Raw genomic sequence first — 72,089 nt, 5'->3', positions numbered from 1 at the left:
ACACCGTGTGAGGCGGTTGGAGCGCAAGATAACTCCAGAACGGATCTGCCGATTCGGTCCAAAATTTGGCGTTTGTAACATTTTGTGCAAAGATAGTTTACGTTTGAAGATAAGCCTAATCGGTCCACTCCTTCAGGTACCTCCCCAACAAAAGTTCAAAAATGTTTGGAAAATTTGTTCATAGGTAAATCTTGAAGGGAGTGGCCGAATTGGTCCATACTTTACGCATCCTAATATATCTACTAGATATAGATCAGGTTCAAATATAGACTATATTTGTTCACTCCATCTGGTACCTCCCAAACAAAATTTCGGATAGGTTCACTTTAAGACCTGCTCTCGAATCACTTTGATTTTTGTTGAAGCAACTTGCATTCGCTGCCTCAATTACGATCGCAAACGTTTTTTTCAGGGGCAAGTCCATACTTCTTGAGCAAACATCCCGAAGGGTGTAAAAGCCCTCTATGGCACCATATGTAGTGGCTGGAAATCCACTTCCATAATGGTCAATGTAGATCCATTCCTTTTAGTATCTCCCCCGCAAAACTTTTGATCTCTAATCCTAATGAACATTTTTGTCGATTCAAATTCCCAATATTTTTAAAACCCCTAAATACATACGTTTTTTGGGAAAAATTATTTCAATATATACAGGCTGAGGGTATATCTCTGTCGACAAAGCCGACTGACACTTTTTTACTTGTTTTTGTTTTAAATTGATAATCTGAGGATTTACTCGTACATATGTTTCGGCAAAATCTATTGAAACTTTCTAAATTCTTTCTGCTGTTGTTGTTCTTTTTGATATAAGATACAGCAGATTCAAAAGAACAGATAAGCATATAGGGTCCTAGATAGGAAAAGTTGAAAAAATTAGCAAATTTTATTAATTTTTAGTGGTATAGGAAATTACCCTCGGAGTCGACTCCGGAGTCGGAGTCGTGAAAAAAAACTAGCCTGGAGTCGGAGTCGGAGTCGAAGGAAAAATGGCTCGACTCCGAAACCCTGGTCTATAGAAACACCGATTCTTTCAGAAAGGGTCTATAGAAGCACCCTTTCATTCAGAAAGACTCTATAAAAGCACCCTTTCTTTCAGAGAGATCTAAAGAAGCACCCTTTTCTATCAGAAAGGGTCTATAGAAGCACCATTTCCTTTCAGAAAGGATCTCTCACCCTTTTTTCAGAATTAACTGAGGAATTAGATAACTGAAAAAGATATACGAACAAACATTTCTTTCGCTTATTACCAGCAAGTCAAATTGAGTATAAACTTTTTTATCATTTGTTTAAATTTTCCCGCCTATTTGTTTATTTACCATGTAAACACCCATACATATAGCAACAAAAAATAGCAATAATAATGTGGTACATTATTGCAAATTTTATGGCTGATCATAAAGAGCACAAAACCGTTGAGCAAACAGTGAAATAAAATAAACTTAATATGTAAAATATTTCCACAGACTTAGTTAGGGTGCATGTGAAGATGAGGAGAAGGAGATAGTCCATCCAAAAGCTACATAGCTGGCACAAAAATTCTGCTAGTCATATTTTACAGACATTTCCAATGCCGTTCGTTCATTTTTACAACCAAAAACACATCAACGCCAACGTTTTGTTTGCCTACGGTGTCTGGCGGTCTGTTTGACTGTCTATTAGTCCGTCTCTCCGTCTGTCCCTCCGAAAATCATCACACAAGCAGCAAGTTGCAATTTAATAAAATGCCAGCGATAAATTAAAACACATTGTACATCCAACGGTCGCGAACTGTATGTGAGTATTCATTTAGGAATTCTGTCTGTAGCCCCCCCATAGATGGCACTTTATTGCACAAAAATAAAAAGTAATAATAATATAATAATAAAAACAGAATAGCCGTTGTAACTAAAAATAAAATTGTGACATACAAATGAGTTTTTTCATACCTTTATAGACAATTGTATAATATGTTTGAGGAAATGGTTACAAATTCTTTATTTAATTCATGCTTATAGGCTAAAGTATTTAGGATATACTACCACTATCTTAATTTCGGAACATCAATAACATTTCTATTTCATTTTAAAATATTTTGTTTCCTTACGTATTGAAATTAAGTGACCTTTTTACTGCACACTGATCTGAAAATAACCTTTTAAAATTTCCGGTCTTTCTTAGTTACGAAGAGAGTGCACAAAGACTAGAAAATATGCAAGTTTTAATAATAGAAACTATTTCTAAGAATATTATGCTGACCATCAATGGACTGTCCACATCCCGCTATGCATAAATAGGCTTAAACCTTATTAACATTGCCCTGAAAATAGAATACACCTCTCAATGTATGGAGAGTTCATTACATTCCATTGACATTTAAATATAAATGCAAATCAATAAATACCAAATAAGGATACTGATAAACAAGGATCTAACACAAAGGAATTCAATAAATAAATTGTTTGTATTAACTGTCTGCATATCCACCCAGTCATCTACCTTCTTATTTAGCATGGTGAAACACGTGCAGAAAAGCACGTCAGCTATTTTTCGTTTTCAACGAAAAGCATTTTTTGTGGTTTCAAACAAAGAACGAGCAGGACGAATGTAATGGAAAATTCCCAAAAATAAGCCGCACAATACAAACGCACTCCTTGCAGCAACACACACAGTCACACATACACAAAATGCGTAGCTATGTGTATGTATACCTCAAAGGACATGCGGCAGAAATTTAAATAAAAATATGTACAAATATTTTAATCTCTTTATTTGGTTTCCCATTCAAATCTCTCTCCATAGCTGTCTTAATCTCAATAAGCAAACATGACCTACCATCACAAAACACTCAAACTCATGCAATTTGAAGGGGAAAGCAAACAACAAAACTCAAGGATAGCAACAACAAAATCTAGGATGAGTGTTAAATACTTTTGAAATTTGCTTAAAACTCACAAATCCTTGCAGTTGAGGGAGAGTTGTCAAGAAGAGAGGGTATCAGTCAAGAAGAGAGGGTATCTCTCTCTCTCTCTATTTCTTTGTCAAAGTTAGAGAACCGGATTTTTTCCGTTGTATATCCTACGTCATCAGTTATTTTTCGCCTATAGATTTGATTTTTGTTTCGTCGTCTGGTGTACACACCCCAAAAATACGATGTGTATGTATTTGTTGTCGTTGTTCGGTTTACTTTGCTCTAGTATCTGCCAGCCAAGTGTGTATTCGATGCAATTCGCATTTAATGCGACATAAAGAAGAAATGAGGTTTCTGTTTTCATGTCCTTGCATACGATTCAAGGTTACTAAACTGTATTTTGTGGGGCTCTACCACAATATGTGGGTTAGACCAATAAAAAGAAAAGGGGGTTACATGTGGTTCCATCCCGATAAGGTAAAACCATTATCCATGATGACAGGATAAGGTGAAATTCTTATCCACGTTATTTGAGCAGAGTGAAATACCTCTCAACGTTATTTGAACAAGGTGAAACTGTTATCCATGAAAATCCTTATCCATGATGACCGGATAAGGTGTAATTCTCATCCACGTTATTTGAACAGAGTGAAATACTTCTCAACGTTATCTGGTTAAGGCGAAACCCTTATCCATGATGATTGGATAAGGTGAAACCCTCATCCATGACGATAGGGTAAGAAAAATACCTTATCCTTATACCTTATACGAACAGAGTAATGCACTTCGTAACGCTATTTGTTTAAGATGAAACCCTATCCATGATAGGTTAAACCATTATCCATGATGATTGGATAAGGAAAATACCTTATCCACGTTATATGAACAGAGTAATGCCTTCGTAACGTTATTTGGATAAGATGAAACCCTATCCATGACTATTGGATAAGGTTAAACCATTATCCATGATGACTGGATAAGGAAAATACCTTATCCGTGTTTTTATAAACAGAGTACAACACTTCTCAACGTTATTTGGATAAGGTGAAACTCTCATCCATAATGATTGGCCAATTAATATACATTATCCACATTATGTGAACAGAGTCAAACACCTCTCAACGTTATTTGGATAAGGTGAAATCTTTATCCATGATGATTGGATAAGGTGAAACTCTTATCCATGATAATTGGATAAGGTGAAACCTTTATCCATGATATTTGGATAAGGTTAAACTCTTATCCATGATGATTAGATAAGGAAAATACCTTATCCACGTTATTTGAAGGAATAAAACCCTTCTCAACGTTGTTTGGATAAGGTGAAACCCTTATCCATGACGATGGATTAAGGTTAAACCCTTATGCATGATGACTGGTTAAGGAAAATATCTTATCCACGTTATGTGAACAGAGTAAAACAACTCTCAACGTTATATGGATAAGATGAAACCTTTATCCACAATGATTGGATAATTAAAATACATTATCCACGTTATGTGAAAAGAGTAAAAACACCTCTCAACTTTATTTGGATAAGGTGAAATCTTTATCCATGATGATTGGATAAGGTGAAACTCTTATCCATGATAATTGGATAAGGTGAAACCTTTATCCATGATGATTGGATAAGGTTAAACTCTTATCCATAATGATTAGATAAGGAAAATACCTTATCCACGATATTTGAAGGAGTAAAACACTTCTCAACGTAGTTTGGATAAGGTGAAACCCTTATCCATGACGGTTGGATAAGGTTAAACCCTTATGTATGATGACTGGATAAGGAAAATATCTTATCCACGTTATGTGAACAGAGTAAAATACCTCTCAACGTTATATGGATAAGGGAAAACCCTTATTCATGATGACTGAATACGAAAAATACCTTATCCACGTTATTTAAACAGAGTAAAACACCTCTCAACGTTATATGGATAAGACAAAACCCTTATCCATGATGACTGGATGCGAAAAATACCTTATCCACGTTATTTGAAGGAATAAAACACTTCTCAACGTTGTTTGGATAAGGTGAAACCCTTATCCATGACGATTGGTTAAGGTTAAACCCTTATGCATGATGACTGGATAAGAAAAATATCTTATCTACGTTATGTGAACAGAGTGAAACACCTCTCAACGTTATATGGATAAGATGAAACCTTTATCCATGATGATTGCATAAGGTTAAACCCTTATGCATGATGACTGGATAAGGAAAATACCTATCCACGTTATTTGAACACAGTACAACACTTCTCAACGTTATTTGGATAAGGTGAAACTCTTATCCATAATGATTGGATAATTAAAATACATTATCCACGTTCCGTGAACAGAGTAAAACACCTCTCAATGTTATTTGGATAAGGTAAAACTCTTATCCATAATGATTGGATAATTAAAATACGTTATCCACGTTATGTGAACAGAGTAAAACACCTCTCAACGTTATTTGGATAAAGTGAAACCTTTATCAATGATGATTGGATAAGGTTAAACTCTTATCCATGATGATTAGATAAGGAAAATACCTTATCCTCGTTATTTGAAGGAGTAAAACACTTCTCAACGTTATTTATATAAGATGAAACCCTTATCTATGATGATTGCATAAGGTTAAACCCTTATCCATGGTGACTGGATAAGAAAAATATCTTATCCACGTTACGTGAACAGAGTAAAACCCTTATTCATGATGACTGGATGAGAAAAATATCTTATCCACGTTATTTAAACAGAGTAAAACACTTCTTAACGTTATTTGGATAAGATGAAACCTTTATCCATGATGATTGCATAAGGTTAAACCCTTATCCATGATGACTGGATAAGGGAAATATCTTATCCACGTTATTTAAACAGAGTACAACACTTCTCAACGTTATTTGGATAAGGTGAAACTCTCATCCATAATGATTGGCCAATTAATATACATTATCCACATTATGTGAACAGAGTCAAACACCTCTCAACGTTATTTGGATAAGGTGAAATCTTTATCCATGATGATTGGATAAGGTGAAACTCTTATCCATGATAATTGGATAAGGTGAAACCTTTATCCATGATAATTGGATAAGGTTAAACTCTTATCCATGATGATTAGATAAGGAAAATACCTTATCCACGTTATTTGAAGGAATAAAACCCTTCTCAACGTTGTTTGGATAAGGTGAAACCCTTATCCATGACGATGGATTAAGGTTAAACCCTTATGCATGATGACTGGTTAAGGAAAATATCTTATCCACGTTATGTGAACAGAGTAAAACAACTCTCAACGTTATATGGATAAGATGAAACCTTTATCCACAATGATTGGATAATTAAAATACATTATCCACGTTATGTGAAAAGAGTAAAAACACCTCTCAACTTTATTTGGATAAGGTGAAATCTTTATCCATGATGATTGGATAAGGTGAAACTCTTATCCATGATAATTGGATAAGGTGAAACCTTTATCCATGATGATTGGATAAGGTTAAACTCTTATCCATAATGATTAGATAAGGAAAATACCTTATCCACGATATTTGAAGGAGTAAAACACTTCTCAACGTAGTTTGGATAAGGTGAAACCCTTATCCATGACGGTTGGATAAGGTTAAACCCTTATGTATGATGACTGGATAAGGAAAATATCTTATCCACGTTATGTGAACAGAGTAAAATACCTCTCAACGTTATATGGATAAGGGAAAACCCTTATTCATGATGACTGAATACGAAAAATACCTTATCCACGTTATTTAAACAGAGTAAAACACCTCTCAACGTTATATGGATAAGACAAAACCCTTATCCATGATGACTGGATGCGAAAAATACCTTATCCACGTTATTTGAAGGAATAAAACACTTCTCAACGTTGTTTGGATAAGGTGAAACCCTTATCCATGACGATTGGTTAAGGTTAAACCCTTATGCATGATGACTGGATAAGAAAAATATCTTATCTACGTTATGTGAACAGAGTGAAACACCTCTCAACGTTATATGGATAAGATGAAACCTTTATCCATGATGATTGCATAAGGTTAAACCCTTATGCATGATGACTGGATAAGGAAAATACCTATCCACGTTATTTGAACACAGTACAACACTTCTCAACGTTATTTGGATAAGGTGAAACTCTTATCCATAATGATTGGATAATTAAAATACATTATCCACGTTCCGTGAACAGAGTAAAACACCTCTCAATGTTATTTGGATAAGGTAAAACTCTTATCCATAATGATTGGATAATTAAAATACGTTATCCACGTTATGTGAACAGAGTAAAACACCTCTCAACGTTATTTGGATAAAGTGAAACCTTTATCAATGATGATTGGATAAGGTTAAACTCTTATCCATGATGATTAGATAAGGAAAATACCTTATCCTCGTTATTTGAAGGAGTAAAACACTTCTCAACGTTATTTATATAAGATGAAACCCTTATCTATGATGATTGCATAAGGTTAAACCCTTATCCATGGTGACTGGATAAGAAAAATATCTTATCCACGTTACGTGAACAGAGTAAAACCCTTATTCATGATGACTGGATGAGAAAAATATCTTATCCACGTTATTTAAACAGAGTAAAACACTTCTTAACGTTATTTGGATAAGATGAAACCTTTATCCATGATGATTGCATAAGGTTAAACCCTTATCCATGATGACTGGATAAGGGAAATATCTTATCCACGTTATTTGAACAGAGCACAACACTTCTCAACCTTATTTGGATAAGGTGAAACTCTTATCTATAATGATTGGATAATTAAAATACATCATCTACGTTACGTGATCAGAGTAAAACAACTCTCAACGTTATTTGGATAAGGTGAAACCGTAATCCATGACGATTGGATAAATTAAACCCTTGTCCATGATGATTGGATAAGGAAAATACCTTATCCACGTTATTTGAACAGAGCACAACACTTCTCAACGTTATTTGGATAAGGTGAAACTCTTATCTATAATGATTGGATAAATAAAATACATTATCCACGTTACGTGAACAGAGTAAAACACCTCTCAATGTTATTTGGATAAGGTGAAACCCTTATCCATGTTGGCTGGATAAGGAAAATACCTTATCCACGTTATTTGAACAGGGTAAAAAGCTTCTCAACGTTATTTGAATAAGGTGAAACCTTTATCCGTGATGATTGGATAAGGTTAAACTTTTATCCATGATGATTGGATAAAGAAAATACCTTATCCGTGCTATTTGGATAAAGTGAAACCTTTATGCATGGTGATTTGATAAAGAAAATACTTTATCCATAGAGCAAAACACTTTTCAACGCAATTTGGATAAGCTGAAACCTTTATCCAAATTATTTGAACGGAGTAAAACACTTCTCAGCGTTATTTGGATAAGCTGAACCGCTTATTCATGTCGATTGAATAAGGAAAATACCGTATCCACGTTATTTCAACAGAATAAAACACTTCTAAAGGTTATTTGAAAAATATGAAACCCTTATCCATGATGATTGGATAAACCGAAACCCTTATCCTTAACGATTGGAAAATATGAAACTTCTATCCATGATAATTGGATAAGGAAAATACCTTATCCACGTTATTTATTATATATAAAACGATTCGTTATATACAAACATTTGTTATAGAGAAGTTCGACTGTACTCATTTTGATAAAAAAAACTGGTCCCCCTATTATGTGCATTCTTTGAAAAAAAGGCCAAAAACCGGTAATGCAATCTTCATTCATTCAATAAAAATTTTGTTTGTGAAAATTAATTAACATAAAATTTTATGACGATAAACATGGGTGTGTGTGGGTTTATTATGCCATATATCGATGTAAGCTGGCTAAAACAGTGGTAAGCCCGCGCAAATTGTTTGTTATGTTTATTATTTTTGGTATTTTAACCAGACAACAACAACAATATGGCAAATAGAATATGACCAACAATAAAGATAGATACATATGGCCAACAAAAACAACAATGTTATGCACTAAAAGAAATAAAGAAAGTTACATTGCTGGTTAACTGGTTTCTGTGAGCGGTTTACAGCAACACCCTACAGTGGGAAGTTACTTTATTTTAAACAAATTCCACTTTTTACAAAAACACAATATCATAACATTTTCAAATTTGGCCGTTTGTTTTAAGTCCCATACTGTTATAATTAATTTTCGGAATATTTAATAACAATCTTCCATGCCATAGAGTAATAATCTGGCGGCTTTATTATCATTTTCCAAAGTATGAAGCTATACTGAATGAAGCCAAGTTAGGCATCAACAAATCGTTTAAAACAAAAGAAGTCCACGTTAAAGCCAACATGTGGAGAAACAAGTTTATGGTTTCACTTGGAAGCCATGAACATGAAAATCCAAACGAACAGAAATTATCGCAGCTGCATTCAAGTTCGATCGCAGAGAGACAAACTCCAAGAGTGGACCCTTTTTGAAAATGAAGTAAAGATTTTTCAGCTTTGATGCTGCGTTAAACAATTCACCACAACAACATTTATGTATGTATGTGAGCATAACTGAAAGCGAAAGTAAGCAACAATAGCAGGTGCAGCAAACCTCAGCTCCGCATACCTACCAACCCATCAACTCTGCCTTCCTACCATTTAAACTGGAATAATTAACACAATTAAGTAACATGCAACAACAACAAAAACCATAATAATCACTGGCAAATGCCACAATTATTAGTTTTTTTATTTTCATTCATAAAAGAGAGTGCGAGACAGAGAGTAAATCAGTCCATATGAGGAGAGCATTCACTTAACCCGTTATAACTGAATTATGTAAACCAAACAAAAATGAGTAATTCACAACTATTTACTTCAGTGACTGACTTAATTGTTTGGAAAACAATGGAAATGTTTTTTTAACATTAGAATTTCTGTGTCTATTTAAAGAAAATTAAGTAACAACAAATAACAATAACAACAATTCCATTTTAAATCACCAGTGGAAAATCTGCAACACTTTAAGCCAGTTTTTATACAACAAGCCACTGTCATGGGGAGAATGCTTTCATGAGTGGCAGAGAGTATGGAATGTGGGAATAACAATGGACAGTGGGTAGAAAGTGCTCAATGAAGTAATGAAATAATCGAGACAAAGAAATTGAAAATTTGGATTTCTATTCTTAAACACTCCTCGATCATAAATATGCAACTCGTAAGAACCATGATAAGGGATAAGAATACTCGGTAAAGCTAACTATAGAATAGAAGGAGTGGATCCTTCTACCCTTAAGACCCTTAAGGTGGTATTTTACTCTATTAAAGACCCCATACGGAGGTCTTCAAATCAAAGGTCAAAGATCGTATATTTTGTAGAACGAGGTCCCTGTTTTATGGAAAACATCAATGAAGGTATAATGCCGTATGCCGTAGAAAACCCATATGGTCGTCTAATGGTTATTATATCTTATAGAAAGCCGTTCTGAAAGTCTTCTATATTACATAAAACCTCTATGAAGATTTCGTATTCTATAGAAGCCTCTGAAAGAAGAAATCTCTGGTTATTTAATTCTGTTTGTTCATATAAAAACCTACCGAAGGTCCTTTTTTATCAAAAGGTCATTGTATTCTTATTCTATATACTCCTATTCTAAGGAAGACCCCTCTAAATGTTTTTTTTTTATCATATAGAAGACCCCCTATGAAGATATATTTTATAAAGGAATATATTATAAAGAATATCCCCCATATAGAAGGTCTAGGAAGGTCTTCAATTCTATAAAATACCCCATATGGAGTTCTGCTTTTCTATAGAAGATCCTTGTGGAGGTCTTCTGTTCTATCGAAGACCCCTAGGGAGGTCTACTTTGCTATAGAAAACCCCCTATGGAGGTTTAAAAGACCCCTTAATCCATAGTAGAACCCCTGTTCTATAAAATACCCCTATGGAGGTCTTCTATCCTATAGAAGACACCATATGAATGTCTTCTATTCTATAGAAGACACCCTAGGAGATCTTTTATTCTATAGAAAAGGTCGTCTATTCTATAGAAGACCCCATATGGAGGCCTTCCGTTCCTTAGAAGTTCCCCTGTGTAGGTCTTCTATTCTATAGAAGTCACCATATGAATTTCTTCTATTCTACAGGAAACCCCCTAGGAGATCTTTTATTCTATAGAAGAGCTGTTTTATATGGTGGTCGTCTATTCTATAGACGACCACATATGGAGATCTTCCATTCCTTAGAAGGTCCCCTATGGAGGTCTTCTATTTTATAGGAGACCCCTTATGGAAGTCAACTAATCTGTCAAACGATCAGAGAGGTACAGCGCTGGCTGAGCAGATTGACAGCTCTACGTTTTGCACGGTCAATGAGGACGTCCCTACCAGAATTATAGAAGAGTGTCACAGCTCGCCAGACATAACCATCGTGTCACCTGGTCTGACAAATGACGTTACCTGGCAACCCGTCATTTCCATCTCCCCATAATTGTCTCCATTAGCAGACCACCCGATTTCATCAGCTCTGAACGCCACACATTCGTCAATCATAGGAAGGCTGATTGGCCGGGTTTCAGAGAGTAAACCAATCAACGCTTCAGAGAACTGCCCAATCCTTCTGATGTTCGGGTAGGGGAAAGGACGTTCCGAGACATCATTACTGCTGCAGCCGCTCGCCATATCCCTGCTGGTCGTATACCCGAAGTAAGACCAAACTTCCCAGCAGAGGTGACGGGATTAGCGTGATGAACTTCGCCGAACCAACCCCAATGAACCCAGAGTCAGGGAGCTAACACTGGAAGTTAACAGGCTGGTCGGCGAGCATAAGCGGAACAAGTGGTTAAATCAACTGAAGAGTTGCAACATTGGAGCCGGTATAGGTGAATTGTGGGCAACGGTTAAGTCACTCTCGAACCCTGGAAGAAGGGAAGTTAGGACCTCAGTCACGTTTGGTGACGTTACGTTGAGCCACTCTGTTTACCACTCTGTTTACGACAAGGACAGCGCAGTTTGGAAGAGAATTGAATGTCGTGGTCGACGGGAGCAGAATTCCGACCACAAACTGTCCCAAAATCTTAGGGGTCACATTCGGCACTACTTTCACGTCGTGCGCGCACGCCACCACTATCTGCGACAAACTGAAAAGTCGGAACAAGGTTCTCAAGTTCCTAGCCGGCAGCACTTGGGGTGCAGATAAAGAAACCTTGTTGACAACATATAATGCGATAGGTCGGTCTGTGGTAAGCTATGCGGGCCAGTCTGGTCCCCAAGATTATGTGATACGAATTGGAAAAAGATTCAAATTTGCCAGAAAGACGCCCTGAGAACAGCAACAGGGTGCCTCCTCAAATCTTCAGTGGACCATCTGCATGAGGTGGCAAAGATTCTTCCAGTAAAGCAACATAATGAGATGCTTTCGTTGCAGTACCTGCTTGGATGTTACCGTGTGAACCATCCCAATCACCATCTTGAGGGTAGGCCCGACACATTCAGGCCGATCAGGAAGAATATCCATGCTCCATTACCCCTGAGTAATGTTGGCGACATTTCCTGAGTATTTCAGCCATGTAAAACTTCTCTTCAAAAGTGGTGTCTTAGACACGCCGTTCGGACTCGGCGATAAACTGTAGGTCCCATACCAATGAGCTAATATAAATCGGGGTGCACTCATTGCTATGAGAGAAGTCTCCCTTGTCCCTTATGGGATGTTTGTGGAACAATTATTAATTAATTTAATTGTTAATTAAATTAATTAAATCTCACAAATAATGGCCTTCGCCCCTAAAAAGGCAAACACTTAAAAATAAGATTAGTTTTGGCTCAACTACGCTCGGGATATTGCAGTCGCCTAAATTCTTATTGGGCGGAAATCGATCGTGCCGTGCAAGATATCTACCCAGTATACGGCATGGGCCCGCACGACACGAAACACCTTTTCAACTGCCCAGCCAAACCTACTCATCTAACCCCAGTGGATCTGTGGTTACATCCCATCGAAGCAGTCACTTTCCTGGAACTGGAGATAGACCCAGAGCCAGATTGAACAGAAGAACGAACATACAAACATAATAACAAACACTGTTGCAACAACAACAACAACAACGGAGGTATTTTACTCCATAGATCCTATATAAGATCCCTATGAAGGTATTATATTCTATAGAAGAAACCTATGGAGGGTTTTTTTCTATCAAAGACTGCTATAGAGGCCTCTGAACTTTCCTCTTCTAGAGAAGACCATTCTGGAAGTCTTATATTCTATAGAATACCATTATGGAACTCGCATGACTCTTCCAAACCACTCCAGAATTTTGTTCTATGGAATGAGCCTATGGAGTTTTCTATCATGGCATAATGGACGTCTCTGAGTCTTCAATTTTATATGAGACTTTTTCTGAAAGGCTTATCTTCTATATAAGACTTTTCGGGAGGTAATCATTTCTATATAGGACCTTTCGGGAGGTCTTATTTTTTAGCAGACCCATAAGAAGGTTACTGTATTCTCATAAACTGCAGAGGACCATACAGGAAGTCTTCTATTAAAAGAAGACCCTTCTGAAAGGTTTCCATTCTATAGAAAACCTGTACGAAAGACTGCTATCGAAGTCTCTGAAGTGTTCTATAAGACCTTTCGGGAGGTCTTATTTTTTAGCAGACCCATAAGAAGGTTACTGTACTCTCATAAACTGCAGAGGACCATACAGGAAGTCTTCTATTAAAAGAAGACCCTTCTGAAAGGTTTCCATTCTATAGAAAACCTGTACGAAAGACTGCTATCGAAGTGTCTCTGAAGTGTTCTATTCTTCAAATACAATTCTGGAAGTCTTCTACTTTATGAAAGATCATTATGAAGGCATTATATATATACATTATATAGAAAACTCCTATGGAGGTTTTCTATGCCACAAAATAAAGTCTTCTATTTAATAGAAGGGTCTATTGAGATTTCTAGGCTATTCTGAGCTATAGAAGCCACTTGCGTAGATTCCCCCGTGGGACTTCATTTTTTTTTTTTTTTTGAAGACTCATACTGTCTACTTTCTTAATATAGAAGAATCGTATTAAGGTCCTTTATACTTGGTGGGGTGAACTTCCATTCCAATAAGGAACGTACGGAAATCTTTCCTATAGAGGCGCCAATAGAGGTCTTCTGTAGAATAGCCTAAGAAGATCACTAAGGAATGTTACCTCATAGAAGATTAAATTCTCTGATTTCCAATACATATTCCCCTCCTTTCCTAATGGTACACCATGACCCACTGTAAGCTGATCTATATTAAATAGAGCATAACATAGTCTCTTCCCTAATTGCAGGCAAGAGCAAAGTGGCAACAGCGGCTCAAATCCCGGTAAAATTGAAAGATAGAGAGACCAAGAGAGCATAAGATTATGTTGTAAAAATGCATTCACCGAAAAAGTAAGAAGAAAAACCACAAGGAAAGAAAGAAATAACAAAAAGACTAGCAACAACATACATATCTTTAGACGATTTGGCCTAGACAGGTATTAACCAAAATCTCAGTAAGTTAGTGTGGATCAGTGTACAAGAGCGGACGCTTGTCGACGGGTCGTCTTTTTCACATTACTTGAGTAGCGTCTTCCGAACCGACAGACAGACACACACAACACCACAACGCTCACTCACATTTTGGCCAATATCCACATACCTATCCCAAGTTTAGAAACAGACAAGCGGACAAAGAAACGCACAAGCTCGTCAATCGATCAACCGACCGACCGACCGACCGTTGTTGTCAGTCACACCAGTCACTCAGTTGGGCTTGTAAAGCAAAAGAGCAGAATTACGGCTTAAAAGTGGCATAACATTCGACGTGCAACCAAACAAGGGCTTCAGCAAAACGTTAACCAACGAAGAAAATCATCTATAGAAAGTTTTTTTGTTTTAAGTTGGCCTTTTTGTGTTAATTCAACAAGTTTCTCGCATGTGTACAGAGAGGTATGCGCATGCGCCTTCATCGTCGTAGTCTTGTAAACAAAATTATTATTACGCGAGTGTGCATTCCAACAGTTAGCTAGCCAACCAGCAGTCACTACGCCACCAACACGAAAGTCGAAAAGAAAAAGTTTCAAAGCTTTTGGATTTGTTTAAGCAACTATTTAGCGTTCGTTTCTACTTTTGTGAAGAAATAAGGCCAGCCAGCAATGACGGATGTGGAAAATCCACAACAAATCCAAGACGAGATTAAGAAAATCTGTTTTGAAGGAGCCTGGGCTTGGATTATTGAGATTGTCTTTTGGTTTGTTATTGCCTGCTTGATAATGTATCTGATCAGACGATTGGTGGAGGGTCCATTCTATCGCAAACCCAATCGCATTGATGGCAAAGTTGTCATTGTCACCGGTTGCAATACTGGCATTGGCAAAGAAACAGCCATGGAATTGGCCAGGAGAGGAGCTCGCCTCTATATGGCCTGTCGAGATGCTGCTCGTTGCGAAGCTGCTCGTTTGGAGATCATTGAGAAAACACAAAACACCAATGTTTTCAATCGCACTCTAGACCTGTCTTCACTCTCCTCGGTGAGGCAATTTGCGGAGCGTTTCAAGGCAGAGGAACAAAAACTGGATATCTTGGTGAACAATGCTGGTGTTATGGCCACTCCGCGCAAACTCACGGCTGATGGCTTTGAACAACAAATGGGTATCAATCATTTGGGTCATTTTCTGTTAACAAACCTGTTGCTGGATCGCCTCAAGGCTGCTGCGCCTAGTCGTGTTGTGGTTGTCAGTTCGGCTGCTTACGTTTTTGGTCGTATCAACAAACAGGATTTGATGGGTGAAAAATCATATTCGAAATTCTTTGGAGCCTACGCACAAAGCAAATTGGCCAATATTCTGTTTACTAGGAAGCTCAGTGAAGTACTGAGAGATTCCAAAGTCACAGTGAATTGTTTGCATCCTGGTATTGTGCGCACCGAACTGATGCGTTACAATACCTGCCCCAAGACATGGAATGTTATCAAGACCGTCATCGATCTTTTCATACGTTCACCCAAAGCTGGGGCTCAAACTTCGGTGTTTTTGTCACTGGATCCCAAGTTGGAATGTGTGTCGGGAGGTTTTTACTACAACATGCTGCGATTCCCTGTTCTACCCAAAGCCAAAGATGCCGAAATGGCTGAATGGTTGTGGCAGGAAAGTGAAAAATTGGTTGGTCTCAAACAATCGATGGCTGGACCACCACCACTAACAACACAGAAAGAAACAAAGAAAGAGGAAAATTCTGACATGGAAACAGTTAAAGTTGTGGCGAGAGAGGAGTGAACGAAAAGCAACAACAACAATGACTTGTTTAAAATAAAATTTTAAAGTATAACAGAAATTGTACCAGTTTTAGTTTGTAAATTTATTATTTAGTTGATGATTTTTTATATAATAATATTTTTTATATTTATAAAAATTGATATAATTTAAAATATAAATTTATTTATTCATTATTTTGAAAAAAAAAAATGAAAAACACGTATTTTTTGTGGGGAAAATGAAGTGGGACTACATATAAACAAGAAGATCCTAGAATAGGAAACCTCCTCTATAGTATAGAAGAAGTCTACTGTAGTATAGAGTTTTCTATACAAAAGAGAACCTCAGAATGAAGACCTACATAGCTTTTTCTTTATTCGTGGAGGTTTCTACAGAAGACCATCGTTTTATAGAATAAAAGAGCACCGTTTGTAGTTTCCGAAAAACAAAAGACCTTCCTATGGATTTTTCATAGATTAAAAATACATTAAAAGCCTCCGTAATGGATCGCAGATGTTTCTATAAAACAGAAAACCTCCGTAGAGGTCTTCTAAACAATAGAAGACTTCTATAGGGGTCGTCTATAAGGTAGAAGATCTCCGTAGGTGTCCTCTAAAGAAAAGAAGACATCCGCAGGATTTTTCTATAGAATAGAAAACCTCCATAGGTGTCTTCTATAGAATAGAAAACCTTCTCAGGTGTCTTCTATAGTATAGAAATATACGTTGGGGTCTCCTATAGAATAGAAGACCAATGCTGGGACTTCTGTAGAAAAGAAGACCTCCGTAGGGGTCTCCTATAGAAAAGACTAATTTTGTAGTGGTAGAGACTTCGTAGAGGTCTTATATAGAATAGAAGAACTTCGTGTTGGCCTTCTATAGACTAGAAGAACTCCGTATGTGTTTACTCTACTAAAGAACACCTCCGTAGGGGCCTTTTATAGAATAGAAAAACTCCGTAGGGGTCTTGATTAGATCAAAGGACCTCCGTAGAGGGTCTTCAATAGAATAGAAGATCTTAATAAGGGCATTCTATATAGGGTATTCTATAGAATAGAAAACCTCTATAGGGGTTTGTAATAGCCTTCGTAGAGGTATTCTATAGAATAAATGTCCTCCGCAGGGGGTCTTCTGCACAATAGATGTACGTAAAGGTCTTCTACTGAATAGAAGTCCTCCGTAGGGTTCTTATGTAGTATAGTTCTTATGTAGTATAGAAGACCTCCATAGATGTCTTCTATAGAATATAAGGCTTCCGAAGGGGTCTTCTATAGAATAGATATCCTCCTTAGGGATTTTCTCTGTAGTGATATTCTATTGAATAGGAATCCAAGTTCTCCGTAGGGGTTTTCTATACGACAGAAGTCCTTCGTAGGGGTATTTTATTGAATGGAAGACCTCCGTAGGGTTTATTATATGTTTGTATGTTCGTTCTTCTGTTCAATCTGGCTCTGGGTCTATAACCAGTTCCAGGAAAATGGCTGCTTCGATGGGATGTAGCCACATATCCACTGGAGTTAGATGAGTAGGTTTGGCGGGGCAGTTGAAAAGGTGCTTTGTGTCGTGCAGGCCCATGCCGCATACTGGGCAGATGTCTTGCACGGCGCGATCGATTTCCGAGATGGTCTGATCCCAGGGAAATGACGGGCTGCCAGGTAACGTCATTTGTTAGACCAGGTGACACGATGGTTATGTCTGGCGAACTGTGACACTCTCCTCTAATTCTGGTAGGGGCGTCCTCATTGACCGTGCAAAACGTAGAGCTATCAATCTGCTCAGCCAGCGCTGTACCCCTCTGGTCGTTTCCGAGAGCCGAATGCCACTTCTCATGATGCGCTCTAAAGTCCCCCAGGACCAGACGATTATGACCTTCCAAAAGCGGTCTAATATCAGGCTTGTAATCCGCGATACAGCTATTTCTCGGCGGGATGTATACGTTCAGCAACTCTATCTCGGCAGTTCCACACCTGACTGATACCCCCATATATTCCATGTACGGTTCATTAGAGACAGGCTAATCCTGCACCTCCACTTCTGGTGCGATCTTTCCTTAGCACGTTGTAACCATCACCACGTTGTAAGCTATAGTTGTTGTTGAGCTAGGTTTCTTGCACGGCAGCGACCTTGATATTCCTTCCTTCCTCAATCTTACCTCGGAGTCCATCGCAATTAAATTGCAAAAAGGATGCATTTTCCGGGATTGGGACAACAACGGCCGATGTTAAAGTCTGCATGTGCTGTTGTTGTCGAGGGGACTGCGGGGGAGTCTAATAATCAGACGAAGAGGGAGTTTCGCAATCCGATGACGATTCACTGGGGATTGTATTCAAGCAGCATGCAGCAACATAGTCCCTGTCGTAGTCCCTCACGTGGACTAGTCCAGAGCAACCCCTTAGATGCACCCACTCCCGACATCTACTGCATCTCACCGAAGGTTGGATGTGGGTGAAGATGCGGATGTGGCAAACCGAGCACAAGTATATTGGTCCTGGTTTTTTCTCCGTCCCGGCACGGACCAAAAGAATTCGGAGCAGGCATTCCGGGATAAGCTGCTCCCAACACGGAAAAACGAAACAAATACAAACGTATGTACACTGAGGTGGCAGCCGCTGGCCGGAACGTTGATGTTGTGTGGTTCCGGGTCAATCCGGTACGAAATAACCTGCTGCCGTGGGATTGTAGGCATCCTCTATAGAATAGAAGTCCTCCGTATGTGTATTCTATAGAAAAGAAGTCTTCCGTAGTGTTCTTTTATTGACTAGAAGAACTCCGTAGGTGTCTTCTGTACTAGAGTGCACCTCCGTAGTGGTCTTCAGTACTACAGGAAACCCCTGAATGGGCAGACCTCCGTATGGGTATTCTGTACTTTAGAATAGCTCCGTATAGGTCTTCTGTAGTTTAGAAGACATCCATAGCGTCTCCTGTTGTTTAAGAGACCTCAGTAGAGGCCTTCTAGAAGACCTCCGTAGGGCTCTCCATAGAATAGAAAACCTCCGAAAACCTACGGGTCCTTTGTCGAACTAAAAAACTATGTAGACGTCTTCTGTGGAATAGGAGTCTTCTATAGAATAGAAGACCTCCGTAGGGGGGTCTTTTATAGAATTGAAGTCCTCCGTAGTGGTCTTCTATAGAATAAAACAGGCCTCCTATAGAATAGAAGACCTACGTAGGAGTCTTCTATAGAACAGAACACCTCCGTAGGGTTCTTTTATAAAATAGAAGGCCTTTGTAGGAGTCTATCATAGAAAGACGTAGGCATTTATTTGACTACTGTCAATCAATATTATTCTCGGAACACCCATAGCCAACAAAAATCTGTTATTATTCATAGAATTTTTGTAATAAAAATATAAATTTCCAAGTAAAATGTGTAGTTTTGAATCGTTTGTCGTCATATGCAGTGTTCATATGGCATCATCATACTGATGTAGTGGAACCTATCCAAGAAGATCATAAAAGTGTTGGTAAAGTATGGTAAAACATTAAAAAAATTAAAAAATAATTGATTTTTAGAAGACAGAATTTCTTTCAAAAATCACACCCCTAAGAGGTTTCACTGTGCACATCGTTTTGTTGAGAAAATTAACATTGAAATTTATCAATATATTTTCAATGTCATTCGGATACCTCAACAATGTTAAGGGGAACATATTCATCAACTAGAAATTCCTATTCTCTTCTCCGCCTTCCCCTATAGAAATGAATTGAACGTTAATGGCCTATTGTTAATTTCAAATAATATTTCGAATCAATTGTTGGTGTTTTGTCACACAAACAATTTGGAATGAACGAGTTGGTCAGTAGGAATGTTCTAAGCCGTTACCGTTACGATTAGCTACAACGTTACGTTACATTGCTGTTGGCAAAAATCTAATTGTGTCCATCAAGCCTTTACCTAATCAACTGCGTGTTGCGTGTGCGTTCAAAAAAACAAAAACAAAATACATGTATTTGTTTTTGTTGTCAATTTGAAATACATGTATTTTGTTTTTGTATTATTGAACGCACACGCAACACGCAGTTGATTAGGTAAAGGCTTCAAGCGGAAACCTGTTTAAACATTAGCTTCGTTCCCGTACTTTTTAATAGTAAAACTCGTAAAAGAGAAAACTGCAACAAATTTGTTTTCACACACAAGTTTTTTGAAATAGTTCGGGAACGGAAAAATGGAAAATACGTCAAAAAAACTGTAACAAATGTCAAAGTCGGCGTATCAGCCAATCAGACGCCGGCAACCATGTTACTATTTTTTTACTCGCCCAAATTTGTCGTGTAAAAAGTTTTTAAAGAGAGCGTCATTCAGCGCCATTTTTGTTTAAAGAGAAGTGAACATTTTACAACTTTTTTGTGTACGGGAACGCTTTTTCGAGTAAAATGTGTAAAAGTCGTAAAAATTGTAAAAACTTTTTAGTTCTGGAACACAGCTATTGATGAGATAGGGTAGGTCGTGCTTCATAGCAAGCAATTGGAAGTGTTTCAATTTTAATGAAATTGGGAACAAATTGGAAGGGGTTTAAGGGAAGGGGTTTAATTTAAACAATACTTTAGAATTAGAATAGTTAATATGACAGAGTAGATGACTACTATTACATAACAGATGATTCTTATAACTAAAGCGTTTAAGGGCCATATAGGTACCAATCTACAGCGGATTTGATGATGCTTATAGTCATCTACTTTGGAGATGATGGCGGCTTTAGTGATTTGCATATTCCGCCATGTAACTGATGATGTCAATAGAATATTTATTCTGGGAATTGTGTTAATTTCTTTCATATGATACTGAACTCCATATTTGCCACCACATGTATATACGTAGGCAATAACGTCAGAGCGAATTGCAGAAATCAGAGACCACATAGCGAGCGAAATACGAACATGCAAGAACAATGTCAATGCCGTTGTGTAAACATAAAAAGTATGTAAGTGCATTGTGGTATTGTACGTTTCGACGACTTTAATGTAGAAATTGTGCAGAATAAAGTGGGCTGGCGGCCACACAAGACACAGTTGAAAAAACGCTGTAGCCAATTTGAGACAAAAGACAAAGAAAACTAAGAAAAACCAGAAAAAATCAGCAAAGTTTTCAATTCATTCAATTAACCCCTTTTGTGTGTGTGTTTTGCGTATTTCACAGCAAAAGTACAACAGATTTGTTAGCTGGCTGGCATGGTCCGTTGGTTTTACTGGGCTTGCTTGTGACGGTGTCAGTCAGCGGAATGTAACATCATATCGAAATGATGCGATTTTTTCTGAATTTAGCATCATGCGTAACGTAAAACAAACTGCAGTTGTCGGCCGTTCTGTTTCAAATTGCTGTTTACAATACGGAAATGATGTAACGAGAGAAGCGAACAGCTGATGTCTGTCAAGTGACTAGAAAACAAAATACTCGTACAATTCAAGGGAGGTGTCATGATTTGTAATCTAAATATGAAACGAAATTTCATATTCAAACATCTTCACGTGTTGTAGAAAATAGCGTTAAATTATGCAAAACTTGGTTGAAGTAAATTACGTTTAATTTGAGTTTACCATGAAGACATTATTTTTAAATGAATTCACGAAAAAAATGCAAATGGAAAGTATTGCAAACAAGTGAAAGTGGTGTGAAGTGGTCTGGAAGAGCGAGCTAAGTGGGGTCTTAAACACTAAGAGATTACTTGAAGGGCCTAGTCAGCGATATATGTTGTCATAACCAGGCCTACGGAGTCAAAGAGACAAAGTTTCCTATGTCTGTCACTCTAAAAAGAATACATGGGTTTGATTGGTTCCGACATACCCCCATGAGACAAAAAAGTTCAGTAGAATTTCTCTTAAATATCACAAAGCCTTTCATAGAAGTCCAATAGGCCCTTTCATAAAAAATACTTATGATTGAAGACAAGTGAGCCTTCTATAAGATGTACAGTAGGGTTATGACTTTTTGAAATTTTTTCTCAAAAATGATTTCCTGCAGTGAGAATGAATGAACTTTTGCCTATAAATGCCTAAACTAACAGACATCCCATTTTATTATAAAAAAAGTTTCCGCACAAACCACTTAGATTTTTTTTTTTGCAAATGCTAATAGCTCATTTAGACTAGCCATAAATCCTCGACTGGATTTAATAAATCCAGTAAAAATCTCATTGCATTTAGATATACATTTTGGAGGATTTAAATGGCAGTCAGCTGATTTTTGTTCATAGCACAATCACCAAGGTAGATTCATCAGCCCATCTGAACGAATGTGAAACGTCAAAAGATTTTTTTGTAAATTGAATTCGTCTCAAAAAACATACGTCAAATTACAAATGTATTGTTTAATACTGAAAATGTTAGCACATTATGCTACTAATGCTAACTAATGAGCAAATAAAGAATGATTTTATCGCAGTTTACCCATCTAAAATAAATAAACCAATTATTTTATCGTTTAGACATCATAAATATTAGTCTTGGTTGATTAAAATCAACTTTGTACATCAAAACAAATTTAATTTTTCCGCATTGTTTACAAATTTTTACATTTTAAATTATTTTTAGTGTAGCAATTCACCGATGCATCTACCTTGTTTATTGTGTCAACTTGCAACTTTTTGTATTTTCTAGCAACATGTTGCAAAAAACAGAGTTGTATACGAGGATTTATGCCAGATTTAAAACAAATCCACTCAATAGGAGGATTTATTTTTGTATGGGAAATCTGGTAGATTTTGGCTGGATTTAGCAAATAAAACCTGATAATGCGCCAAATCCGACTAATGGTGTCATATCTGAATGGCATATAAGATTTGAATAATTGTTTTCTCAAAAATGAATGATCTTTTGCCTATTAATGACTAAAATAACTTTTATTCCATTTAAATATTGAAAAAGGTCCCGCACAAACCACTTTTAATTTTTATGATATATGAAATAATGTTATATATAATATAAAATGATATATATGTGAAAAACAAACATATTGGTTATGCCGTGTGCCCCTATACTTTGTTTTCAGTTAAATATCCGCTTACAGTGACTTCAAAAATTTTCAAAAGTTCTGATAAATAAAAACTATAAAAGCTTTTTGTGCAGAAGCTTTTTTATCGAATCACTTTATAATTAATATTTTATATAATCCTAGGTAAAAACTCATTAAAATATCATACAGGGATACGAGGTTGTAAAAAAGTCATAACCCTTTGGCTCACAAAGGGTTATAATTCTATTCGTTATAACTCCAACCCTTAAAGGGGTTAACGGTTTCTTTGATTTCATTTCATTTCGCTTTTTTTTTTTTTTTGTTAACCATAATGAATGGAAAATTCCACAGCTGGTTATTGTTCTCTGGCATGTTTCGTTTATAAAATGTATTCAAGCACATGCACTCAAATAACTCAATACAAAACTATATACATTCTTACATACATACATTGCTTACATATGAATTTATAGATACTATAATTGCATATAATAAGTGGGAATATTGCATTTTAACGAAATATTATTAACTTTTTTGTTTGTAATAGAAAAAAATTGTAATGAGTTCAAAGCCTTCCTCCGCATTCTATTGAAATTTAACAAATAATAAAATTTAAAGTGGACATGCAATAAATAGACAACTAAATGTCCAAAATTTGCCACACACAAAATAAAAATAAAAATATTTGGCGCGTGTCTTCATTCATTTTTTAATGATTCGGCAAAGAAGATGATGAGTGAAATAATTCCTAGCAAAAGTTTCCACGCCGTTAAAGTGCTCTTCTCTAGGGGTAATTAAAAACAAAAAAATTTAATAGTGGGTTGTAAATTTTTATATGAGGTTTTTGACTTTTATAGGTCATTTAGATATGACTTCATTAGCCGGATTTAGCACATTATCAGGTTTTATTTGCTAAATCCAGCCAAAATCTACCAGATTTCCCATACAAAAATAAATCCTCATATTGAGTGGATTTGTTTTAAATCCGGCATAAATCCTCGTATACAACTCTGTTTTTTGCAACATGTTGCTAGAAAATACAAAAAGTTGCAAGCTGACACAAGAAACAAGGTAGATGCATCCGTGAATTGCTACAAAAAAAATAATTTAAAATATCAAAATTTGTAAACAAGGCGAACAAATTAAATTTTTCTTTGATATACAAAGTTTATTTTAATCAACCAACAGTAATATTTACGATGTCTAAACGATAAAATAATTCTTTATTTGCTCATTAGTTAGCATTAGTATCATAATGTGCTAACATTTTTAATATTATATTAAACAATAAATTTGTAACTTGCCGTATGTTTTTTGAGACGAATTCAATTTACAACAACTTCTTTTGACGTTTCAAATACGATCAGATGGGCTGATGCATCTACCTTGGTATTTGTGCTATGAACAAAAATCAGCTGACTGTCATTTAAATCCTTCAAAGGTATATCTAATAGTACGGTTACACTAGGGGTTTTTGCCGGGTTAACCCACTTCGAGAGGATTTATTTGACGTTTGCGCTATGGAATTGACATTTGAAAGCCAAAACCACTGGGTTAATCCGGTTAAGTGTAACCGGGGTATAAATGCAATGAGATTTGTACTGGATTTATTAAATCCAGTTGAGAATTTATGGCTAGTCTAAATGAGCTATTACGTACAGTCGAATATCTTCTTCGCAAAATCAAAGCTACTTTTAAGGCAGTATTTTAAGCACGCTGTTACTACTTTAGTGGTCCATTAATCCTACTTGCATAAACTCCTAGCAGATATGTCAGGTGCGAATGTGTCAATGTTTGATATATCTCAGTACTTCATCTAAATTTCCGAAGAACACCTATAGCTGATGCTACTTTAGACTTTAAGTGTCGGATTAGTTAGAGTTAGCCCCAGATATTTTATACACCTTGATCCCGTAATTGAGAATTCATTTATGTGAACGCTCGTAGTTTCGTCACGATGAAGTTTAAATCGTAAAAAATGGTCTTTGTTGGATTGAACACTAGATTGTGTAAACTTGCTAACTCTGCTAGCAATGGACTCATCACACTTCCATCATCATATAGGCATCCACGAACTTTCTTTATTGCCAATTTTCCAAAATTTATACCGATTTCGCAAAAAAAAATAAGGTCTTATTGTTCAAATCAATGTACATATTTCAGCTTCTTGAGCCAAGATTATGATCCATAAGATCAAATGCTTAAGTAAAATCGAAACCTGCTACTCCCGTGTATCCTTATGCAACTGCAAACATGTTCAACCATGTTAAATAATGCTTAATCTGTCCCAGATTCTTCCTTATAACCAAACTTTTCAAATATCTTGTCAAGCACTAATAAAACTACAACTCGCACTCAGATCAAGATGTAGGAAAGGCCAGAGAAGGAGAGAAGATTATTTTCACATCTGTTGACACAAAATCATATAATATATCTGTTAAGTGTGTACAAGATTTTATGGATCAAAGAAGAATTTTAAATGGAAAATAAAAAAAAATGGCAGACACCTTAAATTGTTAATTTTAATCTTTTCCGCCAACTTCTTCTTGTTTATCAAATCAGCTGACTTCTTGCAAGTTTTTGCAATCTGCAAAATTTTTGCTTTGAGAGAGTAAAATTGGTGGAGAGAGGTTACTGAGAACTTGCTGAGTGCTTGCAAGTACTTTTCACTTGCGAAGTTATCGTACACACCTTATATCATAGGCATTTGTTATGAGTTTCCAGTACCTTGTTTATCCTTTTTAATGTAATAACAATATTTCATAGTCTTTTTTTGTTTGTTGTTTAAAATATATTATCTTTAAGTTTTTTTCAAACATTCTCAACCTCGTTATCCTGTGTACACAAACCATTACGATTTAATATTGACCACATTTCCTTGGTAGTTTTATCAACAAACATTTCCTTGTAGCAATCAATTTTAATCTCCTAATAATTTTCTTTGCTCTGTTCCGACATCGACAAAATATTTTCCAATTTTCTACATTTCTATCACGAAGATACGTCCTGTTTGCTATGTCCCTTAGAGAAATGTGATAACAAATGTCAGGAGATTTAAACCAATCATCTCTGTTAAAATGACAACACCTTCTTTTAATTGGCACAACACTGTGCAAATGCCGAAGACCACAGTTCAGTATATTGACCTGGGATCAACATCCGCTACAGCATACACATCAGCAAAGTTGAAGAGTGTAAAAGCTTCAGCAAGAGCCACAGGGTCAACTGAATTATAATCAGCGTATTCATAAAACTGCTGAACACGAGGGCTAGGGACATTAATAGACATGAATATAAATGAGTGATCAGAAATGCCAGGACACAAAAACTGATTCGAACAAGCTAACGAATCCATGCATGACACATAAAAAATAATCCAACAATGAAGTCGAGGAGTGCACAACATCAACATGCGTTGGCATTGCATTGTGAACAACAGACAAACACAATCTACTACAAACTTCTCGAACAATTAAACTTTTGGGTACGTCAAACATGTTATTATTAAAGTCTCCCATAATAACAACATTGGAGTACCTTACAATTATATCAGAAATTTCATCTTCCATGGCCAAAATGTCACCATGCGGCAAATAAACAACACCAATCAGGAAAACACTGTTGTTCACAATAACCTCACAAAAAACATACTCAACAATGCCATAAGACCTTCCTCTACACACTAACTTATGCTTCATGTCCTGCGAAATATATAATGCAACACCTCCTCCTCTATTATCAGGACGATCGCTCCTGCAACAAACATAATTTGGTATATGTATTGCTTCAGTGGAAATTGCAGGTTTCAGCCATGACTCAGTCACACCAAATACATCAAGGTTATTCCCCTCTAAAATATTTCTCAGTTCATGGATTTTAAAAGTATTTTTACCTAAATTAAAACTTCTAACATTTAAATGGCCTACATTAAAATTGTTTTTAAAATAACATAGCTGATTCGACAAAAAACTATTATTATTAAAGATTTCACCAAGATTAGTTAAATTCATCGCTTTAACAATAAAATAGACAGCAATAAGAATTGGAAAAAATATATACCCTGGAAAATATAAAAATAATAAACAAATCTACTACGCAATCAACTCCTCTTGAATTATGACTAATAATTTCGCCTAAATTAGTTGGAAACGTATAAATTGAATATAACGTACGAATTTCGTTTCTTTCAAAAACTTCCATATCGGAAATGCATAGAACGGTTACACTAGAGCTTTTTGCCGGGTTAATCCACTTCATACGGTTAAGTGAAACCGGGGTATAGGATTGGTCGAATGCTAACTTCCCTGTAGGAAGCCTGGGGTCAAGTGTCGTCATGTCACCGCATTGTCTACGAAGCTAGTACATTTAGAAACTCAGTGGATTTCGTTAATCCAAACGTACTATAAGATAATGAACTTGGTTCAAACACTACACTTTTGTTTAAAATGTCTGAGGGAGTCTCCAAAGTTAGAACTTTCAACATCAACTTATATACCTAATTGAAAATGTGCAATTGTATAATATGCGATTTTAAATGCTTAACTGACGATCAGATTCTTTAATTACACATATACAGAAACTGTTTTAACAGAAGAACAGTTTTGTTTACCAATGATTTTATAGGGTTCTTTTTATGCTGATGGTCCTGTTTTTATATTTACTTCGCTTGGTCGAAATTAATTATGGAAATTAATTCGATATGTTTGAGAATAAACAGTGAATATAAACTGCCTTACTGAGCAATATATTTTCACAACTATGTAAATATGTATTTATTCTCTCCCATTCTCACTCAATAATCACAACGTCATTGTCGCCTACGTCTATCAAAAAAACGTGACACATTTCAATAAAAAGTCATTGAATTGCTAACTTTTGATTCTCCACTTTCAAGTGCAGCCAGCGAACAAGTGCAATTGCAAAAAAATTGCACCCATACAACCAAACAGCAACTTTATCAATAAATTATAAACCATTTTCTTCTGCTATTCCCCTCGTAAATGTTGTTCTACATAACCAATATACATTCAGATGTAAATATGAACTTTAGTTTAATAAAACAACTATTATACAATATTTTTTATTTCAATATTTTTTTACATAATTTCCCTAATGTTTTATTTCTTAGGTAATATTTGTCGGTATTCTATGAATAATTTCAAAATAATAGTTAATGATTAATATTATCTTCAATGGAAATTGTAGAGAATAATTGGCTTGAGCAGTTACAGAAACAAATTAATTTCGCAATCATTTGAAATGTTTATTGAAAAAAATATAATAGAAATTATTTAATTGATTTATTTAACCCACTTAGCACAGAGAATTTTTTTTTTTTTTGCGAGAAAACTTTAAATTTTTTTATGAAAATTAAGCATTTCTTAAAAAATAACTGTTTTCTCTAAAACGAATAGTTTTCCTGCAAAGTCCCGAAAACGTTGAAGGGTAATATAGGTCTATTCTTACATGACAATCCCTTGGTTTTTGATTTAGAAAATACTCTTACTATACTCATAACAAATCCCTGACTTTAGGTCTGTACGATAACCCAAAAATTTGTACAATTTCGTACAAATTTTTACTGAATGCTTTCGATAAATTATCCAGCAAATGAGAGCGAGTTTGGAGAGATTTTTGGAGATTTTTGTGGCTGAGAACGTTCAAATTTTTGCTGGGAAAATTTGTCCCGCAAAAATTTGCAAGTCTGATCAGCTGACTTTTAATTACCTGTTCACTGTAAACAACTCGAAATATTAACAATTTTGACCAAGACAATTTCACAATTGCAATTTTTTTAGATTCTATAGCGTTGTGGATAGGATTAAAGCATTAAATAAGTAAAATTTATGTTTTTTTATGTAAGTAAACTGCAATTTTAAAATTTATGTTTTTGTTCCGTTTGGTTTAAAATATCAAAAGAAACAAAAACAAATTTCATACATTTTCGGAGACAGCTGACTTTCTTGCAAGTTTTTGCAAAATGCTGTTCGATAACTTTCTGCAATTTTTCTTGCTTGAGAGAGTAAAATTCACTGAGAGAGGTTGCTGGAACTGACTGAGCAATTATTGCTGGGAAAGTTATCGTACACACCTTTTTTAAGTGAGTTAATAGGCCAATGAAAATGACAATTAACAGAAAATAAATCGCAAGGTTGAAAAAATAACAACTATTCATAGTTCGGGAACGAAAAAATGGAAAATACGTAAAAAAATGGAAGAAATGTCAAAGTCTGCGTATCAGCAAATCAGACGCCACCATGTTACTACTTTTTACTCGCCCAAATTTGTCGTGTAAAAAGTTTTTAAAGATAGCGCAATTCAGTGTCATTTTTGTTTAAAGAGAAGTGAACATTTTACAACTTTTCTGTGTGCGGGAACGCCTTTTCGCGTAAAATGTGTAAAAGTGATAAAAATTGTAAAAACTTTTTAGTTCTGGAACAAAGCTAACAATCAATTTTATACTTATCAGCGAATAAATTAATCTTATGCTTGGTTTACATTTACGAAATCCACTTGATTTCAACTGTCAATTTCATTGCTTAAACGTCAACGAAATCCAATGGGTTTCAGATGAGATTTCATTTCACGTATACACAAAGGAATTGACAGTTGATCGATTTCGTAAATGTAAACGTACTATGGGCCATTATTATACATACATATGTGTTTTTTACTATCTGATGGATTAAAAACGCAAAATAAACCAATTTAGAAGCATTAAAAATATAATTTTTACAATGAAAGTTATTGCCAAGAAGCTCCTGCTTGAAATTCAATTATCACTTTTAACTCTATGTTAACCGGAACGCTATAAATCTGTTCGGTAAATCCAAACAATAACAAAAGTAGACTTATAATAATGGGGATATTAAGGCCTGCGTACATAAGCTGCTCTGCCTGATTGCCTTGCTTTGCTGCTTCAATAAAAAATAAAAGAACAAAGAAGGCCGACCCAATTTCCAACTGATGGCAACCCAGTTCGAAATTTCGTCTTTATTCTACTATTTTTATTACGTCAGAAATGAAGCAGGTAAGCAAGGCAATCAGGCAAAGCAGCTTATGTAGCGAGGCCTTTAGTCTGTTTTTATAGAAATGTTTTCCATTAACCTTCGGAGACGTCTGAAACCACTTTTCAAGGGAATTAAAGTCATTTTAACCCATTACACATTGGTCTTATTATGATTATGTTAAAATCTTTTTAATCGTTTGGGGATCTACCAATCCGAATTATTTTTTTTATTTAAAATAAAAATATTTTTAATATCAAACAAAAAAGAACATTTTTCATTTTATCTGCACCCTTTAGATCTCAAAATATCTCGGACTTGGTTACTCACATAACCTTCAAAGCCAGAAATCCTTTACCACATTTATATATTTACATATTATATCCTTCTACCAATTCTTGTCATTAGCAAAGAATACAAATATCTCATTATCATAGCATGTCTAGGCTGACTATCATAATGGCGCCAATGGCCGCCGACCGACCAACTTATACACATGAATTTCCTTGATGATGATGAGGCATCCCACTCATCCTTTCAGAAGATAATGAACCGTAGAGGCAATGACAACTATGGCTGATGCGAAAAAAAATAATTAAAGTGTATTTATTTATGACATTACACATCAAGAATGATTATAGACATCAAATAAACCAACCAACCAATGAACGAACAAACGAAAAAAAGAAATAAAATAAAACGCAATAAGCCACCCAACCATACATACCGTCATAACGTCAAGTGTGAAGTGGCAAAAAAAAACATTTAATTTCGTACATTAAGATAAAGTGAAAATGCAATTTTGTCTCTCAACAAGTAGTCATTTGGACTTTATACATTTCTTGTCTTGACTTGTCAAATATAAGGGAAAAAAGCGCACTCTGCTGCTGAGAGAGCAAAGAGTTGGGCGGGGAATATTATGGAAATGTAGTAGAAATTGATGAGCCTCACACGACAAACAATGATGAAATAATGACATGGTGCACAAACTACATATTTTCAAATGAACACCCCGTTCATACCCATTATTATCTTTTGGGAATAACGTGTTACATGTGTAGGTTTTGCCTATTACAAAATACAACAATTCTGGAAACAATTCAGAATTCTATACACCAATGGAGTTGCAGGAACGAGGAAAGTATTTTGTAACAACATCTTTAGAATAAAAAAGCGGATTAGCTCCATTAATTTATACCATAGACAGACTGCAGCGTTAATTTGCATTAACTGTCTTAATTCAAATTATGCTCTGTTCCTTTACGTTCAAGTTTTTCCACTTTTTACTCGAAAAGCGTTCCTTCACTTCAGACACAATACAATTCATATGGGAGCGGTTTTAAACTTTTACTACTTTTGCCGGTTTTACTATTTTCAGAAGTAAAGGAACAGACCATTAGTCGAACTGAATTTAACCCTCCGTTGGACACCGGAGTCTAGCCAGGCCTTTTTGATTTTATTTTGCATTTTAAACTGGGTTAAAATAAAACTATGGACCTGAGATTTCAGGTAGCTTTATGACATTTTCTTACCTTTCCAGCGAAAGAAACATGAAGTCAAAAGGATCACCAGAAAAGGAGCTACAAGGATTTTTTGACATACATATCACATTCGTAACACATGAGTCTGGCCAGACCCCACCTATTTTTTATTGAAAAATTTCCAAAATTTTTCTTAAAATTGGATCTTTTTCTACATTATTTGACAGAATGAATACCATTTGATGAAATTTGTCGCATTTCGCCATACCATGTCTTCAAAATTGCACGTAAAAAGGTCGCAAAAGTAGGAGATAGTTTTGAAATCAGTGTCGGTACCACAACCTAAAAAAATCCCTTAAAAAAAGGGTTATACATTTATTTATGACAATTTTACACATAACTGGACAAATAAAACCCACTACAAAGCCTTTATGCTCTTTTTGTGGAGTGGAATGGTTCAAATATAGGATTCTCCATATGAATTAGAAAAAAATCCTTAGGACATATGCCATCATTTACCTATTGATATTATCATTATTGTACTGCAATAAGCTGTAAAGTTATAAAATAGACACTATTTATTCAGAGTAATACCCCAAAATTAAAATTATATATAAATAGGATTTTCGAGCATAGAGGCAAGTATCGGTATGTTTTTTTTTTTTTTTGACAAATAACGATTATATATGTACGATTAGGATCCTTAAAACATATTCTACAACTTTTTATACGAAAATATTCATTACGTTTACTAAAAAATTTATATTTATTACATGGGTCTGGCCCATGGTAAAATAAGAAAAGGTAGCAGCAATACACAGCTGACTGAACTGGGTTGTAACGTTAGTGTCAAATTTCATATGACATTTTATACATTTATTTCTATTTCGATGTACATTAGGGACATATATTTTTTGAGAAAAAAATATATCATTCGGAAAAAAACATTTCCCAGAAAGATTTCTTCATATCAATGATATGTAACCTCCTCCAAGTTCGAACGATAAGCCGCGCAGTAAATCCCCGCTTGTAGAGGCGATACAACGTTTGTTAATATGTGATGTATTTTGTTAAAATTTAAAAAAATAAAGCCCTAATAAACATGTGCTTCTTTGTTTTCTAAAACAAAACATTGAAACAGCTTCTCCTTTTTCTATGAATTTCCAGCGACCCCAAACTTTTCTGCAAGAATGCTACTTTCTGCGAGAATTTATGCATTTAGTGGAATGATGTGGAAACATAAAAATCGAAAATGTAACGAATTTTCATTCATGTTTTCCAAAATATTGAACCAAATGTGAAAAATTATTAGTTTTTTAAATTCCAATAATTTATAGACATTTCCTTGTTTTGTTTACAAATACAACTGGCAGTAACGTTACAAACAAAAACAAATTCCTTTGTGGTTGTTGTTCGAGTTGTATTTGTTGTAGTATTAACTTTACCTTATATTTGTTCTACCATGGGTCTGGCTAGACTCATGTGTTACGAATGTGACAAACAATAACGGTGTCCAACGAAGGGTTAAAGGGCATTTAGGTATTTCAATGTGGCAATACCGTAAAAGAGAGCCCATATTCATATGAAGGAGAGAGAGAGCATATTCATATACATATTCATGCTCTGAGGCACAATTTACATAGCAAACAACAACAAAACAGTTGTTTACCAGCAATCAGCTGTTTCGTAAATGCAGAAACTGTCGTCTGTCAAGTTAAAATTAAATGCAGATCATAATGCAAATTAACGCTGCCGTCTGTCTAGGGTATTATACTATGTTTACATTTACGAAATCCACTCGATTTCAACTGTCAATTCCATTGCTCAAACGTCAAATGAAGTCCAATCGATTTCAGATGAGTTTTCATTTGATGTATACACAAAGGAATTGACAGATGAAATCGAGTGGATTTCGTAAATGTAAACATAGTATTAGGGTAAATGGTATGAACATATGTATCTGTCAAATAAACCGAGATACAGTATCTGGATAATAAATGGTAGTCTAAACATTATCCTACGAACACATGCAGAAGAAACCCCATTTGAATGTAGCTTAAAAGTGAATTAGCGACAGTCTCCTTGTCCACCCAATGCATAGAAAATATTAATATTATTGCTGGATTATAATTCTTGCTTTCCCTTCCTCGTCTTATACCCCGTTTAGACTATGCGTCACCTGAAATGCCTGGTATAGCAAATCCAATCGATTTAAGTTGTCATTTTCATACAATATACATACATATGTCAAATAAAACGAAGTAATGCACTTAATCATCGTATAAGTGTATAATCTAAACCAAGTTTCCGTGTCTTTGAGCTTAATAGGTATTTATTTACCCTATATACCACCACCTTGAACCACAATTTTGAAACATTTTCAGTTATTCGCTGAACAAAAAAATGTCGCAATATATTAACACCATTTCCCATCCCCTTACATCCCCCCACCACAATTATTTTAATTACTAAATTATTTTATATTTAAATGTTATTTGTAACAAACAAAAAAGAAAATAAAATGCTTGTTCATCTCAAAGAAAAGAAACAACAACAAAAGAGAAAATAAATCGGAAATGCCATCATAAGAAGAAAGATTACGGCGAACTAACAAAAGTCTATTAACCACCAACAGCGACACAGCTATGATATAAATGGTAATAGCCAACAATCTGATAGGCAGCACTTTAGGTCTCTGCAACATCTCTACTCCCTGCCACCCTTCCTCCCATCAACCGTTTGCATTTTTAGCTCGAGCAACAGCAATACCATAATTGCCTAAACAAGCCAAATTGAGTTCCGCACTGATTCCCGCGTCATATTGCCAATAATAATTATGGCGGTGCTTTGGTTTGGTCTGCTGACTGCTGTATAAACAGTTTTTAGTAGCTTCGTTTTACGTCGAATTTTTATTTCATTCGTAAATATTTAATTTAGTTGAAGAAGCAGAATTATCTTTTAGCACAAAAGATACCTCAGGAAATTTACTTGATTGGTCTTAACAAAACCATAAATAGTAAAAAGATATTTATGTCCACTTCTATGGAATGCAAAGACAAAGACATTATTTCAGGTTCCGATAAGATAAACAGAAAAGTTTCTTTCCAAAACATCTATGGACGATATAGTCTGAAAACGCAGAAAGCACTCATTCTCAAACCACAGGGTCCAAAATTTCAAAACGATCGGAGTAGAGGGCTTTGTAACCAGTTTGCACTTAACCGGATTTAATAAACCCACTGAATTTCAAATGTCAATTCCATAGCGCAAACGTCAAATAAATCCTCATAAAGAAGGTTAACCCGGCAAAAAGCTCTAATGCAAGCGCCGTTTTAGCAGGATTTACAAAAATCAAAGTTTGAACCAAACCAGGTACTTCTTCCGAGATCATAGGTTTTTTTACAGCTTTTGAAACATAAGCAGAAAAAATTTGACTTTCACAAGAAACAGGTGAAAAAGTATAAGTCAGGTTTGCCGACAGAGACATAGCCTCAGGCTTTAAACAATAATAGGAACGGTACAAACTCCTAGTTTTAAAAACGCATGTGTAGTATTTTCATATGTGACAAAAGTAGTGTTGAAAATGTTCACTGCATTTTTGTAAGCTTGAGGTATCATAAAGAGTGGGACAACTAAAAGACTACTATCTATCTTTGAAATCAAAATCACATGAAATACCTTCGTTAAAAAATTCAGAACAATTCTTGAACATCGCATAAACGGTGTCTACGCAAAGTTTTGAACTTCGTGGAACTTGATGTTCGTTTTGAGATAAATATTACGATATACTAATATTGAACCGAATTCAGTCTCTCCTTTCGATTTTCGTAATCCATCACCATTAACTTTTGTTGGAGTGGTACCCGAAGATGTTTTAGCTAAAGTCCTCAAAGTGTCTAAAATCGGGAGATAGGCTATGTCAAAACTTGGACCTATGTTCACAATTTTTTGTGGAGTTGTTTTGTGACCACAGGGTCCAGAATGTAGCTAAAATCCATAAAACACCTAGAATCGGGAGGTACCGTTATACAGGGGTTATACCGAAACTTGAAACAATATAGCCCCTATTCAAACTTAAAACTTGCGGGCGCTAGAGTGATTACAACAGACGGACATTGCTAGATCGACATGGAATTTTAGACTGATCTATAAGTCCCGGTCCAAACTTGCGTGATTTCATTGAAAAAATCATGAAATTTGCCGTTCTTAGATTGAGTTCCCCACTACAGCAAATTTATGGCCTGTTCCTTTACTTTTGAAAATGTAAAACCGGCAAAAGTAGTAAAAGTTGTAAAGTGCTCTCATATGAATTGCATGGTGCCTGAAGTAAAGGAACGCTTTTCGAGTAAAAAGTGGTAAAACTTGAAGATTCTTGCACGTAAAGGAACAGATCTTTAATGATATTACACTACTATTTAACTCGTTCTAGGGACGCAGAATTTCATGAAATGTTTTCAATGAAATCACGCTAGTGTGGACCGGGACTTATAGCTCATTTAGACTAGCCATAAATCCTCAACTGGATTTAATAAATCCAGTACAAATCTCATTGCATTTAGATATACCTTTGGAGGGTTTAAATGGCAGTCAGCTGATTTTTGTGCATAGCACAATTACCAAGGTAGATGCATCAGCACATCTGATCGTATTTGAAACGTTAAAAAAAGTTATTGAATTCGTCTCAAAAAACATACGGCAAATTACAAATTTATTGTTTAATATTGAAAATGATATCACATTATGCTACTAATGCTAAATAATGAGCAAATAAAGAATTATTTTATCGTTCAGACATCGTAAATATTAGTCTTGGTTGATTAAAATCAACATTGTGTATCAAAGCAAATTTAATTTTTTCGTCTCGTTTACAAATTTTGACATTTTAAATTATTTTTGTTGTAGCAATTCACGGATGCATCTACCTTGTTTATTGTGTCATAGCCCGTTTAGACTAGTCATTTTAAATCGACTCGATTTCTAAATCCAACTTTCAAATCGTAGTTGTTTAGACTAGTCTAAAATGATATAAGATGCCAGTCAGCTGATCTTTGTTTACGTATACATACGCGAATCTGCAAAAAAAAAATGCTTGAAAATTAAAAATGGAGTGGAATACTGCAAAAAATAATCCGACAAATTGCTATTAAATATGTTGTTTACAATTTATATTTAATTAAAGCCGTTTTATTTTTATTTAATATTTTTTCTATTTTTCCGCTTCTATTTGTTTTTGTGTGTTTGTGTTTACAGTTATTTGAAAAATGTAAATAATAGGGTTATGACTTTTTTACATCCTCACATCCCTGTGTCATATTTTGATGAGCTTTTGCATAAGATTAGATAAAATCTTAATTACAAGGTGATTCGATAGAAAAAAAGCTCACGCACAAAAAGCTTTTAAAGTTTTTATAGATGAGCTTGTTGGAAAAAATTTTGGAGTCACTTTAAGCACATAAATAACTCAAAACAATCGTTAAAGCCACACGACATATCCAGAATGACATAAGCTTTTGTTCTCACCAATTTTATCGTCATATTATTACATATATATCATTTTATATCATATATAGCTTTATTCCATGTATCACATAAATTGAAAGTGCTTTGTGTCGGACCTTTTTCAATATTTAAATGGAATAAAAATTATTTTAGTCAGTAATAGGCAAAATGTCACTTATTCGTGCAACAGGAAAAACATTTTGGAGCAAATTTTTAATAGGCAAAAGTTCATTCACTCTAGCTACAGGAAATCATTTTTGAGAAAAAAGGTCAAAAAGTCATAACCCTAGTAAATAAACGACACATGAACATAGTTGCCAATATTGGTACAGACTGCAATAGTTGAATTTTTAGGAGCAAAAAGCAGTGTTGTATATCAAAATATTTCGATTTAACATTTGATTTAAAACAAATCCAAGTTTTGAGTTGATTTAATTTTGTATGGTAAATCAGGGTGGATTTGGGTGGATTAAGCACTTAAATCGAGATAATGCCCTTAATCATCGTATAAGGGTATAGTCTAAACGGGCTATCAGCTTGCAACTTTTTGTATTTTGTATACGAGGATTTATGCCGGATTTAAAACAAATCCACTCAACACGAGGATTTATTTTTGTAGGGGGAATCTGGTAGATTTTGGCTGGATTTAGCAAATAAAACCTGATAATGGGCTAAATCCGGCTAATGATGTCATATCTAAATGGCATATTATATACGAGTATGTACTTTATGGGATAGCAAGTGATTATTCGGACGAGTTACAAACTTAATATAAAAGTCCATTTAGACTACGCTGGATTTAGCAATTATCTGGTTTTATTTTATAGGTCATTTAGATATGACATCATTAGCCGGATTTAGCCCATTATCAGGTTTTATTTGCTAAATCCAGCCAAAATCTACCAGATTTCCCATACAAAAATAAATCCTCCTATTGAGTGGATTTGTTTTAAATCTGGCATAAATCCTCGTATACAACTCTGTTTTTTGCAACATGTTGCTAGAAAATACAGAAAGTTGCAAGCTGGTATAAGAAACAAGGTAAATGCATCGGTGAATTGCTACATCAAAATAAATTTAAAATGTCAAAATTTGTAAACAAGGCGACAAATTAAATTTGCTTTAATATACAAGTTGATTTTAATCAACCAAGACTAATTATTACGATGTCTTAACGATAAAATAATTCGTTTATTTATTTTAGATGGGAAAACTGCGATAAAATAATTCTTTATTTTCTCTTTAGTTAGCATTAGTAGCATAATGTGCTAACATTTTCAGTATTAAACAATAAATTTGTAATTTGACGTATGTTTTTTGAGACGAATTCAATTTACAAATAATTCTTTTGACGTTTCAAATTTGATCAGATGGGCTGATGCATCTACCTTGGTAATTGTGCTATGAATAAAAATCAGCTGACTGCCATTTAAATCCTCCAAAATGTATATCTAAATGCAATGAGATTTTTACTGGATTTATTAGATCCAGTCGAGGATTTATGGCTAGTCTAAATGAGCTTTTACATATGTTGTATGAAAATGACAACTTAAATCCACTGGATTTGCTAAATCCAGCATAGTCTAAATCAGGCATAAAGTCCATATTATGGTGGAGTGTATAAAAAAGGTGATTTATTGAAATAAATACCGATCTTTTGCTTAATACAAGTAGACTTATGCTTGGTTTACATTTACGAAATCCACTCGATTTCAACTGCCAATTCCTTTGCGTATACGTCAAATGAAAACTCATCTGAAATCCATTGAATTTCATTTGACGTTTAAGCAATGGAATTGACAGTTGAAATCGAGTGGATTTCGTAAATGTAAACTTATATTGAGCTAGATCCACGAATGTTGCTGAAGAAACGATAAATGGTAGGTTTAGGAGTTTCTGTGGAATTAATAAAATATTATATGTAAAATTATGAATACAATGCTAGTCACAAAGGTTTTGTTACTCATGTGGACTGGTGATTTGATATGCCTTTCGTTTGGAACTTAATTGACTCATTGATATATTTGAGTAATCACTTCGGTATAATTGTTTATGTTTTCGAAATGTGTCCGTTTTCGTTCCATTTCATAGTTATCGTTTTATATAACAAAAAAAAAAACAAAAACGTTGATCGATCGATAAGAACCTGTGTGATGCATTAGGTCGTTTATAACGTAAATCAAAATTTTACAATGTCTGATAAGGTGCTTCTACTTATAAAATTGCATTGTACGTCAATTCTATATTATAAGGAAAATTAATAGAAGAAACACAATTTTTTTATTCCTTTATAGTATTTTGTATATACTTAACATACTTTTCCCTCTACTTCATTCTCGATCACGCCTCGAAACAATTCACAATGATACCCTTTGATTATTTTAACAGCTGTTATAAACGGCTAATTGCTTTAATAAATGGATGACAGCGATCTATAAAGTCAAGACACAACAATTGCATTAATTGTTGTCTTCGAATGATAATTCAAACCAGTTTGTACTGGTTATCTGTAAAGAAAAATAAGAGAAGAATAGAAAATAACAGAACAATAAAAGCGTTCTAACAGCTGCAATTATTTTTAGCAAAATTGTAACAAAATGAACAAATGAATGAAGAAATTGATAGCTACATGATATTAATACCTATATGAAACCGTTTGAAGAATTTACAACTGGCTATAACAAGATAATCGCTCCGAATTCAAGGCATTTCTAGGTTGGTTATATGAATGTTATAAGATATAGTGGACCTTTTCAAACTCATCACAATTAGAGCCAGAAATTTAAATTGGCTAGTGTAAATATGTACGTCCGATTTGTCTATAAAACACGGATTGTGATTCTTCAAATTTTGTAGATCGATTTACTCGCCTTAGCGCAAGTGTAGAGCTCTGAAAAGAGGAATTCTTAACTAACTGTATGTCATCTGGGGGCTGAGCTATGGATGCCTAAATTATTACGAGTATAGTCGAACGAACAAAAATTAGTTACAAAATCAGGGGGTTCATATAAAATGCACTCACAGAACCTTTAAAATGCCTCCAAAAACCCGCAGATATAATTATAGTGTTATTATTATTATTTAAAAGTTTCAACTAAATAAAACTGACTATATTTAGTTTAAGAATGACAAGTCACGTGTTAGAGCTGCAAGAGGAACACTTAATCTATTTTCAAAACAATTTCCCCATTACTAACCTCAACTGGTCAATGCCACATTAATCAAACAATATTGTTTCTAATACTAATCGAATGGAAGAAAGAAAAACAACATGTGTTTTTAAAACGTTCTTAAAGTGAAGCTTGTTGGACCAGAGTTAGAGGCGGGCGGGAACACAATTATTCTAAGATGTGCAATATTTTCCAATTATACCTATGGTTCATCATATTTTCTGAAAACATTGCTTAATTCCCAACAAATTCTAATAACACTCATATGTATGTTTTTTTATTGCGAAAATAATAAAGAGCCGTAATGTAAATAGTGTTGAACTATTCATTGGATTTTGAGATAAATTAAATGGCGTTCTAACTGAAAATTATCTATAATTGAATAATTGCAATTAAATGTAGTATACAGTGGAAATATTTTGATGGGCTAAATTACATATAAATATAACTAATCAAATTAAATAGAAATGTCGTTTAAGGTTTTAACGATTAGAAGATAATCAGATAAATAAGACACTGTTAGCCGGTTTTGCCGATAGGTTTATCTTCAGCATGTGACTTAAAAAAAAGACACTCATGTGGACTGGTGATTTGATATGCCTTTCGTTTGGAACTTAATTGACTCATTGATATATTTGAGTAATCACTTCGGTATAATTGTTTATGTTTTCGAAATGTGTCCGTTTTCGTTCCATTTCATAGTTATCGTTTTATATAACAAAAAAAAAAACAAAAACGTTGATCGATCGATAAGAACCTGTGTGATGCATTAGGTCGTTTATAACGTAAATCAAAATTTTACAATGTCTGATAAGGTGCTTCTACTTATAAAATTGCATTGTACGTCAATTCTATATTATAAGGAAAATTAATAGAAGAAACACAATTTTTTTATTCCTTTATAGTATTTTGTATATACTTAACATACTTTTCCCTCTACTTCATTCTCGATCACGCCTCGAAACAATTCACAATGATACCCTTTGATTATTTTAACAGCTGTTATAAACGGCTAATTGCTTTAATAAATGGATGACAGCGATCTATAAAGTCAAGACACAACAATTGCATTAATTGTTGTCTTCGAATGATAATTCAAACCAGTTTGTACTGGTTATCTGTAAAGAAAAATAAGAGAAGAATAGAAAATAACAGAACAATAAAAGCGTTCTAACAGCTGCAATTATTTTTAGCAAAATTGTAACAAAATGAACAAATGAATGAAGAAATTGATAGCTACATGATATTAATACCTATATGAAACCGTTTGAAGAATTTACAACTGGCTATAACAAGATAATCGCTCCGAATTCAAGGCATTTCTAGGTTGGTTATATGAATGTTATAAGATATAGTGGACCTTTTCAAACTCATCACAATTAGAGCCAGAAATTTAAATTGGCTAGTGTAAATATGTACGTCCGATTTGTCTATAAAACACGGATTGTGATTCTTCAAATTTTGTAGATCGATTTACTCGCCTTAGCGCAAGTGTAGAGCTCTGAAAAGAGGAATTCTTAACTAACTGTATGTCATCTGGGGGCTGAGCTATGGATGCCTAAATTATTACGAGTATAGTCGAACGAACAAAAATTAGTTACAAAATCAGGGGGTTCATATAAAATGCACTCACAGAACCTTTAAAATGCCTCCAAAAACCCGCAGATATAATTATAGTGTTATTATTATTATTTAAAAGTTTCAACTAAATAAAACTGACTATATTTAGTTTAAGAATGACAAGTCACGTGTTAGAGCTGCAAGAGGAACACTTAATCTATTTTCAAAACAATTTCCCCATTACTAACCTCAACTGGTCAATGCCACATTAATCAAACAATATTGTTTCTAATACTAATCGAATGGAAGAAAGAAAAACAACATGTGTTTTTAAAACGTTCTTAAAGTGAAGCTTGTTGGACCAGAGTTAGAGGCGGGCGGGAACACAATTATTCTAAGATGTGCAATATTTTCCAATTATACCTATGGTTCATCATATTTTCTGAAAACATTGCTTAATTCCCAACAAATTCTAATAACACTCATATGTATGTTTTTTATTGCGAAAATAATAAAGAGCCGTAATGTAAATAGTGTTGAACTATTCATTGGATTTTGAGATAAATTAAATGGCGTTCTAACTGAAAATTATCTATAATTGAATAATTGCAATTAAATGTAGTATACAGTGGAAATATTTTGATGGGCTAAATTACATATAAATATAACTAATCAAATTAAATAGAAATGTCGTTTAAGGTTTTAACGATTAGAAGATAATCAGATAAATAAGACACTGTTAGCCGGTTTTGCCGATAGGTTTATCTTCAGCATGTGACTTAAAAAAAAGAAAACTAATGAAAACGTTGTAATTTTCTTCTGGAATTGGTCAAACATACATGGGGTTCAATACCAATATTTCGAAATTATCATTTCTGACATTATCAAATCGAGACCACAAATATTACGTTTAAAAAAGACCGAACTGAACTAAATATTACACCGACACGGCTACGTTAACATAGAACTGTTTTCCTTTTAATACCCTCAGCATTTATGCTGACGAGGGTATATACACTTTCATACGGGCAAAAAGTGCCTCATCGAAATCTGTTTCAGACAATTCGGAGTTGGTTTTGCAATGTCCTTCCGTCTGGCTGGCTATAGCGCACGATAACTCTCTAACGGATCAACCAATTCGGTCCAAATGTTGTTGTTTAAGTTCGAAGATGGGTTATATAGGTCCACTCCTGCAGGTACATCCCCCACAAAAGTTCTAAAATGTTCGGAAAATTGTGCGCAAGATAACTCTTGAAGGGAGTGACCGATTTCGTCCATACGTTACACGTCCTAATATATTTACCAGATATAGATCAGGTTCGAATAGGGACTATATTTGTCCACTCTTTCGGGTCCTTCCACACAAAATTTTGGATAAGTTCAGACCTGCTCTCGAATCGCTTTGATTTCTGTTGAAGCAATAGTAAATTAGTAAAGCAATAGTAAATGAATAGTAAATTAGTTCCGCAACTTGTATTCGCTGCCTCCATTACGATGGTACAAGTTTTTTCATGGGCAAGTCAATACTTCTTGAGAAAACAGCCCGAAAGGTGTAAAAACCCCTATGGCTCCATATGTAGTGGCTGGAGAGCATGATAACTCTCGAAGCTAGCTTTCGTCATATTATGTCCAAACTTATAGTGCGGTTACACTACAGTTTTTTGCCGGGTTAACCCACTTTATGAGGATTTATTGCTTAATCTGGTCAAATCTGACCAGATTTGCCATACAAAAATTATATCCTCTCACGACTGGGTTTATTTTAAATCCGGCACAAATCCACCAAAAATACAGTGTTGTATTCGGTATTTGTGCAAAAAAATCCAACTCTACTCAAATAGTACCAAAAGTTGCAACTGTTTTTGCAACAGAGTTTGTCGTGTTTTACACGTTTACGATTGGTCGCATGAGATTTTATGGAGTTAATAAATCTAAAGTTATTTGAAAATCATAGAATTATTTATTTTTTTACATTAGACACTTTTTAACAAAAAGTACGCCTGATACCATGATACAAAAATGTATCCCTATGTGTAAAATATACCAATATGACCCAAGAGGGGACGATATCTCATACGAGAAATTGTAAAAGTGTAAAACACGACTTTATTAGTTATTTTGTATGTATACGTAAAGGGCTGTTTACACCATCTATCAATGTCATATGAGCTGCCAATTCTTTCACCCATTCGACATTCTCTATGTTTGTCAAAATTGACGTCATCCATACAACTTTCAATTTGTGCGTTCATACCTGCAAGTGTTATTTTCGTATGACATAACCTAAAAATATAAAAACCAGCTGTTTTTGTCATTATTTACATTTATTGTTGAGTTAAAATTTTGCGCAAATTTTAATTTTGGTTGAAGGAAACTGAATTGGTGTTTGGAGTTAGAGGCATTCATGTTTTTGCCACCAAACAATCATTTCAAAGACTGCTTCTTTCGACCAATCGATCTGAAAATAACATTATAAACGCCATTTATTTACTTTACTGAATATTTAAATATACATACCTTTCCATTTTATTTTTTAAAAGATTTTGTTTTTCATTTTTTGTTTGAGAATGTCAGAAAACAGCTGATAAATTTATGTTTACATACGAGAATGCCGTATCAAATAGAGCGCTCCCTAAATGAAAAAATTTACATATGAGTTGCCAAATCATTTTGATAGATGAAAATTTTCATAGTGGTTACACTATGTGTACAACATTCGCAGGTAGAAAATTTGGCATCTCATACGACATTGATAGATGGTGTAAACAACCCTTAAACAAACATCAGCTGACCGTTTATATCCTCGAAAAGCTAAGTGTAACCAGCAAAGATTAACCCACTGGATCTATTAAACCCAGTGGGTTAACCTTCAATAGTGTAACCTGGGTATTAGTTCCAGTTCGAAGATGATCAATACCGGTCCACAACTTCCGGTACTTCCCCCAATAAAAAACTTTGGATTTCCTAATATATTGCTCAAATTTAGTTTAACTTCTAAAATGGTATATGGGCAATATTATTGAAAATTTAACATCGTTGAAGCCAAGGTTTACCCCTTTATAACTCGCGAATAGTGGTTGTATATTGTACAATTTACATGCTTTTGGATAAAATGAAATGTTGTTGGACTTGGCAAAAACTATTGGCCTTCAAAGTTGATTTGCGTGGAAGCTGTGGCTATATTTATGTTAAAAAATTGGTAAAAATGGGTTGAGGCCAACGTGACTTTTTTTTGTTTTCTCTGCATTTGTGATTAAACCACATTTTTCCCGATTTTTCTGTCAAAGTAAAAGTTGAAGCCAACTAAATAGGGATCATCCCACCGATGTATAACTCTTCAAAATTTGATCTGCGTCTACCATTAAATGATGCTGACATTTTGAAGCCAGATTTTAAGTGTTTTTTGGAATTTTCTTATAATTTCGTTCCGCAAACAGGTTTTTCAAAAAATCATATATAGGAATGAAGAACTCACGATTCTGATTTATTTGATATATGTGTCGTGAATGTAGCCAACACAGCTTCAGAGAAATCTGTATCGAAATACGAAAATTTTGTGCGAACAAATTTCTAAAAATCATATTTTTCGGGCCTAATTTTTACAATTGTCATTCGATTTACTCGTGCATGATTGCAAATTTTGGATTTTTACGTTGCGGATCTAATAAATCTATACTCGTGAAATTCCATCTACTAAAACGCGAGATACGAGAAATTCCAAGGCAGGAAAATCACCTAATATTGTTTTTGAAAATATCGCGCATTTTGTCGCGTATTCTGTCGGCTGCTTGGACTGCTATGAAAAAACTAGTGCAGCATCTTCCTTTTTGCGGAAACAGAGATTTAAAAACTTCACTGATAAGGGAACTACATTCATTTTATCCCAAAAATAGTGTGTGATGCTACATCCACGGTTCTTGACTGATTGCCTTGAAATAGGTATATATCGATGCAGATTTTCATGGTGACACCAAAACTGGATGCGGAACGAAATTGTATGAATTTTGCGCAAATTAGCGATGTTTTATAGGTTTTTTAATGCTAAGATGCAACCGATGCTACATCTTAGTGTCCAAATTATATTTCGAAAAATATATAAAAATTAAAAGATATGGTCTTGCTGTACATGAAAATCACATGCGGACAAAACGATTTTAATAATTACCAGATTTACACATATTTTAATAATGCATATAAGTTAAAGCGGTTTATATGAACTCTATTTCCGTTTAAGAAGTCTAATGATTTATTTCAACAACCCGATAACTTTCCTCAATGGGAAACCTTCTATGTGAATGTAGATAAAGCAAAATCCGCCCATTTTCTTGGGAGTTTCAAGAAAAATAAAAAAAGTACTCCTATAGAATTTTTAAAATATTTTCTACTCTAGAATGCATGTGAAAACTATTATTCCAAACCAAAATTAGTTTTTTATAACACAAATCTGTGTTTATTTTGGCTATAATATCCTAACTACTATCCCGATGATTATAAGTTTGGTCTCATTTGATTCCCCGTGAAGTCTTTATTTAAAACTGTTACTTTTTTTGTAATTTTTCTACTCTAGAATGCATGTGAAAACTATTATTCCAAACCAAAATTAGTTTTTTATAACACAAATCTGTGTTTATTTTGGCTATAATATCCTAACTACTATCCCGATGATTATAAGTTTGGTCTCATTTGATTCCCCGTGAAGTCTTTATTTAAAACTGTTACTTTTTTTGTAATTTTTGACGGGTAAATGGACCTATATTTTCAAAAAACTCGGATTACATTTAAAATTTTTTCAATTTTTTCTAAATTCCGCGAATGCTGAGAAACATTTTACAAATATTATGCAATCTACTTAATGACGTCACTTCGTGATAACTTTTTAGTGACAATTGTGCTCAATAAAATAATTAGCGTTTTTATAATAATTTTTTCTTAAAAGCAGAAGTAAAACCGCGATAACATTTGTCCGCAACAACCAAAAATTTGCTCGTGAGCGGATTTGTACTGGTGAATTTTTTCTTAACCTATGTACCAAAAATCGTTAATGTAGCGCGAAAAGAAAAAATTCAATTTTTTGGAAATGGAATATGAAATAATTGGCAACATTTCCCATATATCGGTCCTATCCTTAGGGTATCTCCCCAATAAAAGTTCAACATTTATGTCTTAGTGCAGTTTAGAGTCTGTTCGAAGATCCTTTGGAAATGTATACCGATGCTGTTCGTTGTTGTCCTGTTCACAGCGATATTATGTTTTCCGTGGACAAGTCCATGCTTCCTGACATACTGTTCCAAAAGTTATACGATGACCAACTGAAATGAATAGTGAGCGCGATATAACGGGACTATGTCGGTCCATTCCTTTAAGTACCTCCTCCGCAACACTTTTGAACTTTAATACTAATTCATATTTTTGTCGGCAAGTTCAAATATCCCAAAAGGGCCGCAAAATTATAAAAAGACCCTAAATATATGAAAGTTTCAATTCAATTCTGTAGGCAAAGCTGACTGACACTTTTTTACTTGTTCCAAAAAGCGTTACTATCACAAGGAACAAAAAAACTATACCCTTGTAGTCAGAGAGCCACATGCTGCAAATTTTTCAGAAAGATATAGTCCATCTTATACCCCGGTTACACTATTGAAGGTTAACCCACTGGGTTTAATAGATCCAGTGGGTTAATCTTTGCTGGTTACACTTAGCTTTTCGAGGATATAAACTGTCAGCTGATGTTTGTTTACGTATACACACAAAATAACTAATAAAGTCGTGTTTTACACTTTTACAATTTCTCGTATGACAATTTCTCATATTGGTATATTTTAAACACAGCGATACATTTTTGTATCACGGTATCAAGCATACTTTTTGTTTAAAAAAGTGTCTAAAGTAAAAAAAATAAATAATTTTATGATTTTCAAATAACTTTAGATTTATTAACTCCATAAAATCTCATGCGACCAATCGTAAACGTGTAAAACACGACTAACTCTGTTGCAAAAACAGTTGCAACTTTTGGTACTTTTTGAGTAGAGTTGGATTTTTTTGCACAAATACCGAATACAACATTGTATTTTTGGTGGATTTGTGCCGGATTTAAAATAAACCCAGTCGTGAGTGGATTTAATTTTTGTATGGCAAATCTGGTCATATTTGACCAGATTAAGCAATAAATCCTCATGAAGTGGGCAAAAAGCTGTAGTGTAACCGTGCTATTAGAACTTTATAGCCCGTTTAGACTATACCCCTATACGATGATTAAGGGCATTATCTCGATTTAAGTGCTTAATCCACCCTGATTTACCATACAAAATTAAATCAACTCAAAACTTGGATTTGTTTTAAATCAAATGTTATAGCCCATTTAGATATGACTTCATTAGCCGGATTTAGCACATTATCAGGTTTTATTTGCTAAACCCAGCCAAAATCTACCAGATTTCCCATACAAAAATAAATCCTCCTATTGAGTGGATTTGTTTTAAATCTGGCATAAATCCTCGTATACAACTCTGTTTTTTGCAACATGTTGCTAGAAAATACAAACAGTTGCAAGCTGGCACAAGAACCAAGGTAGATGCATCGGTGAATTGCTACACTAAAAATAATTTAAAATATAAACAACTTGTAAACAAGTCGGAAAAATTAAATTTGTTTTGATTTACAAAGTTGATTTTAATCAACCAAGTGCTCAATTCAGTTTCTATGAAAATGTGAAATGAAAAATGTTATAAAGGAAATAAATGTCAAATGAAAAAAATTATAAGGAAAATATTTTTCATTTCAAATTTTCATAGAACAAGAATCCAGCCCCAAGACTAATATTTATGATGTCTAAACGATAAAATAATTCGTTTATTTATTTTAGAAGGACAAACTGCGATAAAATAATTCTTTATGTGCTCTTTAGTTAGCATTAGTAGCATAATGTGCTTACATTTTCAGTATTAAACAATAAATTTGTAATTTGACGTATGTTTTTTTGAGACGAATTCTATTTACAAAAAATTCCTTTGAAGTTTCAAATTCGATCAGATGGGATGATGCATCTACCTTGGTAATTGTGCTATGGACAAAAATCAGCTGACTGCCATTTAAATCCTCCAAAATGTATATCTAAATGCAATGAGATTTGTACTAGATTTATTAAATCCAGTCGAGGATTTATGGCTAGTCTAAATGAGCTATTAAATCGAAATATTTTGATATACAACACTGCTTTTTGCTCCTAAAAATGCAACTATTGCAGTCTGTACCAATATTGGCAACTATGTTCATGTGTCGTTTATTTACTAGGGTTATGACTTTTTGACCTTTTTTCAAAAATTATGATGTATGAACTTTTGCCTATTAAAAATTTGCTCCAAAATTTTTTCTGTTGCACGAATAAGTGACATTTTGCCTAATAATGACTAAAATAATTTTTATTCCATTTAAATATTGAAAAAGGTCCGGCACAAACGCTTTCAATTTATGTGATACATGGAATAAAGCTATATATGATATAAAATTATATATATGTAATAATATGACGATAAAATTGGTGAGAAACAAAAGCTTATGTCATTCTGGATATGTCGTGTGGCTTTAACGATTGTTTTGAGTTATTCATGTGCTTAAAGTGACTCCAAAATTTTTTTCCAAAAAGCTCATCTATAAAAACTTTAAACGCTTTTTGTGCGTGAGCTTTTTTCTATCGAATCACCTTGTTATTAAGATTTTATCTAATCTTATGCAAAAGCTCATCAAAATATGACACAGGGATGTGAGGTTGTAAAAAAGTCATAACCCTATTATTTACATTTTTCAAATAACTGTAAACACAAACACACAAAAACAAAAAGAAGCGCAAAAATAGAAAAAATAAAATGGATGTAGCTTTAATTTAATATAAATTGTAAACAACATATGTATTTAATAGCAATTTGTCAGATTATTTTTTGCAGTATTCCATTCCATTTTTAATTTTCAAGTAATTCTTTTTGCAAATTCGCGTATGTATACGTAAACAAAGATCAGCTGACTGGCATCTTATATCATTTTAGATTAGTCTAAACAACTAGGATTTGAAAGTTGGATTTAGAAATCGAGTCGATTTAAAATGACTAGTCTAAACGGGCTATTATATACATTTAAATATTACGATATCCAGAGATTAAGCCCAAGTGGATACTTCTTTCGAGAATTGCCTTATCCACTACCTATTTTTGTAATTTACCGCAAGGTTTTTACAGCTTTCCGACCATTGTGTGTAGGGGGTGTCGATTTTACCCTAGAAGAAACAATTATATTGTTGTAATGAGGACAGCAAGTGCCCTACTTTTAAAACAACTGTACTTTAACTTTACTTTTGTAAAATGTGTTGAGCATAAATAAATAAAAATTAAAAATAATATGGCGATAGCCAATCTTTGCACCAAATTGGTTAGAACTTTCAAATATATATAACTAAAACTACCTAAAAGGAATGAGATTCAAACGTACGTATATATACATACATATGTGTAACAAAGTTCTTAGATAAAGACTGTAGGACTGTGTGTATAAAAGCTGTGGGCATAAATTGAGTACTCTACCAGCTGGAGAAAAAATCTGAAATATTTACCACTGGTAGATCTTTACGTCCTGATTACAAAAATATTAAGTTTGTTGGGGGGAAGTTCATACTTCCCGAGATATGGGCCTCTGAAGTTCCGAAAAATTCCCTTGTTAAAATCAGAAAAAAAATTAAATTAAAAACAAATTTGTTCCCGTGCCTTAAATTGGCATCTGTCTATAGGAGAAAGTCTTTAAAAAAACAGATTTTTTCGCCAGCTGGTAGAGTATTCAATTTGTTCCAAGTTGTGCAATAGTTAATATGTAGGTTAGGTAGGTACCCAAAGTTATTTATATTTACTTAGTTCTATCTACTTACATAGATGTGTGACTCCAATATTCTCTGTTGATTCTCCATGTTTTAATAACATTCTTTGAAATTTATTTTATCTTTCATGAGATCTTTCCGTTGAATTTTTGTTTTTCTCCCAATTGATCGTTTTTGTATGCCTCTTTATTTGTATTATTATCTTGACCTTGCACTTATAATCAATAAGTTTGACAACTTCGATGTACAACTGGTGCAGCTTGTAATTCATACTATCTCAGATCATTATGCTCCACAAATTATTCAAAGTAAAATGTTCTCTCAATCATAACAAATACTCTGGTTCAACAAGTGTTCATCCCTCAGATATATGTATGTATATAATAGTCAGGTGGTATCGATGTCTGGTAAAGTGCCATCTTGTTGGTTGAAAGGATCTGCATCAGTTAAAGCTTTTCTGCCTAGCCGTACCAATTTGTTATAACAAACTCGACATGGCTTGAGTCACTTTTGATCGTGAATTTTCCAGATATTTCAATCGTTCAAAAAATTTGATCTATAACTCGAACTATTTGCCCATCTTCGTGATTCCTTTACGACACATTTATGGTGAGGATTCAATCGTTGGGTATGTATGTTCTTCATTTATTATTTTTCTGTAATATATTGCTATTCTAATTGATGTTATATTTCCAATACCATTCTCTGGAAATGTTACACGATCCTCGGGACTGCCAATAAGAGGTTCGGAATAAGTTTTTTATATGGGAACATAAAAGTCAGCCAGCTACATAAAAACGGACTTTCTATGATTTTGAAATTGACGTGGACCAAAAGTTGAGTATGCCAAACAAATGCATAATTCGAATCCTCAATAAATTATTGCAATCCTTTAAGTTTGCAACTTTCAAATCTGGCAAAGTTTTTCATTAAATTACACTGTGGTTTTTATTTTATTGAAATTTTGATATGAACTATTTGACACGACCAAACGCGTGTATCTCAAATCTTGTAAAAATCACTTAATTGATGTTTATACAAGGCAAATTTATATAAGGTATATGCATATCACAATTACCCAGGTTGTGGTCTCACACCAGCTGTTCGAATATGAAAAGTCAAATCCCTTTATAAAAAAATTATTTTTGTTGTAATTTCCCCAACAATATAAAGAAAGTTTTGACATAAAATATTCAAAATTTTAAGATGCCCCTACCTGGGTAATTGTGCCATGGGTATAATGGGTATATGCATGAATTACAAAAACTATAGGCATAGGTACATAGGCAGCGCCTGTTTGCCTTGTTTTTCTTCTTCATTTCTGACATAACAAAAATAAAAGAATAAAGAATGTCGAGCCAATTTTCGAACTAGACTGCCCTTTTCTTTTTTAATCTTTTATCAGAAGCAAGCAAGGCAAGTAGGCGAGGCAGCTTATGTACATACATAGGCCTTAACAAATTTACAAAAACAACATTGTTGTTATTGAAAATTAATTGTCAAAGAAAATATTGAATAATAGGGTCGTCCCAAAAATTTTTTTCAGGAAAACATAAATACATTTTGAAGATCCTCTAAAATATAACAATTTGAAGCAAAATGTAAATATAACGCATTCGGAGCTCTCGTAGGTTATTTTTATTACACGTTTAGGATGAAAAGCAGTATTTTATGGTAGCAAATTTCGAAGTTTCAAATTTCATCAGTAGACCCACCCTATTACATTTTGAAAACTAAATTTACTCTATCACTTCTACCTTATATTAATATACCTTGGTTTATACCGCATAAAATTGTAATTATTGACGGCTGTCAATCACAGTTGGATATTTAAGATCTTTCTTTCTTAAAAAGTGTAAGTGATGTCAAATTTTTTGAAAAACAACAATTAAACATAATTTAATATTTTTGGGACAACGCGTGTCACAAAGTGTCTTTCAACGGACCGTATGGGCTGAAGTCTATTTGCCACTTTGCATGTCACAATCATATGTTCTGTTCCTTTACTTTTGAAAATGGTAAAACCGGCAAAAGTGGTAAAAGTTGTAAACTGCTCCCATAACAATTGTATGGTGTCTGAAGTAAAGTAAAAAATGGTAAAACTTGAAGATTCTTGCACACAAAGGAACAGAGGTATAAAGGCCTGGGTACATAAGCTGCCTCGCCTGATTGCCTTTCTTTCCTGCTTCATTTCTGACATAACAAAAATAAAAGAATATAGACCTCGGCACATATGGTCAGTTTAGTGACACGTTGGGACACGCGTTGTCCCAAAACAGTTAAATTATGTTTAACTTTAATGCGTCAGCCATATTGTTGTTTTTCAAAAAACTTGGCTTCACTTACACTTTTTTCATGTGGTTGTTGTACCGCAACGCACCGTATGTGCCGAGCGCTTAAAGAAGGCCGAGCCAATTTCGAACTAGGTTGCCCTTTTCTTGTTTATTCTTTTATCAGAAGCAAGTAAGGCAAGCAGGCGAGGCAGCTTATGTACTCAGGCCTTAAATACACCTTACCACTTCGTCTAGCGAAAATATGTTTTTTGTTTGATTACTCCTTTTATGTCTTGACTTCTTGTTCCCGATCCACACTAGAGTAATTTCATGAAAGAGCACGTTTTTCAATTAAATCTCTTTCATGAAATCTCTCTTGTATGGATCGGGATTAGTATCACATTAGCTCTGCTCCTTTAGTTGCAAGAATCTTAAAGTTTTTTACTCGAAAAGCGTTCCCTTACTTCAGACAGCATGCAGTTCATATGGGAGTAGTTTACAAATTTGACTACCTTTACCGGTTTTACCGTTTTCAAAAGTAAAGGAACAGACCAATTGCCTTGTCAGAACAAAAAATGCATTTGAAAAAAATAACGTCATTTTCTCAGTCTCATTCATTAAATACAACCCTACATTCTACAGCTTTGTATTTCACGTCTCTGTCGACATCACAAATACAACTCTGCCTTTCAGGAAGGCCACCATTTTGAAAAACACCCAATGCAATGACAAGACGTTGCCAAATTGCGTGTGTAGAGAAACCAGAGTAGACATCATTTTTTCACAAAAAAATTCTTTCCGAGACGGTATCACTTCACAAAATAATTTTTGTTAGAGTTGACCAATTGATTTTGATTCTTGTATTGTTTTTGGGGAAAACATCTGGAAACTCTTGATCCTCCAAAAAGGTAAACAATGAATGCTAAACGAGCCAAATACGCTACACTGACAACTACAACAACCACAGCGAATGGCACCATCAAAGAGGAGGTAGTACCTGTGCTCATACATGACCCGAGTTCAGGTGAGGAACCACAATATGCCTATGCCACATTTGCCACCACAGAAGAAGCCGAAGCGGCGGTGGCTTCGCTAAACAGTCAAAGACATCAAAACGAAGTGATACAGGAAACTCAAGAAGTGATTATTGACGAACATGGTCGTCCCATTGCCATACATCAAGTTATTACCGAAGATGGTGGTTCGGTGGAAGAAGTGGAAACGGTGGAAGATGATGGAAGTCATACAATTTTGCATATTGTGCCAACTGGTACCTCGGAAGGTGGCCATGACGATAGTCTGGGCAGTACAGAAGAATATGAAATAACTGATGCTGGTCTCACCGAAATCATTAATCGCAATAACAAAACATTCTATTGTCCCAACTGTGGAAATTGTTACAGTGCTGCTGGTTCCCTTAAGTTGCACATGAGGGCCTGTTTGCGACAAAAGACAGAAGTACCCGAAGAACAAAGGAAATGTACAATTTGTAATCGTGTCTTCAATTCGGTGAGTTATCTCAAAGAACATATGCTGCGACATACGGGCGAAGGTCCCAAACGTTGTCCACGCTGTTATCGTAAATTCATTGATGAGGAGAAATACAAAGCCCATTTGGAGCAACACAAACATCAAGATAAGCTGGAAGCTGAAGCTGCCGCTTTACAAATTGAACATGGTTTGAAAAAAGTAGTGGTTAAGGAATACACCTGCTCGTTTTGTTCACAAAATTTCACAGTGGTCTTTGAGGCAGGCCAAGTTAAGCGTCGCTATGCCTGTGATCCCTGCCGTGAAAAGTTCTCCAATGCTGAAGCGTTGAAGCAGCATAAACAGATGGTCGATGAAAAGAGGGAATTCTCCTGTGATCGATGTGGACGTAAATTTGTATTTGAAGGTTTTCTCCAACGTCACATACCCACATGTGATGGTACTATTAAGCGACGACGGGATTTAAAGTAGACCCGCTTAGTTGATATTATGCTTTTAAATTTGTATTTACTCTACAAAACACAAATACTTGAAAATCAATATTTTTTTAATTACATATATAAGATTCTCTTTCTTTTTTCTACTAGTTTAAAACACTTTGTATTGAATGATTTGGAAAACACCACACTTAGCTCTTTTTTAACCATAATTATTTTTTATGGTGCTACATGTTTTGACAATTTCTTTTGCAAATTCTCAACTATTTTTAAGAAGTTTTGCGTTTAGAATGTTATGAAATAAACATTAATAAAATTAAATATGGGAATATTGTTTTTTAATCGTTACGATTAGGCGAGAAGTATTTACAGTACTAATATATTTTAGGGGGCGCCCATAAAATCAATATGGGCCCTGAATCGTGCTTATTCCTGTACCAATGTAGTTGTGGATTTAAATTTTTATTATCGGGCATGAGTTGAAAAATGTTGAGGTATGAGTCGAATTTATTTTAGTCAGGACCCAAATTGCATTTTATTATTCGACTCAACAGCCTTCTATTTTTCTATAAGTTTTATAGAATTGGCAAAAGTGAAGGAGTTCCTTTCCGGAAATATATATATATATATCGTTATTATCAGCACAAAGACTAATTTTCAATTAAAGGGCATTGCTTTAACTTGCATGCTAGCTTAAAAATTTTGATGATGACAACTAGAATTCTCCCTTGTCCCTTCTGGGATGTTTGTGGAACTACATATATATTTATATGTATATAACATATCGTTGCCAGAATTAGCCTCCTGCCGATTTTGAATTATCTTTCGATTTGTTTGTTTCCTTTCAATTTATTTAACAATTTCCTATGGGGATTCCAAGAAACCACTCACACATTATTTTATAAATTTAAAACTATAGAAAAAGCTTTGCTGCATTTCATAGGCAGTTCCACCATCTTTCCAAAAATATGGACCAGATGGAATGGATGCATACAAAAATATTTAAGACCACAATTTGATGTGGGCACGTTTTGCAAGAGCCTTCCAATCGGTATGGGCATAGAATTCTTGGAAACTGGGGCTAACCAATGTATCCTTGGGCAATGTCTTGTAAATGGGTTCGCCGTACCAAGTGCCAACCTAAGAAAAATTACAAAGAGAAATACACTTCTTTAAGCTCTTCGATGTTTAAAATTTTACGTTATTTGTCTTACCTCCCAGCCGGGAACATTAGCCATCAACTTGGCTTCTTCATCACGATTACGTCTCAATTGCTTCAAGAATTCACGATCGCGTTCAGCAATCAAAACGGGGAAAATAACATTTTCAGCTGAGCGCATTTCAATTTCTTCACGCTTAATCATTTTGGCATTTAAATAGTAAACATACAAGCCCACTGTGGTAACGGCAGCATATGTTCCCAACATTTGCCAGCCTAAGGTGAATAAAATGGAAATTTTACTGAATTTTCAATTCCGTAATCAACTCAATTTTTCTCTCATACCTGTAAAGTAAACTTTGGCAGGCACACGGGCAAAGGGAATTTTCTTATAGCCTCCTGGTGGTGGCATATCTTGTTTTTTGGCAGCATCCATTATTTTTCAACTCTCACTAACTAAATGCAGAGAAATTGAATTAAATTCCTAGATATTTATAATCAATTTATTAAAAGAAAAGTTTTACCAAATGCTGCTTGGAAATGAGGAAAATTGCAATTTGACAAATAAATTTTTTGACAATCGGTGGTTTGCATAACACCCAGGGCTGGCAACATTGCGGCATATAAAAATGACATATGAAAATCATATGGTCAGGGTTGGGAGATTGTATTTGCTAGAAAATGGAAAGAATGTTAATAAAATTTTAATTAAAAAAACCCTAAAAACATCTCCATAAAATAAAAAAATAAGAAAATTGTTATTTGTTTCTATTTGTAATTAATCAGAAATGATAAAAATATTTGTGCAAAAAAATTTGTCTGTTTCTAATTGAAAAGAGCCAAAACAACAACAAGACATCAACACATGGGTTGAGAGAGCACGCACATTTCATTTCAAAGTTTTTGTTGACGTTGGTTGATTGGGCTGTTTGGCTGTTTGGAATTACTTTTTTGGATACAAAAGGACCACAAAGGAATCAAAGAATATGAATGCTTTAAATTTAAGAGTTTCTTCTGTAAAAACCAATGAAAACGTGCGAAAAAATGCTGAAATGAGGGCTGCTCTGTTGAAGTTACCGGCCAGATATGAAAAATGTAAGGAAAGGTGTGAGTTTGACCATAAAGAGATTACTTTTTTACTTTCTGTTTAAAGAGTTAGATAGATATTAGTGACAAGAATTAAAAAGATCAAAAAGAAGGATATTTAATAACAATTGTGTTCCCTCCCTTCCATAGCTGATGATTCTTTCTGTCTGGACTTCAATAAAGCTACCACAGTTCCGGATCAAGTGACATGTGTAAAGAAGGTATATCTCATAAACACCATTCAGAACCACTTCCATCACTTGATTATATGCGATTCTTTTCTTGTAGATCTTTGAGACAATCAAGGGGAATGACAAGGTACTACAGTTCTTATGCGACCTATTATTTAGCAGCCCATTAAAACATCCAGTGCGCAACCAAATTGTAAAGTATGTTGTCACATTTCCATCTCAATACCCTCACTAAACATCATTGTTTCTTCTAGGCTTTTAGTTAATGCCTCTACAATAAATGCAGATGATTTGCAGGAGAGTTTAATTGTTGAAACATTGGCCTGTAGTATACAGAACGTTGTGAAGGAGACACAGGCAAGCTCTCAAAGCCTTGTATGGAATACCAATATCGTTTCATTGTCAGGATGTTTTGAGAACTTCGAATGTGGTCGCAAAGCCTTGGGATCACACATAACACATGTGTTTTCAATTATTTATATTTCCGTTGGAAAATACTTGGAAGAATTAAAGTAAGTTTATTTATTATAAAATTATTTTACTACTAAATGTATGTTTCTTTACCATAGAACCATTTCATCCCCATCCGTGCGCAATGAATACTACATGTATGTACACAATTCGATTAGAACCCTTTTAAGTTGTATCCAAGATTTTGAAGAAATTTTAAAAACCAACCACATCACAGAACTGAGAGATCTTACAAAGCTTTGCAGTGATATTGTTTTGGATGGGGAAATTCCAATGGATCCTCGCACCAATGCTGGCATGTTAATGGCTAATATAGCCAAGTTGTTTAATGAGTATCTAGATTTTGTGCTTAAAGCCCAGTCAATACAAAATCCCAATGAAATTGCTTTATGCGTGGGTGTTATAAATACCGCAAATTCTGAAGATTTCCAAAACTACTCCAATAACATATTGAATATATGCGAGAAAATTGATGAAATTGCTAATGCCAATGCTACAGTACCCAATATCCTGTTGTGTGCAACGAGAGCGCTTTATCAAATATCCAAATTAACTTTACAATTTGCTTTGGAAAGTTCCAAGGAAGACGGTGAACAAATTTTGAATAAGTTAATGACATTTTCAGTGGCATTTATGGAACATCACATGGATAGTGTTAGGCATTTGTGTAGAGATATTATGCGCAATGTTTTGGCAGCTGCCAAGAAATTGCAATATCTTGGATTGATAGATAATATCTATCAGGCTTGTAACTCTGATAAATTGTCTTTGGCGGTGAAATGTGTAATTCTGCAACAAGTGTCCTATGTGCTGGGAGCTAATAATATATTGGAAAATTGTAACACAATTTTCGATAAACTATTTGCAGAGAATTTGGGTAAAGATTTTATAGTGAATAATTTATATGAAGGTAAGTGAAGTAAATTACTTTTAAGTGGTTTTTTAAATATGTCAATAATTGGACTCTCTTTGCAGCTTTAATGATGTCTAGTTACAAGGAACAAGCCTTTGATAACTGGTGCAATATCTGGATATGTTACTTACTAAATATTGCCCAATACCAAGACTCCCGTTTAGCTGATGTGGAAGTTTTAATTGTTAAGGCAGTAAAGTGTGACAGCCGAGTGGTACAAAGCATACTTTTTAATACAAATGCTAAACATTCCATACCCATAAGTACCAAGCTCTCCACTCTGTGGGCGGTGCGTAAATCTGGCATTAAAATAGACAATTATCAAGAAATTATGCAACAATTCTCTCAACATTTGCAATTGAGCATTTTATCCAGTGATAATGATACCCGCATTATGGCCCTACGACTTTTAGTGGAGACCCATAAAACCACAGAACCTTTAACATCTATGGAATGTGAATTGATAATCGCCTATTTACAATACAATGCCAATACCCAATGCCCAGCAACCAGACACAAATCACTGGGTTTGTTATCAAAAGCTTTGAATCGTTGCTGTGTGGGTTTGCAGAAATTTTTGAAACGAAAGCAAAACACAGAAATTGGTAAAGAAGAACCTCTGGAACTTAAATTTCTGAAAACATTTATGAAAACTTTGGTGGAAAACCTATTTGAGGGTGCCAATTTTAGTCGCAGATCTGTGTCGCTACAACTTTTGCAACAATGTTTTGAAATTACAAACAATTGTGGCCTCAAACTATTACCATTGTTACCAATGAAAACAGTCAGGGTGTTGTATGACACCCTAAAAGATTCTTATGAATCCAACAATGAATTGGCTGTCAATATGCTAAAGTTGTTACAAGATAATGCCGACAACACGGAGCTACTGCAAGAACATAATGTGGAGATAAATCTTGATGATGTTTTGGATCTGTTGACATCAGTAAGGCCTACGGAATCAGTTACTGCATCCTATCAATTGGAATTTCTGTGTCATCGAGGTCATGCATCAGTGTTTGGGGATTATGAACTGGTCCAATATTCCCCCACATATTTTGCTGCTTTGAAGTGGCTCTTAAAGCACCTACAGGAAGGTTTGGAATTGGCCCGCCTGAGTATATTGGAAGCAGCTAAATTCAATCCTTTATACGGCATATTATTGGCCATCAAACATCTATTGTCTAAGCTGGATTTTTCACAAATGTCCAAGGAGTCTGCGTGGCGAAAATTTATGTACGATCTCATAAATATTTGTAAAGCTTTAACAGATGTGGTTTCGCCGATTGTTAATAGTTCTTCGCCGGAAGGTCATTTACCAAATGATTTCGGTGAATTTCCGGAGGATATTATCAAGGAGAAAATGGTAAATAAGTTACTAATTATATGTTTGATAAGATTTATAATTTGTGTTTAACCCCCTGTGCCTGTTTCAGAAACTGTAAGAACATACACATTTTTTGTTCCGATAAAATGTTTTCCTTTATGTTATCGAAAAAAAATGGTAAAAATGTGTAGATTCTTGAAGTTCTGGAACTAACCATAAGACAATGCTAAAAGCTGGCATCATTTTGTTTTAAAGGCTTAAAATTGTAGCCATTCTGGCAATTTGTAAAAACGTTGAGTAAATTCCGATAGTTAGATTTATAAATAAAATCCTATGCGAGAATATTTTCATTCCCCCATAGATTTTCCATAAGGGTAAAAAATCATCTGATTGAAAAGGAAAAACGCAAAGCCAACAGGTTAATATATTTTTACCTTTTACAGATATCTTCCCCTGACTCTGCCCCCTGTAAAATATTATCCGCAAAACTACGTAAAACAGATTTGGTTGCACTGAAAACAACACCACAAATGGTTTTACTCTGTGCATGGCGTACGGTCAAAGAAGTATCCCTCATATTGGGTTATGTGGTTTTGAATTCTCCCATTCAATACACCCAAGATATGGATGATTTTCTCATAACCAAGCAGCAGATATTAGAAATCGGTGAACATTTTAAACTTCTACTCTCCGAGACAAAACATCGTGGCGCATTTGAACAAGCCTATGTGGGATTTTCGAAATTGTGTTGTCGCCTCTGGACTGTGGAATATGCAGAGCTGAACACTCTCCCCATGGCATGGTTAAATGATTTAATTTGTTTAATATCCCAAGAAGATGTGAATAATGGCAAAATATGCGCTACACGTCGCAGTGCTGGTGTACCATTTATGGTACAAGCTTTAATTACCTCCGAATTGAAAGTGGGATCCATCAAATCCTTGGCATTTTGTATGAAACATCTTTTGGAATTAGCTGCAAGCAAGGAGAATACATCGGAATCGCGTACGCATGCTTTGAACATACTAAGGGCCTTGTTCCGTTGTTCGGATTTGAATGAGGCGGTCGGGGAATATGTTTCCCAGGGTATTACTGCAGCCATTAATGGTTACGATGCCAGTAATTGGTCAGAGAAAAATTCAGCTACTCTACTCTTTGCTTCTTTAATGACCCGTATTTTTGGTGTCCAACGTACCAAAGATACAGAGAATCTTAATATACGCAATAAAATGACTGGACGCGTCTTCTTCCTGCGTTATCCCAAATTATATGATTTCTTTTTGGAAGAACTGCAGCAGGCAAGTGAATTAATTTCCCAGCAACAAAAAGCCCACAAGTTACATCCGTTGTTATTGGTCTTAAGTCGTTTGTATGTTTCCGCCTTGGAAGGTACCGAATCCAATTTAAAGTTATCACAATTTATACCCTATATTTCGGAATGCGGTGGTTGTCCAGAAATGCAAACACGTTACTTGGCCGCCAAAGCCATTGCTGCCTTGGTTAATAAGGATGAAGTGTCATCGTTGGTGAGAGAAAAGTGTGCAGAAATTGTGGTAAGTTCTCAAGGAAATTTTAGAGATACAGTCGAACTTCTCTGTTTACACTTTTTATAACAATTTCTTAAAGAGAATTAATTATCCATTATAAAGAACTGCGTTATTGAGCTGTTCGGCTGTATTTGTTATTGTTATTATAACAATTGTTATAACATACATATGTAATTATTTTACTTTTTTCAGCTCATGACTGATAGAAAAGAAATAAAACTTAATCGTTTACACGGGTACATGTTGCAGGTAAGTTTCTCTGACTTTCTTTAGAACTCTCCTTAACCACCAATTTTTAATTTCAGATTTACTTTTTATTGAAAAATCATAAATTAATTATAAATGAGGATTTGGTGATGGATATCTGCACCACATTTGTGGCCTTTCATAAACGCACAGGGCTACAAAACGCAGTCATTGTGAAAACAATGTTGGATATTTTTATAGAAATATTAAGCAGGTGGGTATTTCCTTTAATTATTGAAAATCTCCCAAGAAAAAAGTATTTTCTTTCAGTGTATCTTCCTTGGATTACAAACGTGATTTGGTACAACAATTTGCCTACATCTCCTCATTAGCCACCTCATCATCCAATGGTGATGATGATGCCACACGTAGTTTTTATTATACCGTGCAATATAAATCAAATTTCTTATATAATTTACATAATATGCGGCTGACATTACCTGCAGAGGCTTTAAGTGATTATATACTTGAACCACCTGTAACTCTATTGCCGCTAGAACAAGCGGAAACTTGTCTTAATATTATGTTACTTGTCTTGGCCGAAAATCCCCATGATGAGGAAATGTTGGCTGAATTTGAAATGTTGCCAATTGAAGTGCAATTTATAAAGTCTTTGAGTGAAGATTCCCTAAAGGAATTAGCTGCCCAGTTGAGAAATAGTAAGGCATTGGAAATTGCATTAAAGAAACTTCTCGAAATTCCCAAATATTATCCAGAAGCAGCCAAGAAGGCATATGCCATTTTGAGTCAGTTGAAACATTTTGATTTTACCTTAACACAGTTATTAGACAAGGCAAAGAAACACAAAAATGATGTCAAATCTGCCATGACAATGTGTGTGGAAAGAGTTTTGCAAAAACAGGGTGTCAACTATGATTGTGCCCAAAAATGTTTGGAATATTTAATTGAAATTGCCAATCCTTCCCAACCTTACTGCTTAAGGTAAATTTTGGAGTTCCTTATCCTGAAAATATATTCTAATCTATTATTACTTGCTACTTTATAGGATCAAAGCTGCCAATAGTTTGAAACACATTGCGGTGCACTATCCAAAGTGCTTGGAACTAAAACGTTTAGATTTTATAAATTTATATATCAAATTAGTTTTGGATCTCTTAATGGATGATGATTCGGATATACGAGATGCAAGTGCAAAACTAGTTGTTAATTGTCTCACGACAGAAATTGATTTGTATTTGGGTAATAATTGGAAACACCAGTCACTGAAATTGAAATCCCAAGACAATGTGGTTTCTACTGTGGTCCAACGTGTATTTCTACAGTATACTGCGGATCTATTGTTGAGATATGAGGCCAGTGATGACTATATTAAGGACATTTTTACCATAATCGTTAAGCATTATGTGCTAGCACAAAATGCTGAAACCAGTCACAATACACCAAGTCTTATTGATGTTGAAATCTTTGATAAAAGTGAAGCTAATGATTTCGCTGAACCATTTACGGTGGTTAAAGATGCTACCGAAATATTTGCACATAGTTTTCATAGTCGTACAAAAGTTGTGGAATATTTAAAAACGTATCAGAATGCATAAAAGGACGCATTCTTAATATACTTAAGTACGTAAGTATCGAGTTTGGACCTTCAACATTTTGAAAAATACATCACTATTTGACGTGTTTTTTTTCCTGAAACGACATATACACATTTTAGCTTAAAATAACATCAAAGTGAAAACGTTTAACTTGATACGTTTTCTGAAATTAAGTTACAGATTAATTTTTCTAAAAAGTTGATCGTTTATCGACCTACTTATTTTATCTGAATGAGCCTAACTAATATACCCTCATCCGAATAAGAAACTACAGATTTAATTCATTTAAAAATATTTTGAAATCAAGTTTTGTATTTGTAACATAGTTTTTAACTAACCTTTCATTCGTTTTTTACATACATATCGTATGTACATATATATTTGTTTACATATATATATATAGGTATAAATAAGGTTGTTTTATCACATGAAGACACTCTAAAGTAAAGAATAATAAAAACAATAAACAAAATAACTGTATCTCCAGGGCAGGTAACCACTTGAAACGTCTTTAAAAGCAAAATGCCCAGAAGTGGGAGTGTGAAAACAAGAAAAAAAAAACAACAAAGTTAACCAAATTATTCAACTTTGGTTTTGGTATCATCTAGAAAACACACATCCGACTGGCGCTGACTACCGCTGCTGCTATTGATATATGAAGTAACATTATCTGGTGTCACTGGGGATGATGTCGATGATGGACCCGGCGGTGTAGTACTTACATTATTATCACTAACACATTCATCACATACACGTACATCATCTAACCAACCACGTTCAGGTACTGGGCGGCGGGATTTTGAGCAATCTGAGCATACACCTTGGCCACACTTGCGACAATGATGACGTTTACAGTCACCACCCTTAAAGGAACGATGGGGACTTTGTGAACGATGATCATTGGCATTAGACATGGCCAAGGCCAATAATTCTTCGGCAGTGCCAAATTTCATTTGACAAATGTGACAAGAAAGGGCTTCGGAGTCGGGTACCCAATAATCAGGTCTAGCTGTATCTTTAATAATATCTAGCGCAAAAAGGAAACTTGTGTTATATAAAACTATTCCAATCAATGTATGTCATTGTGCTACTCACCTTTGGTACATTCCAAAGCAACTGAAGCCACATTACTGATTGTATTATAAAGAGTTTCACCGCATTTGCGAACCGTTACATCTGTTTCCTCTGCTGCATCAGCATTACTTGATCCTGCAGTATGATTTTGAGAGTTAGTAGTATTATCATTAGTAGTTTGTTCTTCTTGATCTGTATATATACACACATATATATGTTAATAAACTTTCTGCATGGAAGACCATTTGCGTTGTGTAACCTACCTGGTATAGAATTGGGATGTTTAAGTAGAAATTGACGGCAATCATTACACACGCGTACATTTTCAAACCATTTACGTGACGGTACTGGCATTCGGTGCTTGGAACAGGCATCACAAAAGCCCTCACCACAACCACGACAATGATGTTTACGCAGTCCGGTCTTGTCAAAGTTTTTCTTGCAAGAGAAGCAGTTCTAAAAGGCCACAAAAAAAAAGTATTTTAATATATTTTTTACGTTACATTTGCTTGTACGTACCACAATTTCATGATTTGGTTTCCAATATTTGGGTGCCACCTTATCGGCACACCACTCCTTCAGTACTCCAGTTGGTTGTGATGAAAAATTCGTAAATGCCTCACACACATAGGACACTTTGTCCAAAACCATTTGTCCCGAGTGCGAAGGACCCTTGGGCGATATGTTGCTATCCTTCCAAATGTGTACTGTTTGTGTTCGTATGGCATCGCATTCTTGAGTACCACCCCAATATTTAAATGTCTTGGCTATTTCGCCACAGTGCGGACAATTGATTAGGCTATGCGTCCAAGTATCAATGCGTGTTACTATCACTTCACGGCCATTATTGTAACACAGCTTACACAGCTCTACTTTATTTTCAAATTGATGTTGATGTTGGCAGGGATTTAAGTTTAGGTGATCCTCACCCTCATGACCCATAGACCGCTGACAACGACGATTACAAGAGGCACACAATATGGGGCAGGTGAAATACTGTTCCGGAAACGGATTTATGGATTTCTCAACAATCTCACCAGAGAATTTCTTATTCAATGCTCGCATAGCTTTGAATATAATGCTTGGTTGACGCGGAGATCGAACTGTGGTATTATCCAAATCCACACGTAAAGCTGCTATAAGTTTGTTATAATCGGTAACACCGTTGGAAGAGGTCTGTATACCCACATAACGCAGTGAACTAAAAGCATTTATGTCGTAATTTAAACGGGCAAACTTGTCGCGTAGCTTTTCCTCGGCACTTTCTTCAACGGCTGCAAAGGGGAAAGGAGGACATTTATTGCTACGGTCTATATTTTATGTGAAGGTAAACTTACAGTTCTCCAAGGGTTTGGTATGCCTTGTTTCGTGGAATATTATTACAGCTGGCCCCAAATTGGCAGAGCCTTGCATCGACAGCGATTGCAAGGCCTGGGAGAAATGCAAACAAAATGCCTTCGATGCGGTACCCAAAAACTCATACATGTCACTGTGCAATCTCTCGGAACGTGTACGATATATCACAATATCTGATATGGCTAAAATCTGAGGGAAATTTGATTAGACTTTTAAGGACACAGTTTTTTTATTGCTTACCTTAAGTAGCATGCGCATACGTTGATTACTTTTCGATGATGTTGACAATAAACCCTCTGTATCTAAACATAGAACACCAATTTCGTTTTGCATTGCTGCATAGACACCCAGGGTACAGGAATTTTGTTCTGGCGAAGTTTTGAATACCTCTTCACCCTTAAAGAATGTATGATTCATGGTATGAGATTTGCCATCGCCGGTATTACCAAAAATGGTAACAACTTTAATTTTGGCAGTATCGGGGCAATTTAACTTTTTGCAAAACAATTCTGGTGTTGCTATGTGCAAATGTTCATTGGCATCCATCAAGAGAAATGAGCGATCCGTTGAATTATCCATAACTTCATAATCGGTTGAGGTGAAGGGTATGGATCTAAAGTCGGCATCGCAAACAATATCGGGTCTTAAAGCTTCTTCCTGAAAGTGAACAAATAAAATTTGGCCCATCATATCTTTATATTTGCAAAGTTTTATTATATTTTGTAGAATAGTTTATATTATGTTTTTTTGCGTTACATCGATAAAAAACATGCAAAACTACGGAATTATCTCGATCATCCGGATACCACTTGTTTCGGTGGTGCACGAATTGTCCGAATTGCCTCATAGTACCAAAAATAAATTATTTTCAAAGATTAAGTCACTCGTGCGTGGTAGGCGTATAATACTTTTTTTTTTGGTTGCTAAAACCGAACAAAAAATAGTGCCCGATAGTGTCCAGATTACAGCGTTCTTCGTGTTATCGAGACTATACTGTACCCAACTCAACTCTAGAAAGAAAAAATGTTATAGACGTAACACCAAAATATTCAAAATTCCTCTTTTGATTGAAACTGACACCAAACGCTAAAACACATGGTCTTGCAAAAATTTTAGGCTTCTGTTGTTAAAAATAACGATGCTATTCAACAAATGTACTTTCGGAAATGTGGTAAACTAGAAGATATTGTTGTAATGAAGGATCCCAAAACCTAGAGTTTCCGCGGTTTTGGTTTCATTACTTACTCCCATTGGTACATGATTCATAATACCCACAATGCTCTTCCTCATAAGATTAATATACTATAAAACAATTTTCATTTTTTAACATCTTTTGCTTCTCCTGTAAAATTATGGTTTTAATTACTACGTTTTTGGGAATTGTATGTACCATTCTAAACAGAATTTCCTTTCCTACCGGGTTTCTAACTTATTTTAGTGAAAAACACCATATCATCAAATCAGAGAAAATGTGGACTTCCCCTGTATATATTTTAGTACATACAATATTGATCAGCATCGAACGAAAAATTATAAACAAAACCACATGTATTCTATATTTATTTTCATCTGTAGTGGTTTAGCACTATAATACTAATACTTTGAGCAACCCTAATTATATTGATCAGGACGCTAAATCCTATAGTTGATCAATATTTAAAAATACTCCGAGTATCAGCGTACCCATCTGATTGCTGTTTTAGTAGAGATTACTTCGATAACCCTTTGTTAGAGATTAAAATATGTGAAAACAGGAAATCGTCTTATTCGAATTTCCTTTATATACATTTTGTAATTTCACTGATATCAACCTATCTATGTATTATGTTCGATTCCGTGAAAACAAATTAAACGAACAAAGGCGAATGGCCTTACTTGTTAGACGTCATTGTTATTTCGTGGCCAAAGGGAAAGCTCCATCGGTGTTCGAAGTTATTTTAATATATCAGATAATACAAGCGATGCCAGAGAAGATTCTCTGTTAATCTCAATGGAAGAAACTTGTCTTTTGTCTACTTACAATCATACAGCTATTCTTTGTTTTATTCTTTGATCTTCATGTCACTTAGCCTCACCTCTCTCAATGATGCCAGAAATATATGGGAGTAATTTTGAAGAGTTCTGTACAAATTCCATTTATTTGAGAACGAATTACTATGAGTGGACCCAGAAAAACACCTTATTTTTCACATCACTTCCTAATCTCCACACTTATGACCAAGGTACATAAAATATTCAATGTGCCGCCTTACTTATGATGATACATGTCATTTCTCTCCACATATGATAAATATTTGCTCTCACCTCTGAGATGGGTTTCATAAAAGCCATCTAGATTTGTTTATATTTTGCGGGCGGCTTCTCTTTCAAATCAACAAGTCGAATTCTTTGAATGAAACATTTAAGCTTATGGGGACAAGGGGCTGTTCTCCGGTCAGTATTTCACAATAATTCCATATATTTTAGCAAACAAAACCAATAAAACGGAGATCCCCCCTTTATTTTTTTAGGTTCTTCTTTGTTAATGAAAAAAATGCGCAGCGCAGCGAACACTGATGACTTGAAGCAAAATACTACTAACACTAACTGGACGGTTATTGGTTAAAGCTTTCATACAAAACAAAAACAATATTTTGTGGTTAACAATTGCTCTGTTCCAGAACTGGAAGAAACTACTAATTTTCACTATTTTTTCCGATAACATAAAGAAAAAAATTTTATCGTAGTAAAAAATAGTAGCTTCTTGCAGGTTCTGGAACAGAGCGAATAATTTCGAAAATATTCTGTAAATGTCTTCGTATGTGTGTTCCATATGATTTTTTTTGTTTTGTATTATTGTTTTCGTTTTCTTCATGTAAAAAAACGAACAAATCAAAACAAAATAAAATGCGTCTAAAAGCCAGTGATAAAGTGTGATAAAGTTGAACAAAGAACATCGGAGTATGGGTGGGTAACTGGAATGGAACAGTCTTATATGTTTCGCTTCATTTCCTTTTGTGGCAAACGTCTGGTAAATCTTTATTATTATCAGCTAGTAAAAGACCTTGCCGGTACTATGAGAAGGGCAAAAATGCATATACGGTGTCAATAAACTTTGTGCGGAATACTCTTGGCCGACTCAATATGAGATTTTGTGTTGTGCATACCGGTATGTAATGTACAATGCGACAGTTGTTCTCTACGTGTGAAGCGAACAGTGTGTATGTTTATTAATAAGAACTACTTAAAAAATGTCTGATGCACATCCGCCACAGCTACGTCACATAGAACGTGGGATGAATTTAAAAGAAATTTAAAGACGTCATGAGTGAAAAAGTAAAAGTGTTTCACTGGATTTCAATTATTGTATGAGGGAAATTGAAGAGTTTTAATTGTATGCATTTCCTAATTGGAACCTTAAACAATTTGTGGAAAAAAATCTTGTCTAGTGTTCTTTTATACTTATGAAATTTATTGGATTTTAAATGTCAATTCCATAGGGTATACTTCAAATATATCCTCGTCATAATCCAGTGGATTTGACATCGATTGGATTCCGTAAATCTAAAAATACTATAAGGAACATCACAGCTGACGACTGACTCGACTGACTTTCCCTTAGTCATCCAAAAACAAATTCAATCCCTGCGCAACAATCCAATTGAGTTCTCTACCCCACTTCTTATCACATTAAAACCCATACGTAGTATAAATAAAAGCGGGCTTGTCTTATCAAGCCAGTGTTAACGAATTCATAGCTTAAACAAAGGAAAAAATCTTTTATGTTATTATTAAAACGCAATTGTCAACAAATTGATATGCACATTTTTGTAAAAAACTTACTAACACATGCGAGGTTCTAAACAGAAACATTAAATAAATAAACAAAAACGTGACGTACTATAAACACCATTAGTTTAGTTGTAGTGTATTATCCTTACCTTATAGAAGGTCAACGATTCACACGGCTCCATAATGGCAGAATTGCATTCTAAAGTTTTATCGATTTTTAGCATTTTTTCACCTTTCTAAGTAAAAACACGATTTGTTTGATAACTTTCGAACAAAGAATATTTGCGCTATCCAAATAATCTGTCAAGTTGAATCACCTAATGAACCAATTAGCCCTTTCCCTTTTGCGCACACCTCTGTTACACCTCTGTTGGGGGGAAGTTTTCTTGGCAGGTTTCGTTTCGTATTTTTGGTAGATGATTTCTGATTTCTACTTCACCCACTTAAACACACACATTCAAAGATACGCCTTGCAAAGGAGTAAACCAACTGTTTTTACATGCTCTTATAAATTGTTTACATTTTCTTGGTACAACTTCACTTTTGCTTAATAATGATATGCGATTATTAGAAAATAAAGCCAATAGATTTAATTAACTACAATTAACAATAACTTTTCAATGCACTAAATTGAATTGCAATTTTTGTTTTTTTTTTCGGGTTGTCAATTTCTAATGAAATAGTTCATCGACTACTCGGTTACTCAAGTAATCCAAGTGTGCGGTTACTTACAGATTGCTTTTTTATATGGTTACTCATGGTACAATAATTCTTAGGTAGGCCACAGCTAACAGCTGATTACAATTTTTTTTTTTTGTTATGGCTTAATCTGTCAAAACCGTGTTGACATGCAGAGTTGATATTTATTATTGATCAAAAAATTCAACTCTGTTTTGTTTTCATTTCAACATTTCCTTCTTCTTCTTCTTTGTTTACTCATCCGTTATCATTCATCAAAACAATTTTGACGTTTTACGCCATAGCGACAGGGTTGTATTTTTTGGCGATTCTCATACCTGGCCTACCTATGAATTATTATACCATGTGGTTACTTATACACTAGACAGACGACAGCGTTTACACATGACAGGACATGTCGATTGACAACTGAAAAAACAGTTGCAGATTTATGAATGGAAATTGTCGATTTCGTTTTTCTCGTTCCCATATTTTGTTTATTTGTTTTATTTTTATTTTTTGTTTATTTATTTTATTTTAATTATTATCTCACTTATTTTTACAAAAAATGTCAAAAATTTGTTAACCTGGGGCTCAATTCTGTTTCTATGAAAATGTGAAATGAAAATTTTTATAAAGGAGAAAACTGTCAAATGAAAAAAATTATAAAGGGAATATTTTTCATTGCAAATTTTCACAGAACAAGAATCTAGTTCCTGGCTGTGCATCATGGTACAATAATACAGGTAGCATTATCATGCCAGCTGATAGTAACATAATGTGTTAATTGCATTCAAATGATGTCAAATTTTGACATCTTATGTTACCAACAATTGCCGATGCGGCTACCTGTGTATTTGTACCATGCTGTGCATCATGGTACAATAATACAGGTAGCATTATCATGCCAGCTGATGGTAACATAATGTGTCAACTGCATTGAATTGATGTCAAATTTTGACACCTTATGTTACCAACAATTGCCGATGCGGCTACCTGTGTATTTGTACCATGCTGTGCATGAAAAAATGATGGATAGCTGGTAGACAGCCGACAAATGTATTGTTACGAATGTAACTGATAGGTTTAAGTTAGTTTAGTGCCTGTTTCACTATGTCGAAAGAAAATGAATGCGAACGTTAATTTAAAAATTTGAATTGTAACGTAAAGTTTTTATTACGCAGTTACTCTATTTAAGCAACAACAATTATCATGAAGAATTATCTTCATTATTCTAGATGTTCTTTACCTTTCATTAATGTGCTTTTATTTTGTTTGCCATAGTCATGTAATTATTGTTTAGTTTGTCACTTCTTTTCTTACATTCATTTGTGTTGTAATTACGTCATCGATCATGCTGTGCATCATGGTACAATAATACAGGTAGCATTATCATGCCAGCTGATGGTAACATAATGTGTCAACTGCATTGAATTGATGTCAAATTTTGACACCTTATGTTACCAACAATTGCCGATGCGGCTACCTGTGTATTTGTACCATGCTGTGCATGAAAAAATGATGGATAGCTGGTAGACAGCCGACAAATGTATTGTTACGAATGTAACTGATAGGTTTAAGTTAGTTTAGTGCCTGTTTCACTATGTCGAAAGAAAATGAATGCGAACGTTAATTTAAAAATTTGAATTGTAACGTAAAGTTTTTATTACGCAGTTACTCTATTTAAGCAACAACAATTATCATGAAGAATTATCTTCATTATTCTAGATGTTCTTTACCTTTCATTAATGTGCTTTTATTTTGTTTGCCATAGTCATGTAATTATTGTTTAGTTTGTCACTTCTTTTCTTACATTCATTTGTGTTGTAATTACGTCATCGATCATCCCCCATGTATGTATGTGAGTATGGTTG

The 72,089-nt window shown here is 34.6% G+C and overlaps 5 protein-coding genes across 9 annotated transcripts; 3 read left to right on the top strand and 2 right to left on the bottom strand.

Moving 5' to 3' along the window:
* Positions 1–14,200: 14,200 nt before the first annotated feature.
* Positions 14,201–16,232, top strand: LOC141396681 (retinol dehydrogenase 12). Its single transcript, XM_073972308.1, has one exon. The coding sequence runs from the start codon at positions 15,020–15,022 to the stop codon at positions 16,136–16,138; it is 1,119 nt and encodes a 372-aa protein (XP_073828409.1). The 5' UTR covers positions 14,201–15,019; the 3' UTR covers positions 16,139–16,232.
* Positions 16,233–53,636: 37,404 nt separating this feature from the next.
* Positions 53,637–55,161, top strand: LOC141399911 (zinc finger protein 131). Its single transcript, XM_073979280.1, has one exon. It carries the CDS (start codon positions 53,831–53,833, stop codon positions 54,872–54,874), a length of 1,044 nt encoding a protein of 347 aa, XP_073835381.1. The 5' UTR covers positions 53,637–53,830; the 3' UTR covers positions 54,875–55,161.
* Positions 55,162–55,669: 508 nt separating this feature from the next.
* On the bottom strand, positions 55,670–56,673 carry ND-B16.6 (NADH dehydrogenase (ubiquinone) B16.6 subunit). Its single transcript, XM_073979281.1, has 4 exons — positions 56,524–56,673; positions 56,345–56,455; positions 56,055–56,275; positions 55,670–55,980 (listed from the first exon to the last, which is right to left on the bottom strand). Exons 2-4 carry the CDS (start codon positions 56,433–56,435, stop codon positions 55,843–55,845), a joined length of 450 nt encoding a protein of 149 aa, XP_073835382.1. The 5' UTR covers positions 56,436–56,455; positions 56,524–56,673; the 3' UTR covers positions 55,670–55,842.
* On the top strand, positions 56,652–63,835 carry THADA (Thyroid adenoma-associated protein homolog). 2 transcript variants are annotated; one of them, XM_073979271.1, is made up of 11 exons: positions 56,652–57,094; positions 57,236–57,306; positions 57,374–57,474; positions 57,531–57,788; positions 57,846–58,657; positions 58,723–60,026; positions 60,431–61,540; positions 61,727–61,783; positions 61,840–61,994; positions 62,051–62,722; positions 62,787–63,835. In XM_073979271.1, the coding sequence occupies exons 1-11, from the start codon at positions 56,986–56,988 to the stop codon at positions 63,334–63,336; spliced, it is 5,199 nt and encodes a 1,732-aa protein (XP_073835372.1). In that variant the 5' UTR covers positions 56,652–56,985; the 3' UTR covers positions 63,337–63,835. The 2 variants fall into 2 exon arrangements, with proteins under 2 accessions (XP_073835372.1, XP_073835373.1); XM_073979272.1 differs by having other exon boundaries at positions 56,886–57,104.
* LOC141399909 (zinc finger FYVE domain-containing protein 1-like) lies at positions 63,617–70,259 on the bottom strand. Of its 4 annotated transcripts, none has more exons than XM_073979274.1 (7): positions 69,687–70,259; positions 66,007–66,423; positions 65,748–65,955; positions 64,930–65,684; positions 64,674–64,866; positions 64,432–64,602; positions 63,617–64,363 (listed from the first exon to the last, which is right to left on the bottom strand). In XM_073979274.1, exons 1-7 carry the CDS (start codon positions 69,759–69,761, stop codon positions 63,915–63,917), a joined length of 2,268 nt encoding a protein of 755 aa, XP_073835375.1. In that variant the 5' UTR covers positions 69,762–70,259; the 3' UTR covers positions 63,617–63,914. The 4 variants fall into 4 exon arrangements, with proteins under 4 accessions (XP_073835375.1, XP_073835377.1, XP_073835379.1 ...); XM_073979276.1 differs by having other exon boundaries at positions 64,432–64,545; XM_073979278.1 differs by lacking the exon at positions 69,687–70,259 and adding an exon at positions 68,071–68,602 and having other exon boundaries at positions 64,432–64,545.
* Between the last annotated feature and the right edge of the window lie 1,830 nt (positions 70,260–72,089).

This window comes from Musca autumnalis, unplaced genomic scaffold, assembly GCF_047663935.1.
Source record: "Musca autumnalis isolate F117 unplaced genomic scaffold, ASM4766393v1 scaffold_3, whole genome shotgun sequence".
NCBI lineage: Eukaryota > Metazoa > Arthropoda > Insecta > Diptera > Muscidae > Musca > Musca autumnalis.
The sequence above is the reverse complement of the archived record's forward strand: the minus strand, read 5'-3'. Positions and strand labels throughout refer to the sequence as shown.

What these genes read in the sequence shown, in the direction of transcription:
- LOC141396681 (XM_073972308.1), top strand. Translation starts at nt 15,020, where the DNA reads ATGACGGATGTGGAAAATCCACAACAAATCCAAGACGAGATTAAGAAA.
- LOC141399911 (XM_073979280.1), top strand. Translation starts at nt 53,831, where the DNA reads ATGAATGCTAAACGAGCCAAATACGCTACACTGACAACTACAACAACC.
- ND-B16.6 (XM_073979281.1), bottom strand. Translation starts at nt 56,435, where the DNA reads ATGGATGCTGCCAAAAAACAAGATATGCCACCACCAGGAGGCTATAAG. An exon ending in TGCCAAAGTTTACTTTACAG is followed by an intron (nt 56,276 to 56,344) that starts GTATGAGAGAAA and finishes TATTCACCTTAG; the next exon opens with GCTGGCAAATGTTGGGAACA. An exon ending in CTAATGTTCCCGGCTGGGAG is followed by an intron (nt 55,981 to 56,054) that starts GTAAGACAAATA and finishes AATTTTTCTTAG; the next exon opens with GTTGGCACTTGGTACGGCGA.
- THADA (XM_073979271.1), top strand. Translation starts at nt 56,986, where the DNA reads ATGAATGCTTTAAATTTAAGAGTTTCTTCTGTAAAAACCAATGAAAAC. An exon ending in AAATACTTGGAAGAATTAAA is followed by an intron (nt 57,789 to 57,845) that starts GTAAGTTTATTT and finishes TCTTTACCATAG; the next exon opens with AACCATTTCATCCCCATCCG. An exon ending in TTTATAGAAATATTAAGCAG is followed by an intron (nt 61,995 to 62,050) that starts GTGGGTATTTCC and finishes ATTTTCTTTCAG; the next exon opens with TGTATCTTCCTTGGATTACA.
- LOC141399909 (XM_073979274.1), bottom strand. Translation starts at nt 69,761, where the DNA reads ATGCTAAAAATCGATAAAACTTTAGAATGCAATTCTGCCATTATGGAG. An exon ending in AATCGTTGACCTTCTATAAG is followed by an intron (nt 66,424 to 69,686) that starts GTAAGGATAATA and finishes GTTCACTTTCAG; the next exon opens with GAAGAAGCTTTAAGACCCGA. An exon ending in TGCTTTGGAATGTACCAAAG is followed by an intron (nt 64,364 to 64,431) that starts GTGAGTAGCACA and finishes TTTTTGCGCTAG; the next exon opens with ATATTATTAAAGATACAGCT.